Source organism: Eubalaena glacialis, chromosome 10 (assembly GCF_028564815.1).
Source record: "Eubalaena glacialis isolate mEubGla1 chromosome 10, mEubGla1.1.hap2.+ XY, whole genome shotgun sequence".
Taxonomy (NCBI): Eukaryota; Metazoa; Chordata; class Mammalia; order Artiodactyla; family Balaenidae; genus Eubalaena; species Eubalaena glacialis.
Window position 1 is genome coordinate 112,780,897 of NC_083725.1, and position 58,163 is coordinate 112,839,059.

General features: G+C 56.2%; 2 protein-coding genes across 3 annotated transcripts; both read right to left on the bottom strand.

The window, feature by feature from the left end:
• Positions 1-2,862: 2,862 nt before the first annotated feature.
• On the bottom strand, positions 2,863-18,933 carry FADS3 (fatty acid desaturase 3). The gene is made up of 12 exons (XM_061203463.1): positions 18,520-18,933; positions 8,906-9,016; positions 8,212-8,409; positions 7,715-7,816; positions 7,459-7,581; positions 7,134-7,194; positions 6,482-6,558; positions 5,878-5,975; positions 5,412-5,508; positions 5,178-5,257; positions 4,867-4,992; positions 2,863-3,186 (listed from the first exon to the last, which is right to left on the bottom strand). Exons 1-12 carry the CDS (start codon positions 18,724-18,726, stop codon positions 3,135-3,137), a joined length of 1,332 nt encoding a protein of 443 aa, XP_061059446.1. The 5' UTR covers positions 18,727-18,933; the 3' UTR covers positions 2,863-3,134.
• Positions 18,934-25,694: 6,761 nt separating this feature from the next.
• RAB3IL1 (RAB3A interacting protein like 1) lies at positions 25,695-46,384 on the bottom strand. 2 transcript variants are annotated; one of them, XM_061203483.1, is made up of 11 exons: positions 46,165-46,384; positions 35,014-35,266; positions 34,491-34,586; positions 34,326-34,403; positions 33,436-33,654; positions 32,071-32,199; positions 31,864-31,976; positions 31,563-31,586; positions 30,272-30,371; positions 27,538-27,604; positions 25,695-26,715 (listed from the first exon to the last, which is right to left on the bottom strand). In XM_061203483.1, exons 1-11 carry the CDS (start codon positions 46,314-46,316, stop codon positions 26,633-26,635), a joined length of 1,314 nt encoding a protein of 437 aa, XP_061059466.1. In that variant the 5' UTR covers positions 46,317-46,384; the 3' UTR covers positions 25,695-26,632. The 2 variants fall into 2 exon arrangements, with proteins under 2 accessions (XP_061059466.1, XP_061059467.1); XM_061203484.1 differs by lacking the exon at positions 46,165-46,384 and adding an exon at positions 43,448-43,519.
• Positions 46,385-58,163: the final 11,779 nt, after the last annotated feature.

A 58,163-nucleotide genomic window follows, 5' to 3' on the forward strand; every position in this document is an offset into this window, starting at 1 on the left:
GGTCACTGGCTTGACGAGTTCCTCAGGCGTCCAGTGGGACGCTCAGACCCTCCTGGCCCACTGGGAGGAGAGAGGAGGCCTTTGGTGAGAGGGGCAGGGCGGAGGTGGCAGCCACCTAGACTGGGCACAGACTGCCCTCAGGAGAGACAGGCTACTGCTCATGTGACACAGTGCCTTGGGGACGCTTCAGCTGTCCCAGCCACGCCATCCCTGGAGAGGTGTGCCTCTCTGGACAGGACGCAGCTTCTCACCCCTGGTCTGAGTCTGAGATGGAAATGATTAGCTGTGGATCCAGTGGGGTACCTACACCATCTATGAAGAAACTGAGGCCTGGAGGGGGAAGGCAGGGCCCAGGCAGGTCTGGAACTACAAGCCCGTGCATAAACAGAACAAGAGAACACCTAGCATGCTAGGACTTAAAGATCATGTCTCTACTGTCCTCTGCTATTATAAATACATTTCTTTGAATTTTGAAGGCATTTGGGTCTTTCTTCCAAATTACCTGGTTTAAGAGCAAGTATCCAGGAGGACTAGTGACAGGTACCAGGGGCTTGGAAAGGGCCAAGGAGATGGAGGCAGCCAGGTGCTCCAGGACGTGTGGGGGGGAGGGGTGGGGCGGGAAAGACCCACCACCTGTCCAGTCACATAACCTACCAGCTGCTCCCAACATTACAGGCAGGGGCTGGGTCATGTGAATCTCCTTTTCCCCCATCTGCCCAGGCCAGCTCACAGAAGACTGATTAAATGCTGGTTGATTGAAGGGGGCAAAAGGGATGGCTTCCCTAAGGAGTTTTGCTTTTCCTCTGGGCCCAAGACTGTGCAGACCGTAAAGCAGGGACACAGCCTTTCTTAGAGGTTCCACCAAGGCCCTTCCCTCCTTCCTTGTACAGACCCAGCCCAGGCCCCGTGACTGCATAAGAAACTTATAGACATAGAAGGGGGAACTCAACTAGGGAGAGGGGTGGTTGACTTGTTCTCAGGGGTTCCAGCATGGGGGACAGAGAGGGACAAGGGCAAAGATGACCCACCAGTGAAGGATTTCAGGCAATAGGGAGTGGGGTGGCTAATTGAGGCCAGGGGGCCTTCCCAATGGTCCTTTAAGCAAGTTAGTAGGCAACTACCCATTTGCAGTTGTGAGGGCACACTGCCCTCAGCCACCACCAGGGGCAGCACAGAGCTCGGCCTGCCCCACATTGGTGCAGATACTCCAGGTACCTCTGGGGGGCGTTGCAGGCTCAGCGTTCCTGCTGGGTGGGCACCTGCTGTCCCTGCGTCTAGTGTGTTAGCATTTCCCTGATAAGGGCATCAGAGTCACTGCAGGAAAGGCACTGACCATCTGCCCAGGGGGATTGCCATCCCAGGGCCCACAAGGCACCAGGAGTCAGCAGGTGACCACAGGAAGGGGGACTCCCACAAAGAACAGCCTGTGCAGGGGCCCTGGAAGTGCGACTTGCCCTGGACACAAAGGTTTGCTCTCAGGGCAGGAAGTACCTTTCAAGGACAAAACAGGCTTGGAGGCAGCCAAGTGCTTTTCTCAGGTGAGCGCAGGTGATGGCCCCAGGGCCATGGACTCTGTGCAGAACATTTTAAAAATAAATGTCTAAGCCCTATTGCTGGAGCCGCTAAGCAAAGAGCCCGCTACATAGCATCCATTTTTTAATTTTTTTCAAAGCATCCCTTTGATCTTCCAGCACCCTAGGAGGTCATACTATTACTCAAAAAGATTGCATAACTTCCCCAAGGTCACAGCCTAGAGTCCAGGCAGAGGCAGGTCTTTCCCTTGGCTGCCTGATTCCAGAGAAGAGGGGGTGGAAGCTGCGTGGAGAGGGTCAGGGTGGGGCTGGGTGGTCCCTGGAAAGACTGGACAAGAATTGCAGTACCTGCACCTCTTCCACCTCCTGTAGGGAACCCAGTTCAGGGCCATGGGAGCCCAGACAGAGTGGGGAGCAATCCTGCAGCTGGTGGGGAGATTCCGGCTCCCACCTCAGAAAGTCCCTCAGAGAAATTCTAGCTCAGCATTTCAATTTTTTTTTTTTTTTAAGCTGCTGCTGACATTTCTTCAAATGAAAACTTCTACTCAGCTTGGAGCTGCTGAAGTGTGTGTGTACTGGGAGCGGAGGGGGCCCTTCTTCCCACCTTCAGGAAGCCCCAAGAGGCAACTCAAATCCCTCCCCAGAGGTGTCCAAACACCACAGGCCCAGGCCAACCACACCCATCTTCCAGATGAGGAGCCCAAGGCTTATTAGTGAAGGACAGCGCTGTGCTCTCAGACTCTAGGGGCGGAAACAGCCTCTTCCCCGGGGTCCCGCCTGAATGGTTCACTGCAGGCAAGCACCTGGCCCCGGGCAGACACTGGGGAGATCCGGGATCACCTCCTGTAGGCCACTGAGCATGGTCAGCTGCACCTCCACAGGTGTGATGCCAAGTGTGGGTCTGAGATCAGCAGGGGGCCCGCTGCCCGTGGTCCTCTGAGGCCCCTCAGCGCTGAGGCTGAGGCTGCAAGAAGCCAGTGCAGATCCAGGACAGGGGTGCTTCTTGTGCCCCCCGGGGGCGCCTGCAGACATGGCGCTCAGCCCTGAGCCCCCGTCTGCCGCCAGCCCCTGTCCCACTGGGCAAAGGAGTAAAGTGAGGTGAGCCCAGCGTGATCTGCCAAGGTTGCTGGTGAGTGGGTGAAGAACAGGAAGGGACCAGGCCCTCAGGTGATCTGAGCCCAAGGCAGATGCCAGCTCCCTGACCCAGAGCGGAGGGGAACTTGGAAAGCCGCCGTCCACCACTACCCCCTCGCCCCCCCAAGACCCTGATGGCCCCAGGATCTGAACTCCAGCTCCAAAATGCATGCAAATTCAATACTCTACTCCATAATATATCTGGGTTTGTTTTTATATAAAAATAACCTTTTTCCCTAAATTTTTGCGCTAGGAAAACATGCCATGCTCACCGTGTGGCTTTATATACCATGCCCCCAGCCCTGGTCTCATGGGGTCTAGAGCCGTGGCCTGAGGGTTGTGGAGCAGGCAGGGAGGGGGCCCAGGACGGCGGGCAGGGTCCTCAGGCTGAGGCAGGGCAAGGTGGGGGCAGGTGGGGGAGCCCATCTGGGTGGCTGGGTGGCGCTGGGGCCCTGGGTGCCGCTGCCTTCACTGGTGGAGGTAGGCTTCCAGCCACATGTTGCCAGACTTCTTCAGGGACCTGGGAGGCAGGGGGCAGGAAGAGGGAAGGGACTCAAGTGCAAATATTAACCCCCTCCCCCCACGATGATGAGTGTGAGTAGAGATGTCCCCGTTCCCTGGTGAGCCCCTGTCCCCTGGGGCAGGCAGCTGGGTGGGGCTGGAGGGGAGGACTGGGAGAGGAGGCTACACTCTCATTAACTGGAGCGGGACCTAGACCTTGAGTCGGGAGGGGGGGCAGCCAAGGCCAAGTCCAGGCAGGAACCAGGGTGGGCCTGTCTCTCCTTCACCCAGCTCTCTCTGTTGCTTCCTCCTGCTGAGCCCCGCGACCCAGAGATTTGTAAAGCTTGGAATCTGCCCACCAGGAGCCTGACATCAGGCAGAGGAACCAGAAACATCAAGAACTTGCTAGGAAACCCTGTGCCAGGTGTCCTAAAGGGGCCATGCCAAGTGGCAGGGGCCCCAAGGATTGGGCTGGGAAGGGCCATGAAGGAGAAGTAGGCGGGACTTCCCTGGTGGCGCAGTGGTTAAGAATCTGCCTGCCAATGCAGGGGACACGGGTTTGAGCCCTGGTCCAGGAAGATCCCACATGCCATGAGCAACGAAGCCAGTGCGCCATAACTACTGAGCCTGCGCTCTAGAGCCCGCAAGCCAGGACTACTGAAGACCGCGCACCTAGAGCCCATGATCGCAACAATAGAAGCCACCACAATGAGAAGCCCGCGCACTGCGAAGAAGAGTAGCCCCTGCTCACCGCAACCAGAGGAAGCCCACGCGCAGCAACAAAGACCCAACACAGCCAAAAATTAATTAATTTAAAAAAAAAAAAAGGAGAAGTAGGTGTTCCAACACCAGTATAGAAGGAAGAGCATCCAAGTAAAGGGAACAGCATGTGCTAAGGCACAGAAGTGGAAGAGCTCTGGCTAAGAATCCGGCCTCTGTTCCCCACTGCCAAGGCTACCATCAGGGCCAAGCCAGGTCATCCCTGGACAGCTGCAGGAACCCCCACTCTGCTCTTTCTGCCCCATCAGTACATTCCCACAGTCAGAGCATCTTTCCAAAATCGTGCCGTTCCTCCACTCAGCAACTCTCCCACACGCCTAGCACACTCCTGCCTCAGGGCCTTTACACGGCTATTCCCTTGCCCCAAATATTCTTCCCCTAGATGTCTCCATGGCCAGCCCTCTCCCCTCCTCCCTGCCTTGCTCACACGTTGCCTTCTTAATACCACCCTGCCACCCCACTAAGAACTGCAACCCTGCCTGGCACCACCCAGTCCCTCTCCTGCCCCCACCCTCAGGTTTTGTGGTTTTGTTTTGTTTTTTGCCGAAGCACTTCTCCCCTTCTCACATTTTCTGTAATTTACTTATTTTAACTGCTTGTTTTCTGTTTCCCCCGCTCGGATGTCAGCTCCTGGAAGGCAGGGATGTCAGCCTGTTTCGCTCACTGATGTATTTGTAGCACCAAGGACAGGGCCTGGGCCTATGGTAGGTGCTCCCTAAACCCTGGCTACGTGGGCTGACACTGGGAAGGGAGGCCACAGGCTGAGGGCAGAAAGGCTGATCGGAAAGGCCTTGGATGCCAGCTTCTACAGAGGAGCCCACGTGAGCTCAGAGAGCCAGGTGGGTGCTCAGGACGGGGCTGACCAGGCCGAGGGTGGGCAGGGGCCCCCAGGGAGCCACAGTGAGCAGAGAACCCTTACCCGATGATGTCCACCAGGGCGGTGAGGAAGGGCTTCACCTCGTAGCTGAGGCCGTGCTTGGCGCACAGGGCCTTGACCAGCGGGGCCACCCTGCGGTAGTTGTGCCTCGGCATCGTGGGGAAGAGGCTGGGGGCGGGGAGAGCGTGTGCTGGCACCCCCCGTCCACCCATCACCCCCCGGGCCCCGCTCACCACCTCTCCCGGGCCCTCCGGGAAGTCCAGGGCTCACGTCTCGGCCTCCCTGGGGGAAGACTGGACAAAGAGGCTCAGGCCTCACTCCCACCCCCGTGGGCCCCCGGGGCCTGCGCTCACTGGTGCTCAATCTGGAAGTTGAGGTGTCCGCTGAACCAGTCAAGGAAGAGAGAGGGCTCCACGTTGCAGGTGGCTGCCAGCTGCCAGGAGCGGGCGGGGCACAAGTGAGGGGGCTGGCACGGAGCCCGACCCCGTGGCAGCCCCATCAGCGCCCCCATGCCTCTCCGCTGGGACCCCACCCCCACCCCCACCCCCACCCCCACCCCCAGGACGGACCCTGCCTCTGCTGCCCACCTGAGAGCTGGCCCAGTCCCGGTGCTTCTCGTGGCCGATCTCCTTGGGGATGTGGTTCATCTGCGTGATCCACACGAACCAGTGGCTCTCCAGGACCCTGTGAGGGGAGGCTCAGGCACTACCCCACGTCCAGCTGACCGCTCAGACCTGGGCTTCAGCTTCCCCATCTGTACTATGGCATTGCGGCAACCCCTCCCCGCTAGCGTTTAAGGCAGCTGAGTGGGGCAGGGGCCATTGCCAGGCTGAACCCAGAGTTGCCCTACTCAAGACGGGGGACACCCCCGGGGCCGCGTGTGAGCCAGGCCGCTTCCCTGAGGCCTGCCACCCCCAGGATCTTGCCACTCAACAACCCAGGGAGACAGTACAGTCCCCATTCTGCAGATGGGGACATGGAGGGCTGTGGTCAGGGGCCCCTGCCGCCTGTGTGTGAGCTCCCCATACCCCGCCATGCCAAACCTGGCCATACCTGACAGCCACAAAGAGGAACAGCGCCCCAGGAACACCGTAGAAGGGAATGTAGGACAAGAGGAAGCGGGCGTAGAAGCTGGCGGCCCAGAGCAAGTCCTGTAGAGGAGGGAGGAGGAGGGCAGAGGCCTCGAGGCAGCCGGGAAGGGGAGCTGGGTCATCCACCTTTGGCTTGATGTGCCTCGGACGGGCACGTCACCGCCCCTCTCTGAGCCTGGGTGTCTCAGCCAAGTAAGTGGATAGGGTCCTTGCCCTGCCAGCCTCAGGGGGCTGACCATGCAGGTGAAGGTGCTGTGCAGGGGCGTGGGCTGAGGGAAGCCTTGCCCGGGAGACAAATGCCTGGCAGAGTGGGCCCAGTGGATCCCTAGCCCCAGGGAGGACACCCCCCCACTGTGCGAGACCTACAGAACGCCCTGTGCATACGCCCACTCTCCCCCTGCAACCACACACAGGCACACACTCACTCCCCTTGCGCGGGTGCACACACATACCGCACCATCACAAGCACACCTGTTTGCGTTGGTTGAGAGGGGCTGCCCCCTGACGCCCCACCTCCTGCAACCACAGCTGTACGCCCAGGGTACCCGGGGAGGGCCCCCACTCACCGTCCACTGCATGCACACCAGCATGTACGCCAGGTTTTCCACCTCGAAGTTCACCAGGGTGAGCAGCGGCGGGCCGACTGCAAGGAGGGGCGTGAGAGGGCTCAGGGGTGGGGCGGGGTCACTGAGCAGGCCGGGCACAGGGATGGGGGAGGGGCTCTGTTCCTCCAGGAACGCCAGCGGCACTCGGTGCTGGTCCCATCCTGCTGGGATGAGCCCGCATCACCCACAGGGCCTGGTCCTCACTCATTCCCTCCGTGTCTGAGCCTCTCCAGGCTGGTCCTCGCCGCGCCACCTCCTGTGCCTCTGCAGCAGGTGGGCACCAGCCTTATACATCCGCGCCCTTCAATCCTCACCTTGTTGCCCCAACGATTGCCCTAGAGCTCTGGATCGCCCTGAGGTGAGGGTAGGAAGGAACTCTGAAAGCTCCAGGCAAGGCTGTGGTTGCTTCCTTCTGCCGGAAGGTACCCCAGGCAGAGGGGAGGGCTGGGGCAAAGGCCTGGCGATGGAGGTCGGCATGGGCTGCAGGCTAAGGCGACCAGAGAGAGGCCGGGAGAGACCTGGAGGTGCCGTGCTGAGGGGGCTGGAGGCCGTCAGGTGGACCGTGCAGGCCCCGGCATGGCCCCCACCCCCAGGGGGACAAGCGGACACTCACTCAGGAAGAAGTACAGGTGCTGGTGGTTGTAGGGTAAGTATCTGCGCTTCTTCTTGCCGTACTGTGGGGAGAGGCAGCCGTTGGGGAGGGCGGCTCTCCAAGCCCTCCTTGTCCCAGGCAGGGTCAGGGGGCCGGCTGGGGCCCAGGGGCCAAGGCAACTCTGGATTCTAGCCAACTGGGAAACGGGGAAGGGGTACCCCCAGAGCAGGGGCTCAGCCTGGAGCTACAGTCGGGGGCTGGGTCAGGGGCTGGGCCACAGCGGGGGGTTCAGGGACTACCAGTTCCCCTCTGCTGCAGGCCCAGCCCGAGCGTGTCCCCCATGCACCTCGACGGACGACTCCCCCAGAAGGAAGACGGGTGCCACGGTCACATCCGGGTCCTTGTGGAAGATGTTGGGCTTGGCGTGGTGCTGGAAGTGGCGGAAGTTCCACCAGTGGGCAGAGAAGCCCTGCAGGGGAGGGGGCTCTCAGGAGTGGGGCCAGGCTGCGCCCCCCTCTCCATGGCAACGGCACACTTTCGCAGACCCAGTGCGGCCCCCCCCACTAAGCCCCTGGCTGCCCACCACCCGCCCCCAGCCTCACCTTCAGCTGCCCCATCACAAACTGCTGGGCCACGTGGTTCCACCGGGACTTCCTGAAGATGGAGGTGTGGCCCAGGTCGTGCTGCAGACACCAGCTCTGGGCCTGGGGAGACGCAGGGTCAGGAGCCGAGGCAGGGAGCCGCCTGGGGCCCAGCCCCGGGCCCCGGCCAGCCCTCCCAGCTCGCAGGGCACCCCCAAAGCTGGCACTCCACTCTAGACCCTAGTAGGCCAGTTTCCTCGGGAGGTCCAGGGGCTGCGGGTCTGTCATGGAGGTGTAGGCGGCAGCCGTCCAGCTCCCAGCCGTGGGCTCTCTCTGGGCTTATTAAGTAAAGAGCTTCCTTCGCGTATTTAAACTGCAGCTTGACCCCCAGATACACACTTATGGGACTGGTCATTCATTCATTCATTCATTCAGCAAATATGTCCCGAGTGTCCATGTGTGCCAGGCCCTGTGTCTGCTGGTCAGTTTAGGTGGCTGCAAGATAGTGCTGGGGTCACCTGGGAGACGGCCAGGATGAGGGCGGCGAGGGTGCTGGGCACCCAGCCGGGGCCGAGGAGGTAGATGATGAGCCAGGCGAGCACCTCCATGGCCAGGATGTGGCCCAGCAGGAAAGCGAAGAAGGTGGGCTTGGCCTCAAACAGCTTCATGTCCTCGACCGCCTGGCGCAGGGCTCGGAAGTCCTCGATCAGCTGGGCCTGCCACAGCGGAGCGGCTGGTCAGTCGAGGAAGCGAGGGAGGCCCCAGGCGTCCCCGGAAGCCCCCCCTACAGCCACTCCTCCCAGTGTCAGACCCAGTGGGTCTGTGGCCGAAGGGGATGGAGGGACGAGAGTGCCCAGCCTGGGGTGTGAGCTGGGCTGCTGGCTGGCGGCAAAGGCTCCTCCGCCACCCACAAAGGGTGTGGGGTACCTGAGAAGCAGGGAAAACCGCGAGAGTGTAGCTCATCAAAATTCTCATCATAGATGGGGATGCAGGGCCCAGAGCAGGGAAGGGGCTTGCCTGGGGTCCCCCAGCAAACGCTGGCGCAGGTGTCCCTACAGCTCTGCCTACAACTGTCTGCCCAGGAAGGGATGGCAGACCCAGCCTTGGCCCCAGGGCCCCTTGGGATAATTCGAATGAAGCTGCTACTGGCAATGCCTTCCATCCCCTCCAGCCCCCCACTAGGGGCTTAGCCTCCACCAGGGCCCTGCTCACATTCTGGGGCCCATCCTGGCTGGGCTCCTCCGGGGCCAGCTCTCCAATCAGCAGGGGCTGCAGGAACTTGCGCACAAAATTGAGGTCCTGGTGGAAGGCGTGGAAGGCATCCTGAAGGAGAATAGACAGTCAGGTGGACAGACAGACCGCTGGAGTAGCACCCAGAGGCAGCAGGCAGAGACAAAGTGGAAGGGCTGTCTATGGAAGGGCAGAGCAGACAGACACAGACAGGCAGGCAGGCAGGCAGTCAGCTGGTTTTTCAGCAGTCACAGAAATAGGACCACACGGGTCAGCCTTGCCTGTGAGCCCTCCCTGGTCCTCCCCAGGCCTTGGGTGCCCCAACGGACATCCCTCGCCTGCCAGGCTCCAGCTGTTTCACGCCACCATGGGGCCCTTCCCCAAATTTGGCTGGGTATTTTAAAATCTGGATTTACAGGGGACTTCCCTGGTGCTCCAGTGGGTAAGACTCCGTGCTCCCAATGCAGGGGGCCCGGGATCGATCCCTGGTTGGAGGAACTAGATCCCACATGCATGGTGCAACTAAGAGCCTGCGTGCCACAACTAAGAGCCCGTGTGCCGCAACTAAGACCCGGCGCAGCCACAATAAATAGATAAATAAATAAAATTTTAAAAAGTCTGGATTGGGACTTCCCTGGTGGCACAGTGGTGAAGAATCCGCCTGCCAATGCAGGGGACACAGGTTCGAGCCCTGGTCCGGGAAGATCCCACATGCCATGGAGCAACTAAGCCCGTGTGCCACAACTACTGAGCCTGCGCTCTAGAGCCCACGAGCCACAACTACTGAAGCCCGCACGCCTAGAGCCTGTGCTCCGCAACAAGAGAAGCCACCGCAATGAGAAGCCCGCGCACCGCAATGAAGAGTAGCCCCCAGTCGCCGCAGCTAGAGAAAGCCTGGGCGCAGCAACGAAGACCCAACGCAGCCAAAAATTAATTAATTAATTAATTATTTTAAAAAAATCAGGATTTACAGAAAGTTCTCCCTGGAAGACTCTGATTCCTTTCCTGAAAGGGTTTGACTTTTCCAAAAAGATCACTGGAAAGCTTTCTTGAAATCATATGCTTTTCTACTGGGTCACAAATATCAGATTAATCAGCTTTCACAAACACAAGCAGTGGGTAAAATGTGGGTGAGGAAACTTGTAACTGACGACCACTGGGCCACCGGGAGAAAAAAATCAGTCGAGGACCACACAGCCCGAAGATGCTCGAACAGTTAAACTCATTTGATTTTAAAAGCAGGAGTGGAAAATATAAGTTTTGTAAACAGTAAGTTAAATAAACAATCTAACATTCCTGTGATTCTCTGTAATGGGGGCGGGGTGCAAAGCAGGAGAAGGGGTTGGAGGAAGAGAGCGACCCCAGGAAAGATAAAGGGCTGTGGAAAGGGACCGGTCAGGAAGTGACCCCCACCTCTAGCAGTGGGCAGTTCTGAAGTGTGAGTAAACTTGAGCTTCACGCCTGGGACTCATTCAGTCTTCCTGATCTAGCCCTGGCGTCACTGGCTCATTGTTCACAGCTCTGCAACCAGTTTTTATCTTTGCACTTTCAGAGGCTCTCTCTGAGGGAGCCAACCCCCCCGCCGGCCAGCAGCCTGAACTGTGGAAGCAGTGCCTGGAGTAGTGGCGGGTCCCCTTAGGCCGGGGAAGGTGACTGCTGGCTGCTAATGAGCCTAGCAGCGTCTGGTGGGTGCTAAAACAGCAGGGCCCCTGTACTCACTCCAGGACATCCCACACCGTCCCATCCCCGGGGACAGAAACACCTCAGGCCCCTCCAGCCCCCACCTAAAGGCCACCCCTGCAGGATTCACCCAAGGGGTCCCCCTTTCCTGCTCTCTTACTGGCCCAGGGCAATCTGAGGACCTGGGGGCTCAGAGGATGTAGCTTCTGGGATAACCTAGGCCCTTGGGAAGGCTGACTTGGGGCCCCTCCCTGGAGCTCATAATAGGGGAAGGGGTTGTATAGGTACAGACCTCACCCTCACCAGGGAAGAGCCTTGATGGAGGGGCAGCACCCCTGGGAGGGGTGGGGGAGGGGAGGCTGGCCCCACAGGAAGCTGCCAGGGCGCTGGCCTACTGGGGAGCGGGGGGAGCGGCACGGGCAGGGGAGCGGCACGGGCAGGGGAGCTAAGAGGAAGACTGCTCTTGTGCGTCGTTGACCCCGCTCACTGTGACCTTGAGCAGGTCTGTTCTCCTGCCTGGAACTAGGCAAATCCAAGGGGCAAATCAAAGGGGCGCGCCTCCAGGGCCTTTCGGGCTCTGGACTATAGAGCGTTAAGGTTTTTTTCTTTTTAATTATAGTCAAACACACATAAAATTCACCATCGTCACCATTTTGAAGTGTACAGTTCAGTGGCATTAACTGTACTCACACTGTTGGGCAACCATCACCGCCATCCATCTCCAAAACTTTTTCATCTTCCCCAATTGAAACTCTGTCCCCATGAAACCCTAGCTCATCATTTCCACCTCCCCCAGCCTCTGGAAACCACCGTACTGCTTTCTGTCTCTATGAATTGACTCGCAGAAACTTTCCTGGCGGTCCAGTGGTTAAGACTCTGCGCTTCCACTGCAGCGGGCACGGGTTCCACCCCTGGTCAGGGAACTAAGATCCCACCAGCTTCGAGGTGCGGCCAAAAAAAAAAAAGAATTGACTCGTAGAAGAGGAATCATACAGTATCTGTCCTTTTGTGACTGACTTGTCACTTAGCATAATGTCTTCAAGGTTCCTCCATGTGTGGCATGTCAGAATTTCCTTCCTTTTTAAGGCTGAACGAGGGCTTCCCTGGTGGCGCAGTGGTTGGGAGTCTGCCTGCCAATGCAGGGGACACGGGTTCGAGCCCTGGTCTGGGAGGATCCCACATGCCGCGGAGCGGCTGGGCCCGTGAGCCACAATTACTGAGCTTGTGCGTCTGGAGCCTGTGCTCCGCAACAAGAGAGGCCGCGATAGTGAGAGGCCCGCGCACCGCGATGAAGAGTGGCCCCCGCTCGCCGCAACTAGAGAAAGCCCTCGCACAGAAACGAAGACCCAACACAGCCATAAATAAATAAATAAATAAGGCTGAACGAGCGTTGGCTCTGATTACCTCTCGTTTTCTTTGACACCCCCCTGGTGGCACACAGAGCCCACATGCGCACAGAGGCACACGGCATGCTCACAATGAGTGTGACACCAGAGGTGCACACGTGTCACGGAAGTACAGTGCCTTAAGGATGCGCCTCCACACGCGCAGACACCACCACAGACCCACGCAGGCTCCCAGACACGCTTGGGAATCCGCGCACAGGCAAGGCCACAAGAATGCCTAGACAGACAGACCCAGCCTGGCACACACGCAAACTCACAGAGCAGCTGTGTGTACTGTGGCTACGGCCCCGGGCTTTCCTCCCTCCCAGCCCCGCTCTCTCACGACCTCTGTGTCTGTTCTGGGGCCACCCCAGCGCCCGGCAGACCCCAGATGCTCCGGGGCCATGCTGAGGAGCTGTGGGAGCAGCTCTCCCTCCCCGACTCCTTTCCCTTGGTCCTGATTCACCCAAGCCAGGCCTGGAAATGCCCTGAGGGAGGACAGAGCCAGGCTTGCCCGAGGGACCCCCAGCCAGGCATGTCCTTTGCACTGAGGAGGGAAGGTGTGAGGCCCCTCAGGTCCAGGCAGGGACATCCCAGAGTTCGTGGACAAGCCTTCAGCTGGTGGGTGGGAATGCGCGGGGCTGTGGCAGGTCCTCGGAAAGCAGCTCGGGTTCCTGGGGCTGGGTGGGCACTGCTGAGCCTACGCTTCTTGTGGTCTGAGTACCGACAAGGTGGGTCCCTGGCCGCAGACCAAAACCTCAGCAAACAGCTTTTTCTGGAACATTGGCTGGGGCCATATGACTCAGTCCTCTTTGGCCTCTGCTTAAGGATTCAGGAGCTGGGCAGAAGACTCAGAGAGGTTGAGCCACTTACCCAAGGTCACACAGCTCCATTTGATGGAGGCTGGACCAGAACTTGGTCTGACTGTAAAACTGTGCTTGTGGCCACTCGGCAGTAGCCCCAGGGTGGCCACTCCTGGTCAGAGGGGAGGCAGTGGGTCTCCTAGGTGGGGGGAAGGGGCCCTCATCATGAGGCTGGTCACCATCCCGAGTAGCCAAGGATCTGGCTGCTCGGAGACCGGGCTGTGGGGGTCAGGATGGTGGTCCTGGTGTTTCTGGGGCTGCACTGACCAAGTTTCAGTGTACTGCAGGAGGCCCCACCCCGATGCGCCTGGAAACGTCCTCCCAGGGGCATAGGTGCAAACTCTGCGACCCTCCCCCACGGGGGTGGCAATTGAGGCCTCTCACTAGTTCTTGGAACAGAGTTGGGTGAAACTTTTAGAATTAAAACGATGTCTCTAAACATAAGCTGCGGTTGGCAGGGACAGGCCCTTGTTCACAGCGGTGGCCTCAGAGCCCTGCACAGAGCAGGGGCAGGATGGCAGGGGTGAGTAAGTGGACAAGGAGCTCACAAGCCAGGGGTCTGAACCATTTTGCCCGTGAGGGAACAGAGGCTCTGGCCTGCCCAGGTCAGAGTTTGTAGTGGCAGAGCTGGGATTCAAATCCAGGTCTATCTTCTGTGATGTCCCTGCTCTCCCAGGACAGAGCTCCCACCCAGCCTTACTTCAGTCCCTGGAAGCCTCAGAGTGGCTCCTGCCCTGCCCCCAGCCCCACCTTGAACTCCAGGTAGCAGCTGGTTAAGGGTGGGAGTGGGGAGACTCAGGAGCCAGCCTGCAAGGGATGGAATCTGAGCCGCCACTTATGAGCCGAGCCCTGGAGCCACAGACAAGGTCGCACCCCCTCTCCATCCTATATTTTGTCAGTAAATCAGGAACCACAAATACCCATCTTGTGGAGCTGCTCTGCTGGGAGGACTGAATCAGTGCAGGCAGAGCACTTAGAAGGGGCCTGGCGTCCAGTGAGATTCAGGCCCGCAGGCCTGAGGCAGGAGGGTGGAGGTGCGCCCTGCTGGTCATGTCCTGGCCAGCCTGAGGCTAGGAAACAGGAGGGGCTGGCAGCCTCCTTCCACCCCAGAGATAAGGTAGGGGCGGGGAGCATTTCTGGTCACTTCTCCAAAGAATCTGGAATGTTCCAGATCAGGAAGGGGGTAGAGCAGGGAAGGAAGCAGGGCTGCTGGGGGCTCAGGTGGTCTGGGTCTGCTCCTCTTAACCTCGGCTCAGGAGGCAGCAGTGGGTTGTGAGGATGGGGGGGTGGACACACCCAGGAATTTCTTCCTCCCTCCCTCCCTCCCTCCCTCTCCTGGGTGGGAAGATAAAGCAGGATCTCATGCCCACGTCAGACGCTCCTTCCCATTCTCTCCCTGGGTCTCCTCACAGGAGGCCAATGGGGAGGCACTATCAGTATCCCCATTTTATAGATGAGGAAACTGAAGCCAAAGGGCACACAGCCCTGAACATGAGCATCAACTCCCGCTGGAGCAGCAGAGCCCAGCTCAAGGACGGATGTCCTCAGGAAGTTGCCCCTGTCTCCCCAGCACCCCTGGTGTCCCTGGTGACAGGTGTGGTGGTGGTGGTGGGGGTTCCTCCATCCAGCACCCTTGGCCTCACAGGTGTCACTGACCCAGCAGTGGCCTGAAGTGGCCAGGCCCTCTGGCCACGGGTCCTCTCTCCACCACTGAGCTCTGGCTCTTTCCCGCTGCTGTTTCCTGAGAAACCTATGGCTGCCGCTTGGGCATCCTTGGGAGGAAATGCAGAGGGACTGCCAGGGTGCTTAGTATACTAGCATCCCCACCCTTGCTCCCCAAGTTCCTGCCCAGCACCATATGATCCGACGCCTCCCCCAGGGCACTGCCATCCCCTTCTCGCCCCACCAGGGGCCTGGGTGGGTGGGGACATTGCAGAAAACACCCACAGAGCCCAGAGAGGTCACACTTCACGGGGAGTGGCCCTTAGGCAGCTTTCAAGGCAGCTGGCGTGGTAAGCGGAAGCAGAGTACGGGCTCTGGAGCCAGGTCGTCTGAGTTCCTGGCCAGCCCCTCTCTCCGGCCCTGCCCTCGCTCCAGAGCCTCAGATCTGCCCAGACCTGCCCCTCCCCAACTCCCAGATACAAACCCCACTCTCCAAGCCCAAGGACAAAGACCCTGCCCTTTGAGGGTTCCAAGAAGGTCCCTTCAAATCACCCATATTCAACCTCAGTCTCCTCATCTGCAAAATGGGCTAATGCTAGGATTACCTCTGAAGTTTGTTTTCTCAAGACCACACTGAGCTAAATCCTAATGGTTCCTGTTGGTGTGCCTGAGCCCACAGCATCACCTGCCCCCTGCCCTGGACATACCTGCACGCCAGGGCCCAGATGAATGGCCACCTCTTCCAAGTGGCCTCCCCTGGGGAGGGAAGGTCCCCACCATCTCTTCTCTTAATGTCTCCCCCTTCTCCTAGGAGGCTCTGCCTTCCCCCTCCTCATTAGGGATCTGTTTGAATGTATATCAGATTCCCCTGGCTTCCCTGCTCTGCCCTTCACGCTCCCCTTAGAATAAAACAAAAGTCCTGCTTCCCCTGCTACCTCTGGACCACACTGCCTGCCCTTCTCCTCACTGCTGTGCTCCAGCCACGCTGATAGCTGATAGCCTTGCTGTTCCTTAAATGCACGGAGTACAGTCCCACCTCTGAGCCTTTGCCCTAGCTGGTCCCTCTGCCAAGGAACATCCTCTTAGCAGATTTGTGTTTTGTTTTTTTTTTTTTTGCGCAGCATGTGGATTCTTAGTTCCCCAACCAGGGATCGAACCCGGGCTCCCTGCAGCGGAAGAGTGGAGTCCTAACCACTGGACTGCTAGGGAAGGCCCTCCTAGCACATTTTTTGTTCACCGCTGTATCTTCAGAGGTTAGAACAGTGTTTGGCACGTAGGATATGCTCGTTGCATATCTGCTGTTGGATTTAATGATTTGATAATTGAAGAATGAATGAATGAATGAAATAAACAGCTAAGTGGCAGTGGAGCAGGTGGTTATGAGCATGGGCTGTGGATTCAAATCCCAGACCCATCACTTAATTTCAAGTCACTTTGCCTCTCTGAGTCTGTTTTCTCATCTGTAAAATGGAAATAGCAGTAACAGTACCTGTCCCACAGAGGTATTGTGAGGATTCAAAGAGGGAGTATCTATAAATCAAGCACTGAATTCGGAGCCTGGCACATAGTAGGTGCTCGGCGCCCAGCCCTGGTAAACTCATGACCAGCAGCGGCTGGGCCTCATCCCTCCATGGCTGGCTCCACTAGTCTCAGGCCGCCTATGACTCTTAGACAAACCTGGCCCAAGGCCCAGAGCACTCTCCCCAGGGTACCCGGCTTTGTATCCCAGGATGGCCACAGACTGACTTCACGGCACAGGAACTCTGGGCATTTCCTGGCAGGAAGGCTTTTGTGGCGTGAACAGGAGAACAGCTGATGGGCAGCAGGGGCTGCTAAAAGGTGGCTGCGGGAACAGAGCCCGGCAAGATGGCTGCCCCACCCCCACCTGTGTTCCAGGGCCGGGGATGGCGTGCCTGGGGTCTGGGCTGGACCACACAGGGCACTGGGGTGATCTGATCCCTGCTCTGCCCTGTGGGCCCACCACAGACAAAGACTGGGGTCCCCCAACCCCAGCCTCCTCACAGCCCCTTTGGCCTGAACAGACCAGGCATTTCTGGCAACTCCAGCCCAGTGTTTGGGGCCTCGGGGAAGTTAAGAGATGGCCTGACATCATGTCCTGTTACAGCCGTGAATGAACCAGACAAGGTCACCCAGCAAAGAGGTGGCTATGCCATGGCTGTCCACTGCACTCTACAGTCTGCACGGCACACTCACACTTATCAGCTGGCAACATACACTGACCAGGAACAACTACACGGCAGCTCTGGGGCCAGGGGGTTGAGAAGGCACAGTCCCGCCCTCAGCCGGCTCACTGTCTGGCCCAGCTGTCCCCACTTTACAGATGAGGAAACTGAGGTTCAGAGGAGTGACATGCCTGGCTCCAGGTCCCTCAGAGCCTCCAATGGCAGAGCCGGGACCTGGCCCCAGGGAACGGACAGAGTGTTTTAATGGAAATGGGAAAACAGACCTTACTGGTGATGAATCAGTGAGAAAACTGTCAAGTGGGGTCTAAGGGTCTAGAGCTAAATGGGGTTCCCATACGGGAGGGCCCCCAGCACAGACCTGGGCACCAAGCAGGAAAAAACGATTCGTAAATATTCTCCATCGTCTACCCCTTGCCAGCCTCCATCCGGTCCGACAGGTCAGAGGTTGAAAACAGGCCAGAGTAGCCACCCCCAGCATCCTGAAGGGGTGGCCAGGGCTCAGCCAGGCTGACGGGGGAGGGGCTGTGGCACCTCATGCCCCCCACGCCCTGGCAGCAACGCACACATGTATAACCACGCACACAAACACATGCCTCGTTCGCACATGTACAGGCCTAACACGGCCACACACTCCCTGACCCACAGTCAGCTCCAACTCCGTGGCCACCGCCGGGCTGCTCAGCACCACCCACAAGGCTTTCTCGGTCAGCTTCTAGAGTTTCAGGAGGTTTCTGACCCTAACCTCTCAGCTTCCTGGGGAAGTGAGGAAGAGACACTTTTCCCCCTAAAAGAGTCCCGGGAAGGTTGCGCAAGCCATGGGAGAAGGCAGTGGGCAGACAGCAGATGGTTCTGGCAACAGGGGCACTGACCCTCCTGCGACGGGACACAATCGCTTTTGTTATCTAAAGTTCCGCCAGTTAGGGATTCATCCCCTGGAATCTTGAAGACCTTCCTGGCACCCAGCATGACCAGCCTAGAATTTTGGATGGTCAAGGACAGAGTGTCATGGCCCCAAGTCCTATTGTCCAGATGGGGGACTGTGGGAAAAGGGTCTGGTGAGGAGTCTCATCCTGATGCTGCTCTGCCAGATGGTCCCACTGGACAGGCCACATTCCTCCTTGACCAAAACATGTCTGAACATGGCTGGATAGGGGAAGCTGGGGTCCACAGGGGCCAGCCTGTTCCTGGGGTGAATGTGCTTCCCAAAGAGGCCCACCCAGCCTGACTAGCAAAATTCTCCCACATGCAGCTGTTAGCCCAGGAGAGGTGAGTCACGGCTCCTCAGAGCCATTTACAGCAGCAGCTCTTGGGAAAGCCACAGACCTCTAGGCCTCGCTCAAGTTTTGCTGCCCAGCCTCCAGTCTCTGATGGCACATCCTTGCCAGCCCCTGGGGAACCCGCCCTACCTCTGGCTTCCAGCAAGCGCTCAGCATGAGGAGCCTGGTCTGGGAGAGCCAGCACTGAGAGGAGGAACGTCAGAGCATCAGGGAGCCCCCTCACCAAGGGCCAGTGCTTTCTGCCATGACACACCCACCTCTGAGAGCCCCTTCCTCCCGCACAGACCTGCTCCAGCCCAGCCCTGCTCCACTGCCGGGGGTATGGGTCCTCCATGCTGATGTGGTTTCCTTACTCCACATCAGGCCCCGGCTAGTACATCCCAACTCCGGGTCCCGGGCCGGGAGGTCAAAGGTCAGCGAGAGTAGGAAGGATGCTAAGGCCCCGCCGGTGGAGCAGGGCACGGTGCCCACGAGCAGGCCCCAGCGAGCGCTGGGCTCTACCCCGCCAGCGGTGGGCGGCCTTACCGTGGCGTCCTCGGCGCCGTGGTGGCCGATGAGGCGGCTGCCCCCCGGGTGCCGCTGTGCCCAGCGGCTGATGTCGTAGACGCGACGCTCGATGACCAGCCACTTGTCGCCTGGCAGGTTGTGCGGGCGGATCTGCTCCCAGCGGAAGGTGGGCAGCGGCGCCCCCAGCTGCGCAGGTCCCCCTCCGGGCTCCCCGACGCCGCCCATGGCTGCGTGCAAAAGTCCTCGCGAAGCCGGGACCTCGCCGAGCGAGACCCCTTGAGGAGCGAGGCCGCGTTCAAAGACCTCCTCCGCCGCCGCCCGCTGCTCCGCGGCCCCGCCCTGCCGCTGCGGCCGCCGTACGAGCGTGCGCCGGGCTGTCTGCGGGCAACTTTTCACTCCCTTATAATCGCGCTGACAGCGCTCGCCTCGCCCCTCCCCGCACCCCGGCCCCCGCCGCCGCCCCGTGCCCGCCCCAATCCCGGCGCAGCGCCTTGGCCCCCATTGGCTGCGCCGCGCTCTGGCGGGGCCGGCGGGGAGGGCCGTGTCGAGGCTGGCGCGCCCCGCCCGCGAGGCTCCGCGGCCACCACACCCTGGCCTGCGGGGGGCGTCGTCCGCAGCCCGGTTTGCGCCCCGCCGGGCGGGGCCGGAGGGACGGAAAGCCCACGGCCGGCGTCCGCCGCGCCCTCGGGGGTCCGGTCCGCGCCCAGTGGGGCCCCGAACAAGAGTCTGCGAAGAATGGGCTTCCCGCTGCGCCTCCTAGAACGTTAAACCCTGAGCGTTCAGAGGTGGGGACACTACCTAGGGGTGACCGTAAACAGCTCTCAAACCGTGGGTCCCCAGAATCGGCTCAGCGAGGCCCCTCCATCGGGGCTGAGGTTACTGGCCTGACCGCCCTCCCCCCCGCCCCCGCCCCCGCCCCCGCCCCCGCCCCGGACCATCTATGGAAGTCGGTGGTCTTCCTGCCTTTGGAGCTGCAGGGTCGGTGATGCCTCGGGATGGCCATTGGGACAGAAGGGGAGCAGAGTGGGGAGTGGGGTGCTGTCATTCACCGGATGTCTTTGCTCTACTGGCTGGCTTGCTCGGTACAGTACCCTTGCCTGTTTTTTACTTAAATTCCTTCTGAGAGTGTAGGTTGCTCCCCTACACTTTGTAATTTTTTTGAGACAAAGGTACGTGTTCCTAAAAGTTAAGAATTCACACCTAACACCGAATGAAATCAGGCTAAGGTTATGCTACAGGGCAGGAAGTGTCAAACTTGAGTGCACGTCAGAATCACCAGAGGGCCCGTCAAGACACTGACCGCTGGGCTCAGCAGGTCTGCTTTGGGGGCAGAGGATTGTGTTTTAACAAGTTCCCAGGTGATGCTGATGTGGTGAGGCGGATGTCCTGGTTTGGGGAACACAGTTTGAGAACCCTAAGTAGAGTTCTCTGATGTGCTAAAATTTTATTTTCGTTTAACACTTTGTAGGAAATCATTGTCACTAATATTTGTGGGACAGGTTGGGCAGGATCCAAAGAAGGGCTTGAGGGGTCGTGTGGGTTCTCCTTGGTACCAGGAGCACCTGCATTTGGTTGCCAGGACAACCAGTAAGGCCTTGTCGCCAGCACAGCTGTGGGCGGCCTGAGCCCTCTCCACTGAGGCATCCTTGAACCCCCTCCCTGAGCATGTGTGGGGATAGAGGAATGTGGTTGGCAGCTAAGGCTGGAGGTGACGGCAGATGCCCCTGCCCCCACCACGTTCACACATGGGCACAAGGATGGAGGAGGCGTGGCCCTCACCCTGTCTTCAGCAGCCATCAGTGGTCAGTTGCTGACACCTGACCCGTTCCCTGGGCCCCAGCCTGGTGTCAGCTCATGTGAGGTAGTGGGGAATTGAGTGGGTTAGAACCTTCACTTGCCCCAGCTGCCCCCAGAGAGATGAGGCAGATGAAGGCCCTCATAGGATCCCCTTGGAGGTAAAGCAAGGACAGGGCTCAGGGCCAGGCCATTGCCTCCAGCTACTTCATCCCAACAGGGGGAGAGACACGGCTGAACCCTCCTGCCACCTGGAGTTGAGTGGCTAAAAGCCCGAACTATGTCTCCTCTCCAGAGCCCAACCAGCAGCTTCCCACATTTCTCTGCAGGCCTTAGGGACTTCCATAGCCTCTCTGGGCTTCAAACCAGTGGGGCTGGCAACGTTCCTGGAGTCAGGGGCCCTGGGGAAACTAGGGATTCCATTGTCTCCAAACCCCCATCAGGGCAGCAAGGCCCCTCAGGCTACTTGGAAAGAGAGAGGGACTACTTGACATTCCTGAGCTGCCAAGGGGCCACTGTCAGGGCTTTGGGTTTAGGCAGGGGGAGGGGGAAGTATCCAAAAGGCAAGGGAGGGTCTGGCCAGCTGGAGCATTTTTTTGGGGGGGCACATGAGGTTTGAAGAGAGCCCCTGTCCCAGGCCCTGCTGGGCTTCTCCACGAGCTGCTACACAGCCTCTTGGACACACTGAAGTCTCCACACCCCTACGGTGCCACCAGCCACTGTCCTGGGGCCAAATGATGTTTGTGTAGGCCGCGTAGGGGTGACGGTGGCCCAGTCGGGCAAATTTCTGAAAAACTCTGGGCCTACCAGAAAGAGCAGTCACAAAGCCCAGGCATTTGTTCTCCAGCAGACACGCAAAGTGGACCCAAGTCAGAGCTTTGCGATTTGGCTTTGAGTTAAAGCTCACCACTTTTCGAGCTTGGTTATTAGGCCCTAGACACAACTCCTCAGTGAAGAGTTATTTTTCATTATTCAAGAGCCCTAGCAGCCATGAAAGACTCTCCCTGGAGGCATCACTATGATGGTACAGTAGAGCTCCTTAGAATACCCCGTAGTAAAAAAAAAGAGGCTGTGTACAAATGGCCAATGGGCATATGAAAAGATGCTCAACATCACTAATCTCAGAGAAATGCAAATCAAAACTACAATGAAGGGGGCTTCCCTGGTGGCACAGTGGTTAAGAATCCGCCTGTCAATGCAGGGGACACGGGTTTGAGCCCTGGTCTGGGAGGATCCCACATGCCATGGAGCAATTAAGCCTGTGCACCACAACTACTGAGCCTGTGCTCTAGAGCCCGTGAGCCACAACTACTGAGCCCACATGCCGCAACTACTGAGGCCCATGCGCCTAGAGCCCATGCTCCACAACAAGGGAAGCCACTGCAATAAGAAGCCCGTGGACCACAACGAAGAGTAGCCCCTGCTCACTGCAACTAGAGAAAGCCCACACGCAGCAACAAAGACGCAAAGCAGCCAAAAATAAATTAAATAAAATAAGTAAATTTATAAAAATAAATAAATAAATAAATGGTAGGGACTGTGTTTTATACAAAAGAAAAAAAGATACATGCACCCCTATGTTCATAGCAGCACTATTCACAATAGCCAAGACATGGAAACAACCTCAATGTCCATTGGCAGATGAATGGATAAAGAAGATGTGGTACATATATACAATGGAATACTACTCAGCCATAAAAAAGAACGAAATACTGCCATTTGCAGCAACATGGATGCAACTAGCAATTATCATGCTAAGTGAAGTAAGAAAGACAAAGACAAATACCATATGATATCACTTATATGTGGAATCTAAAATATGACACAAATGAACCTACCTACAAAACAGAAACAAAATCAGGGACATAGAGAATAGATTGGTGGTTGCCGAGGGCTGGGAGAGGGTAGGAGTGGAAAAGTCTGGGATTAGTAGATGCAAACTGGTATATATAGACTGCATAAACAACAGTAGGATAAGGTCCTACTGTATAGCACAGAGAACTATTGAATATATTCAATATCCTGTGATAAACCATATGGAAAAGAATATGAACAAGAATGTGTATATATGTATAAATGAGTCACTTTGCTGTACAGCAGTAATTAACACAACATTGGAATTCAACTATACTTCAATTAAAAAAAAACAAGATATCACACAGCCATTAGGATGGCTATTATCAAAAAACACCAGTGAAACAAGTGTTGGCAAGGATATGGAGATATTGGAACCCTTGTACACTATTGGTGGCATTGTAAAATGGTGCATCTGCTATGGAAGACAGTATGAAGTTTCCTCAGAAAAGTAAAAATAGAACTACTATATGGGGGCTTCCCTGCTGGTGCAGTGGTTAAGAATCCGCCTGCCAATGCAGGGGACACGGGTTCGAGCCCTGGTCAGGGAAGATCCCACATGCCATGGAGCAACTAAGCCTGTGCGCCACAACTACTAAGCCTGTGCTCTAGAGCCCGTGAGCCACAACTACTGAGCCCGCGTGCCACAACTACTGAAGCCCGCGCGCCTAGAGCCCGTGCTCCACAAGAGAAGCCACCGCAATGAGAAGCCCGCACACCTCAACGAAGAGTAGCCGCCGCTCGCCGCAACTGGAGAAAAGCCCGCGTACAGCAACGAAGACCCAATGCAGCCACAAATAAATAAATAAATAATAATTAAAAAAAAAAAAAAGAACTACTATATCATCTAGCAATCCCACCTCTAAATTTCCAAAAGAATTGAAAGCAGTGTCTCAAACAGATATCTGTACTTCCATGTTCATAGCAGCATTATTCACAATAGCCAAGAGGTAGAAGCAACCCAAATGTCCATCAACAGAGGGTGGATAAACAAAATGTGGTCTATGAATACAATGGAATATTATTCAGCGTTAAAAAGGAAGGAAATCCTGTCTCAGGCTACAACACAGATGAACCTTGAGGACATTATGCTAAGTAAAATAAGCCAGTCATCAAAAGACAAATACTGCATGATTTCACTTACATAAAATCTCTAAAGTAGTTATAGAATGGTGGTGGCCAGGGATGGGGAGGGGATTTGTTTAATGGGTACACAGTTTCAGATTTGCAAGATAAAATAGTGCTGGAGATCTGTTTCACAACAATGCAAATATACTTAACATTACTGAACTATACGATGAAAAATTGCTAAGATGGTAAACTTTGTGGGTTTTCACCACAATAAAATAAATGGAAAAAAAAAGAGAAAGAGTGGGGCTGCAAAGGTCATTTAGTCTGATATTCCCAACTCAAAGATGAGAAAACTGAAGCCCAGAGAGGAGTGACTTGCCCAGGTACACAACCCTGGCAGGACCAAATCAGTACAGGCTTGGCAGATGGTAAAAGGTGACACAGCAGCGCAATGTGTGAGGCCAGGGTGGGGCTGGGCTCAGGCTCAGTGACTGTGGTTGGTGCTGGCTTTTAAGAGGTGGCCACCTGTGCGGCACTACTTAGAGAGACCCGAGTGGGTTATCTAGAAAATTCACTTAAGAGGAACAACTCCTGTGTGGCTGATGTGAGCTAACCTTCCCCCCCCAACTCCAAAAGCCAAAGCCCTGATCTCCCCCCATACCCACCCCCAGAAGCCTGCAGAGCTGGGGTGAGGGCACCCCTCACGGGGTAAAGGTAAGAAACAAACCTAGATTAAAATCCTGCTCCGCCACTGCCTGAGCCTGTTTCTACATCCCTGAAAAACAGGGAAGGACCTAATGCAGCATCCGGGACGTGGCAGGTGGTGAGTATAAAGCATCTAGGAAGCTGGCTAATACCGTGGGCTCTGGAGCTGGGCTCATTTATTCCTATTCTGGGGCCACCATTTCCTGTATGACCTCATGGTGCCTCAGTCGATTCATCTGCAAAATGAGGAAAACAGTACCTCATAGGGTTGTCCTGAGGATTAAGTGAATTCGTTCACTTAAAGGGCCTGGAACTAGCCCCGGGACACAGTAAGTGCTCAGCTATTAGGTATTGTTGGGAGATACTGATGCCAGAGTGTAAGGGTCACAGGCACCCGCCAGGCATCTCAGCTACTGTTTGCTCCCCTTGCCTCACCTGGGCATGACAACAGGGAATGCTATTGCAGGGGCAGGCAGAGCACATCTGGCGTGGGGATTCTCTGCCAGGTTGCCTGAAATGTTGCCCGGTGTCTCCTTGGCGCTGGGTGTGGCTGGACCAAGAGCACAGAAGCTCAGGGCAGGAACGGGCAGCTCCAGGGCCCAGACCTTCATCCTCCTTTGTCCCCTGGCTGACCCAGGATTGACCCAGGACAGAAAGAGACTGGTATGCAGGAGAGGACATAGGTGACCCCATATAATGTGGCAGGATACACCCTTCCCTGACATCCTCCATCGCCTTCCTTGCTTTACTTCCTCCATCTGACACCGTGGATGTCACCCGTGCATTGTTTTTATTGCCAGTCTCCCTGTGAGAGTCTCAGCTCAAGCGAGGTACCCCCAGCACCAGGAACAGTGTCTGGCATATGAGTTGCCCAGTGTTTGTTGAGTGAATGAATGAACGTCTGTGACAGGAGACCTAACCAGTGAACATCGGAGGGGGCTGGGGAGACAGAAGGGATTCAAATCACAAGTGGAGTAGGGGGGAGGGCTGGGAAGAGAGGGAGAATCTTGGAGGCGGGAGAGCAAGAGGGAAAAGGCTACTGGCTGGAGAGAGTGATAGGGTTGGGGGGGGGCTCGACCTACCAGCTGAGTGGCCCCAAGGTCTCAGGCCAACAGAGAAGTCCCCTTGAGGGATCACCAACCCCAGTAAATACTGACCCAGAAGCTGCTACGCCCCACCCCCACAAGGAAGGACACCAACTGGCCTGGGCCCACATCCCTACTTGTGGGGAGGGGATCAGGCCCCACAAGGCACCTCCCAAGGCCTACCCTGGGTCCTCAGAGGACCGGGCCACTCCACCTTCTTCCACCTCTGACTACTGTCCCTTGACCAGGGCGGGGAAAACCAGAGCTACCACAGGCCTTGCTGTGATGCTGGCAGACATCAACAATCAATCCTGCCTTTGCCCTGCACGCACCAGGCAGCCTTGATGCTCTGACTCTGAGCTCCAGGCTTCCGTGACACTTGGCAGGGAGACGGGAAGAGGATCTGCCCAAGATGCCCTGTGAGGCAGCGACAGAGCCCCCGTTCTCCTGACAGCAGACCACTTCTCGGGAGAGGGAGCTGGGCTCATCCCCCAATAACCTACTGCCCGACGCAACACTGGGGAGGACTCGGTTGGTGCTCCCTCCAGCAATCCCTTCAGGATTTGGGTTTAATCCCAAGCACGAGGGCGGGCAAGGAAAGGATTTTGTTTCATTCCTTCAGATGCCCAAGCCTTGGCCCAAGCCCCAGGGCGCAGGAGTGAAGGCGCGTGGCTGCCTGGCCTCTACCAACAAAGCCGTCCTTTATTAAATAGAGATCGCGTTACATTCCATTCAGAGGAGGAAATCGGACGTGGTGAGGGATGTGTCCAGGTTGGACCCTGGTACTGAGTAGGCTGCGAGGGGTGAGGAGGGGACCGGGGCCTGCCTGCCCCACCCCAGTCCTGTGTACGGGGCTGGGCGATCTCACCCCCGTCGTCTGAATGGCCATCCACAGCTGAAAACAGACCCGGGCATCCTGAGGCCTGTCTGTGTTTTACTTTGGGAGGAAAGTGCCCCAATCCTCCCAGCAGTGGTGGGAGCAAAGGCTCCTTGCAGCATAGGGCTCAGCTGGCGGGAAGGAGGAAGGTGGAGAGGACGGGCGGGAGCAGGGCCCTTGATACATCTTAAGAATGTTTTGGGGTCATGCTCGGGCAGATACAGGATGGAGTGGGAGACAGCCAGCGAGGCCCCCGTCCGCTCCTAGCTCTGCTGCCCCATGGGCACAGCAGGCCCACCTGGGAACGAGGCGAAGGACGGCCACAAGAGGGTGCTGGTGCCCAGGGCTTGGGAAAGGGGGGGTGGGGAGATACCCTGGAGATCTCGCCAATGAGGCACCTGCAGGCAGCAGCTCCTGGGACTGGGGAGGGGGTGCTGGCTGCCCCAGGGGTGCCCTCCCAAGGGCTGAGTCCCTTTGTACGGCTCCCAGCTCCTTGGTCTTTGGTGCTTTCTTGAAAGTCTCCTGGTGGCTGTAGTACTACGAGGGAGGAGAGGTCACCTCCTGAGGTCCTGTCCTGGGATGGACGTTTGGTGCCGGCTCAGTGCTGCCTCCGTGGCCTGGCCATTTGTCCCTCTGTTCAGCTTCTGGCTCAGGGCTGGCTCTAGAACCCCGTCTGTCTGTCTGTCTCTCCTGGGGCAGGTGTTGGCTCCAGCTCAGAGCCCCCCCTCCAGGCCTGGGCCATGCCCTAGGCCTCCTGGGGGAAGAAGCCAAGCTTGGCCAGCGACATCTCCTTCCTCAGCCTTGTGATCTCCCAGAACATGGGCTCCGCTGCAGGCAGAGAGAGAGGGTGGATAGCTCGGTGCCCACTCAGGGTCACCTCAGGCAGATGGCCTGGCCTCTCCCCTGGCTTTGGGCAGGGCAGCTGGCGGGCACCCTAGGACTCCCCAGTCCCTCAGCACAGATCTCAGTGAGTAGCCGGACCTCTTTGAGGTTCCACTCTGAGGGCTTGCAGCCCGGGAGGCATGGAGGTGACGGTCACCTCCACAGCCTGACACGCACACGCATGTACACACTGCCACACACTTGGACAGGCTGCAAATGCTCTCCAACCCCTGCTCCCGAGGCTCTCCAGCGACCCTGAGCAGGGCCCATCCCCGGCCTGGCAGAATGGGGGCAGGGGGACAACGGGTGGACAGAGGACTTGTTGGGCAAGGGTGGGGCGTGTCTACAGGGGGAGGTGGGCGAGCCGTGTTCAGCCACCACTGGGAGGCCCACACGGCGGGAGAGGCGAGGAGATTCACAGGGGAGGCCCCATCGTGTAGGCCAGGCCAGTAACGGGAATGCCGTCTCTACAGGCCCGGGGGGCTGGAGAGGTTTCTGAATGGGAGAAAGCAGCTGGATCCAGGTATGTGGGGGCGTCAGGCTGGCTTTCCTGGTGAGGCAGAGCCCAGGAGGCTCCTTCCGCTCTGCCTCTCTCCACAGGGCTCAGCAACAGGAGCTTCCGAATCGCTTTGCTAATCCACGACCTTCTCTCTCTCGAAGAGTCCTCGCTCCGACGGGGGGCAGCAAAGCCCTGGGGTTGGCCCGGCCGCCCCGCCCCGCCCTTCCCCTCCCGGGCGCCACCCCCAGCGGCCACCAGGGGGCGCTCACCGTCCTGCCGCACCAGGCCTTGCTGGATGTAGCGGATGTAGGTGAAGAAGTTGCACACGGCCGTGATCTGTGGGCAGAGGGGGCAGGGTGTGACCCCCCGGCCCTCACACTTGCCCCACACCCCCCCCAAAAAAAAGCCAGGGCAGATCGCAGACCAGAGCGGGAAGCCCCACGTCCTGTGAGACTCAGATAACTCTGGGCTCTAAAGTTACAGTCAACAGCAGCAATACTAGTATCCTAATAAAAACGATAGCGACAACTAAGCGTAATCAAGTACGCGTATCCGGTGCGGCAGACGTGCCTATCATTCCCAGTCTACACGTGGGGAGAGCTGAGGCTCCAAGAACGACCCCACAACGACTGCAGAGGCCATGGAGTCTCCACTTATTAAGTGGCTGAGCTGCAAGATGAAACCCGGCAGGCTGCCTAGAATCCACGCTCCCCTGAGGGGCCTGCTTGCTCTGGCTACTGGTGGCCCCAGCCAGCCGGGCCTTACCAGGTGCTATTCGTAATGCCAGGAAAGGTGAGGGGATCAGAAGCTGCCCACCTGGCTACCCTGGATCCCCACCTGAAGCCCCCAGTCTGACCTGAGGCCTGCTCCGTGCCAGGCCCTGTGCCAGGCACTGGGAACCCTGAGCTGGATCAGACCTGATCCCTGTCACGAAGACTCTCATACCGTGGAGAGGGTGCTGTTAGCGCCCTTCCCAGGCCCCTTCCCCAGGCTGGGGCCCCATCTCCCCACTGCTGAGAGTGTTGGCTGCTGATGCCTGCTGGTGCCCCTCTGCACCCCATACCCTCACAGACTTCAGCCAATGACTGACAGGCATCTGGGGTATAAAAGGCCACGCCCTTGCCTCAGGGTGGAACCCACTCTGGGCTCCAGAGCCCCTGTGGATCAGGCTGAAGCCAGACTCCAGCTGAAGCCTCACCTTTGCCTGTCCTTCCCCCCACCCCCATTCTGCCTCCTGAGAATTGCACACCATCTCCATCTTAGGCTCTGCTTCTAGGGCACCCAACCTAAAACAGGGTGGAAGGCAGCTGGCAGCTGTGCCCACAACTGCCCATACTGAATATCCAGCACTTTGGGGGAGGGACATCAAGTGTGTGAGGGCCACAGGCTGGGGAGTGGAGAAAGCTGAGGGAGGGGTGATGTTCCTGCTGGGCCCTCAAACACACAGGAGCCCTTGCCAGGAGGACAAAATTGGGTGCAGGGGGTTGGTGGCCCTGGCAAAGGCAGGGAGGTGTGAGAGAGGCCAGGTGAGGGGACTAACCCAGTATGGCCAAGGTGCCGCCTGGGAGGGCTGAGGAGGGGCTGCGCAGGGCCAGATGGGATGGGCAGGAGAAGCTTGAGTCCCAGGCCCTGGCGTTGCTCAGTGGCCAGTAGGCCCTACCAGAGGCCCGTGAGTAGGGAATGGTGGGGAGCAATGGGGCTCTCTCCCCAGGGCTGCACTTTGGGGACAGAACTTTCTTCTCCCTATGGATTCCACACTCCTTGGTCTCATCAGGGTGGGGACCACATCCTAGAACTTCACACCCTTCCCCTCTGCCTTCCCAGCTCTGCCCAGGACAGCAGACACATAGGCCTGGCAGAACAACGTTCTAGATGCAATTTTCTAGGCATGGGGGCGTCTGGCACAGATCCCCTGGTTGGGATCAGAAAAAACAGAGGTGACCCATGGCCACCGAACAAGGCTCTGGGCACAGATGCAGGGGGTGGAGACTGCAGCAGTAAGAGACTGGATCCAGGATGGGGAGACCTCAGGTCTACGCTGAGTGGCCTGGGGTGCGCCCCTTTCCTTTCTAAGGCTCAGACTCCCTCTCGGTAATGGGAGCTCAGCTCGCTGCTGGGGGATTCGCCAGAACAACATGCTGGGCTGCCCTGCAGAGGCTGTCGGGACCAGACAAGCTGACTGTGCTGGTCAGTCTGCTGCCTGATGATGAGGCCATTTGCCCACTTTAGTCCCATCAGGCACCTCTAGTAGGTCAAGGGGAGGAGATGGTTCCTCTAAGAGGACCTTCCACACCATGTCACCTTTGCACCAAGCTTCAGAGTTTTCCAAACTTTTGTTCTTTCCAATCTTCTTCACTGTCTTTGAAGGGACAGAGGAACGGGGTCCACCCCACCCTCATCCCAGCTCAGTGAGGCCCCTTGATCCAGTGACCCTCACCTGGGTCACTCGGCAGGCCTTGTGTGACAGACAAGCCTCAGAACCTTCTCCAAAGCCTGGGGCCGGAGCCAGGAGTCAGGAGCCTGGAACTCTAGTGTCACTCCCTTGATTAGGTTATATTAAATGACAGAGCTGATGGGTGTCACTCCCATGATTACTTTTCGGCAAGCAAGAAAATGGCTACCTCAGTCCTTCAACCACGAGGAACTGACTTCTGCCAACAGCATGTGAGCTCAGAAGAGGACCCTGAGCTCCAGAAAGGATGCAGCCGCTGATACCCTGACTGCAGTCCATGAGGCCCTGAGCAGAGGACCCAGCTAAGCTGTGCCCAGACTCCTACCTAGGGAGTCTGTGAGATAATAAATCGATGCCACTAAGTTTATGGTAATTTGTCACACAGCAATAGCAAACAAATACACTGGCTTGGCTGTGTGGCCCAAGTCATTCTCGTACCCCTCTGAGCCTGTGCCCTGCTCTGTAGATTGTAGGTTGTGCAGCCTGGGGCTCAGAGTCCCAGCCCAGGGAGCCTCTAAGGAGCCAGGTAACACTCCCCTTGGATGACTCACTCTGGCCCGGGAGGACGGTGAGATGTAGTAGTGGCTCTCGGAGTCCCCAAGCCGGATTCGGTGACGACAGGCGCAGGCCAGGCCACTCAGGGCACATGTACTAGGGAAAAGCAGACCTCAGGACCATGGGGACGGCTGGGGCTCGCCCACCCAGCTCATCCAGGGAGGATGCAGCAGCCAGGGAAGGCACAGAGGGAGGGGGAGGCAAACAGACATCAGGGTGGGGCCTGGCATCCTTTCCCCTGGTCCCAGCTTCCCAAGGAGCCTGGAGCCAGGCCAAGGAGGGGGGGACAGTCTCAGAAGTCCCTGGGGGAGACCTTTAAACCAAGCTGGACCCCATCCCTCAACCCCTCACCTCACCCCTGTTGGGCAGGAGAGCTTGGTCAACCTCAGGCCAGGTGTACCAAAGCTCCACCCTCTGCCACCCCTAAAAATGCTGCCCCCTACTTTACTGGGGCCCTCAGACCCAGTCACCCCTTCCTCCTAAGCAGGAGAACTAAGCAGGAGTCTTCTCTCTCCTCCACTTAGGTCACCAAGTCCCCAGGCTAGGTTCTGCCAGTAGGACCTTTTGCCCGGATGCCCTCAGTTCCTTCCAACCAGCCTTCTGCCTCATCTCCACCCTTCTTCTCCATGTTACAGCCAGGGGCTACTCCAAAACCCACATCTAGCCCATTACCTTTCCCTGCTGCTTCCCTACTGCCCAGGAAATAGTTAAGGAGAATCCCGAGTAAAGGAAGATTAAATAGGCTCCTTGGTTGTGGGACTTATCAGAGCCTTTGCTGCCTCCTGGTTCACTGTGACTCTCTGATTGGACCAGGGAACCCTCTTTTCAGGGAACGTTAATCGATGATTTGTGAAATGCTGGCCTCAGTGGGTTAAAGCCCAAACCTCATTGGAGGCCCTTCACACTCTGGCCCCAAACACCCTCTGTGGCCTCAGCCCCAACCCCATGCCCACCCACCCCACTGCTCCGCCCACCGACCCAGTGGTGTTTCCATTAATATTCCAGCTTCTCATACCTTCACTCATTCTGTCGCCTCTGCCTGAAAGGTCCTTCCCTGCTCGGCAAACTGCTATTCATCTTTCAAAACCCGGCTCAAATGTTCCCCTCCGTGACAAGGCTCCCACCCAGGGGCCTCCCTCGCAGGCCCCAGTCCCTGCCCTTGCTGCATGCTGGCAGTTTTGCTCTGCTGCTGGCCCTGCCCAATGCCAGCTGAGAAGCAGGGAGGACAAGATGCCAGGGCCATCGGGTCATTGTCAGGAGGTGGAGTCAAAAAATGACATCACTTACGTGTCGATCGGGGCCCGGAACCCACTGTGGGAGAGAGGGAGTAGGAGAGGGATGCATGTCAGGCCAGCCAGGAAGGGGGAGACCCCGGCTCCATGACTAGAGGCAGCATGTCTGCCAAAGATGCCTCCTTGCCCTGCGCGGAGGCAGCCACTGTCCCTCTCTGGTCAGGTGCCCCTGCCCACCCCCAGGTCCCACTGCAGGACCCAGCAGGCAGGCCTGAGGCTCAGTCCTCCCTGGCCACCCCCTTGGTGCAGCCCGAGGCTATGCGGGCCTTTCCCAGGGGGCAGGGCGCTAAGCTTACTTGGTGCGGCCACACTCGACAGCGGCCACCTTCACCGCGGGCAGTGTTTGCAAAGCCGCGGGCTCGATGGTCAGCGTGTTGTCCTCCACGGCGGCCCGTACCAGGGCTGAGAGCTGCGGTAGAGCAGGGCGGAGTGGGAGGTGGTGAGGGGCTGGCCGCCGGCTGCGGGGCCGGGTCCCCCGGCGGGCCGCCCTCTGCCTGCCTCACCTCCTGCATGGTGAAGTCCAGGCAGGGGCCCACGTCCTCCCGGTACACCCTTTCCAGGAAGGGGGAGGTCTTGTCCAGGGTGGGCGATTCCCTCCAGGCCTGGAACTCTGCAAACAGGGTCGTGTCCACCTGTGGGGGAAGGCGAGCCGGGTGGGGGGGTCAGGGCACTGGGGGGGCCAGCATGGCAGAGACAGGCAGAGCCCCAGGAGGTGGGGAGCCAGGGAGGATGCAGGGCAGGCCCCAGCGGGCCTGTCCCCTGTAGCCATGCAGGGGAGCCGAGTCCCAAAGGACTCTTCTCTTCCCCTTGCACAGAAGAATTTAGATTCGGAACTCAAAAGTTTCACTTCCAAGTGTGTTGGAGGTGTGCTGCCAGTTTCTTGGCGCTAGAGAATTAGACTTGGGTCCAGGGTCTCATTCTGAAGACCCTCGCTGCCTCCTTGAGGAGGGAAAGTTGAAGAGCGACCCTGCAGGTACCCGCAGGTACACACAGGGACCTGCTGGGACGCACAGCACACACAGGCATGCACACGCGGAAAGGAACACACACAACTTGCTGGCTGCCCTGGGGCACATGCAGAGGGAGAGGCTGGGAAGGGGCAGAGGGGGCGGCCCCTCTCCGGAGCCTTTACCTGTCGGGAAAAGGAGAGAGAGGTAGCAGAGGTGGGGCCCACGGGCAGCTCCCCAGGCGGGAGCTGCCAGGCCGGCTCGTAGGTGAGGTGAACCGCCTTGCTGGGGACCACGCAGAGGAGCAGGGAGAGGAGAGGGGGCAGCCCGGGCTGGGCCGGCAGGACAGACAGACAGACAGGTGCACAGAGACGGACAGAGGAAGGAGATTATTAGAGTCCGGCCGGAAGCTTAGAGCTCAGAAGGGGATGGAGAGGCCTGGCCCACGCCTCCTCCCTGGATGCTCGGGAGGCCTGGGGCAGGGCAGAGCTGGGGCCACCTTGGCATCAGAGACTCCAGGAAGCTGAATCCCACTACAGCCTTCAGGGGCATCCGCTGGGTGCAGCCCTGAGCTGAGCTCCTGACATCCACATCCTGTGGCCCCAGGAAACCCCATTTACGCGAGGAGACTGAGGTGCTGACAAGCGGCTTCACTTGCCCAAAGACCCACGGCCGAGGACATCACAGCCATTGTCCCGCCTGGACCAGGTGCCCCATGTACCCTACTGAGGGCCAAACACCTCATATCACAGGGAATTCACTCAGCCCTCACAGCCAGAGGACACACAGGCCCAGAGAGGGTAGGACAGGCTCCTGGTCACACAGCGGGGTTCAGGCGGGTCCCCACTGGGCACCGCTGCCTGGCTGACAGTGGGCACTGCCTCCCTTTCCTATGACCTCTGCCTGCCCGCTGCCCCTCACCTCTTTGCCCTCCTTGTCCGGGGTGAGGACGTGTCCTACCGCGGGGCACACGGCGGGGCAGAGGGCGCTGCTGGTGCTCTTATGACGCAAGTGGCCCTTGCGGGGTCCGGCCTTGGTGGGGCTGAGCAGCTGTGGGTGGAGCTCGCGGTTAGGAGAGGCTGGTGTGGACGTGATGACCAGTGTCTTCAAGGCTGTCACCTCTGCTTGCAGCATGTCGATCTGGCCGGGAGAGATGGCTGTCAATATTAACCCAGGGCTGAGGCTGCCCCGGCTGCCACTGCCTGCCACCCCAGCTCAGGAAAGACCACCCTGAGCACCTAACCCCACCCGTTATCCTCGAACAGCCTCTGAGTTGGGGGCTGAGATACCCATTTCATAGATAGGGAAACTGAGGCTCAGAGGAGACACAGCCTGGCTGAGGTCATACTGGAAGCCAGGACTCTGTTAGGTGCACATATCTGGGAGCTGGCTGGGTATCCCACTGAGGGGCCCCCAGGAGCCAGGAACAGCCCAGCTCTCATATTTTGCAGATGGGTAAATGGGCTCCAAGGGATAAAGCTACTTGCCCAGGCGCACACAGCCAGACTGAAGTTTCTGCTTTGTAAAGGGGGTATGGGAGGAAGGAAAAGACACTACAATGGCCACGGGATCCTCCCAGCCCCTGAAAAGGCCCCAGAAAGGTCTCCGTGGTTCAGCAGAAACACAGCTCGAGTCCCAGGGAGCTGGGCTCCCACTGCAGCGGGCACGTTTCAGTGGGGCCATCTCGGATGCCTCTGCCCCTCCCTGCTGGGCCCCCAGGCCATGCGAGGGTCCGATGGGGGGGGGTAGCGAAGGCCGGCGCTCGCAGGGCTCAGAGGCGGGCAGGAGGTCTGGGCCGGCGGGTGCCTCACCTTGCCCCGCGTCTCCTTCAGCTGCTTTTCTGACGCTGCCTGCTTCATGTTGGCTTCTCGGACCATCTTGTGGGCTTCCTGGGAAGAGGGAAGGCTCCAGGTGAGGGGGGAGGCGCCGGCGGAGGCCCAGCTGAGCCATCCCGCAGCCCGCGCCCGGCCCTGCACCTCGAACAGGCTGGCCGTGAGCTCCTCCAGCTCCTGCTCCAGCTGCGTGCGCACCCTGGAGAGCCGCTCACACTCCTCATCCTTCAGCCTCAGCTCCTGGGGGGGCGGGGGTGGGCACGAGGGGGGGAGCTGTCAGCGCCCCCGCGGTCCCGGGCCTGGCGCCGTTCCCGGGGTCACCTTACGTGCGCCTCGGGGCCCCGAGCCTGCTTCCTCTGTGGTTCTACAGTTTAGAATGCTTTTTCCATTTAGCTCAGAGCATGAAGTTGCACCCCAACTGTCAGTCTGTTAGAGCCTGGGACCGGTTTTCAGAGATGTCACGACTTCTAAAAGATGTTTAAAAGTCACAAGAAAAACTGTTTCTCCTTTGTTTGTGCTGCCCTCCTGCCCAGCACAGGCCTGGCACGTAGGTGGTCTTGACAGGAACGTGACATCTCTGGGCATTGGGTGAGAGCCCACGGCTCCTCAGGCCGGCTCCTCATCCCCACCCCCACCCCCCACCCCCGCCCCCGCCCTCAGAGCCCACCTTCTGGGCTTTGTGCAGTTCCTCCTTCAGGAACTCCGAGCCCTTCTCTCGGATCTCCATGGAAGAGCTGCGCAGACGCAACACGTCCAGCCGGCTGGCCGCAGGGTCCTCCTCGCCTTGGGCCTCCTTCCCTGCAGGGGTCTCCACCAGGCTTCCCAGGGACTCCCTGTGGCTTTTGCAGGGGCCCACGCTCTTCCAAGGCACTGGGACAGCTTCGAGGGGCGGTGGGTGGCCCTCGTCCGGGTGGGGCTGGCTGTGAGGCAAAGAGCAGATACAGGGTGGTGTCCCGAGGCCTGGAGAGCTGAGGCCAGGGACCAGCCTTGGGCAATGCACCTGCCACTCTGGGCCTCAGTCTTCCCATCTGTAAAATAGGCCATCACGGGGGTTGTCACAAGGGCAGCATGACCAAGCACAGGGTCTCCTGTGGGCAAGGACAGGACTCATTCATCTTTGTCAACCATCCCCTCCAGCCCAGGACCACAGTAGGTGCTCAGCACACAGCAGGTGCTTGTTTGCCCAGCAGATATTGTAAATGCATCTGTGTCGAGAGCCTGAGTTTCCTCCTGTATAAAATGGGGACAATCCCAATGGCCCTACCTCAAGGGTCACTGAGTGGATCAGAGATGTGCAGAAAACCTTGGCACACGAGATGATTAAGTGGGAACTGCCTTCATTGCTATTGCTCATGCATATTTTATGCAAATTCGACCCCATTTAGGGTGGACCAGAGAGGAAGGACCTAGCCAGGGCAGGCAGGGCCGGCTGAGGCAGGAAGATTCTGCAAACAGCCCGGGCAAGACAGCCCCACTTCCTGCCCTCTGGACCGTGTAGGGGGGCAGTCCCAGTTCTCTGCTTGGTCTGCCTTGTGACCTCAGGCAAACACTCCCTCTCTCTGGGTCTCAGGACCCTCCTCCCTCTGAAGCTGAAGACCCTAGAGGCGGTGCGGGGTGGGGGCCGCCAGCCGCTGCCCACCTCCCATCCACGCGCCCCCCTTCGCAGCAGACCCTGAGGAGGGAGGGGAGGAGAGGGCTGGGCCGTGGTGGTTTGTGCCAAGACAGCACCCTGGACTCGCTCACTCAGCAAAAGCTGGCAGCTCCTGAGCCAGCAGCTTCTGAGCTGCAGTGGCTGGGCCGAGGCTGGGGGCTGGGCTGCTGATAGCAGTGGGGAAGTGGAGGGGAGGGGGCCAAGCGGGGCCCACACAGGAGGGAGGAAAGACAGGGCCAAGGGGTCATGAAATTCAGGATCGCGGAGGGGAAGTAAGACAAGGCTAGGGTCTGTCCGGTCCCACCTCCCTGTCTTCTGGACCCTGGGACAGTCACTCAGCAGCCCCGGAGCCTCAGTTTGCCCTTAGGTAACACAGAGGGCACCCAGGGACCCCAGCAATGAGCCCATTCCCGACCCTCCGCATGGCCCTGTCCAGCTGCCCAGCCCAGCCTGCTGTCTGCTGGAACTGGCCAGGAGTGTGGCCTCAAGGTTCCTAGGGCTGGGTTCGGCCTTGCTAGGACGTGGGGCTTTGATGAATAAAGCGGGAACACACACCCACCACTCCATCAACAGTGTTTATGCCGGACAGGGATCTTTCCTAATACTTTGCTTGGGGGGTCTAGTCGGTAAGGGGGTGGGGTTCCCTGAAGCTTAAGGGTCTCTGGCAGTATTGTGGCAGCCCCAGGCTGGGGTCTGCACCCAGAGGACTCATGGGGGTGCTCTGCCCATGTTATCTCATTTAAAACTCTCAGCAGCCTTCGTGGTATTGTTCCCGTTCTACAGTTGAGGGATGGATGCTCAGAGAGGTAATGGGACTTGCCCAGGGCCACACAGCCAGTCAGTGGCACTGGTGGGACAGGCGGCCAGGTCTTCAGCCCAGGCCCAAAGCTCTCCAGCCACAGCGGACAGGCAGGTGGGGTGTGGGCTGTAGAATTGTGCATATGCCTCGGGATCAAGGGTCGCTGGGCCCAGGGGCATCCAGGAGGCTCCTCCTTGGCTGTGACAGGAAAATCTGACCCAATTCCAGCCCAAACTGGCTTCTCAGCCTCTGCTCAGGCAGGGAATCTGCCTCCCAGGAGGGAGGCCAGGACTGGGGGAGCTGTGGCTGAGAGCACAGGCCAGCCGGGCACGGCCGGGTCCACGCCAGGCTCTGACCTGGGGTCCACGCGAGCCCCTGGGAAAGTTGCTGAAATTCTTTCAACCTGCTTCCCCGCCTGTGGGTGGCGGTAAAACCTGCAGGGACACACCAAGAATCCAATGAGGAAGTCACTGGCTGCAGCGCCAGGTAAATAGTGGGCTATCTGCAGACACGTTTGCCAGGTACCTCCTCCACCTCCACCATCCCTGCCCAGGCTCTCGTGTCCTGCACCTGAAACCCCAGGCCCTGGGGATGTACCCACTGTGGGAGCCTGGAGGCCTGGGCCCCAGCCCCACTTCCTCAGTTGAGAGAATGGCCATAGTCACTCAGGCTTGGCGGGGACCCCATCTGGGGACTGCCCACTACAATAGAATGAGCAGGAACTACAGGCCAAGGGCAGGGGTTGACTCAGGGACAGCACAGGGCACAGGGCAGGATCCCAGGTCTCAGACACCTAGCCCCATAACAAGGACCACCCCGACATTGCCAACACCCCCTGCCTAGGGGAACAAGGCCGCCAGCCCCTCCCACGAGGCCTGAGCTTCATCCACCAGTGTGGTCTGGGCCTCTGGCCACAGTGAAGGACTCTCCAGCTGGTCCCAAGGGCACGGGCTGGGGGTGCGTCCAGACAGCCCCCATCATTTTCCTAACAGGCTCACTTTGGCCTACTTCTGGGAGGATGGCGCCCTATTTTGCAGCCAGAGGAACCAGTGGTCCAGGGAGGCCTGAGACAGAGTGTGATACCCTCCCCCTCTCCCTGGTGGAAAAGCCCACGAGCAAATCCTCATGGCAGAAGGCGTGGGAACAGCAGGACCACCCTGTGGTCACCAAATGCCCAATGCCTGGGCCAGGGGTGCAGAAGCAGGAGGGAAGGAGGGTCCACCCTGTACTGAAATCTGCAGACCCTGCCCCTCACACTTCTGGGCTATGAGGCCAGCTCCTGTGATTCAAAGTTCAGATGAAGGAGGGACCCCAGGACCCTCGGGTCCACCCAAGCCAGAATCCGCTATCTCCCACACACTTCAGTCTCCTAGACCAGAGGCCCGAAAATCCGGGTGTGAGTGCCTGGGGGCTGGGGAGCTCACTCCTTGGGCAAGCACGGGTTACCACCGAAGTCCTGCACCTCCCCTTCCAGCCCAGGTCCACGGCCCTGTGCGCAAACCTTCTCAGACCCCATTCCCTGCAGACACAGAGTTCAGTGTCCAGGACACGCAGCAGGGCCGGCTAGGAAGGGTTCTGCTCGGGTAGGGGGGTGGGAGATACTAAGAGTCAAGGTCAGAGGTAGGTGGGGGCAGCCAACATCCCCCATCCCGAAGCCAGCTCCGCGGCCTAGAGCCCAGGGCAGTTCATACAGGAAAGGCCCCCCTGGGTGACTTCCCCAGGAAACACACAAGGCAGGGGAAAGCAGTAACCTCAATCCTCAGCCCCCAGGCCACCCCTAGGAGGGCCAGCAGGGCTTTTGTCCCCAAGCAGAAAAAATGGCGAAATGAGGACCACCCCTGGATTCTATGGTCCCCAGTCACCCAGCAACCCCACTGGGCCAGGAGGGCCTGAACGGAGCCCACTCCCGGGGCCAGAAGGGCCCAGGTAGCGTCCTGCATACCCTTTCCCAGCCCCAGCCCAACCAGCCAGCCATGGGGTCCTTCTGCCCTAACCTCCCCCTCTCTGCCCCCCAGTGCCCAGGTCACCTCTTTGAGTTAAAGACCCCTCCCCTGTGCTAACAGGCACAGTGGGTTCATTAAGCAAGCAGTGGGGAAGCCAGTGAGGGAAGCACTGAAAACCAGGGGAAGGAGAGGGTTGGGAGGGCAGACTGGGACCCTCACCCTCTGCCTGGGGCCACCAAGCCCAGGTTCCAGGGCGACTACAGCTGGTCTGGTCTGCAGGAATTCCGACCCAGGGCCCAGCTCGGGAACAGCCACGGCACAGGGGCCCGGTTCAGAATTACGCTCATACACTTATGGGCAGTCCAGTAAGCCCTGAGGACACTGAGGCTGACAGGCAAGTGACTCTCGTCCAGAGGCCAAGGGGGTCCCAGGAAAGGTTTCGTGTGTTGGGTCCCCGACCAACCAGCAAGCCCAGCCAGGCTCAGCCTACAGAGTGGCCAAGTCTTCAGCTCCAGACCCACAAACAGATCAGATTCTCAAGCTCCTGTTCACGTCCACACCAGCCCACCACTCCACATCTCCACAGACGTCATCATGTGTTAACTCGCGATGCTGCTATAGGGAGATGCTCTCCCCAGCCCGGTTTGAACGACGAGGCACCCGAGGTTCAGAGAGGGATGGCGACCTGGCTGGAACACACAGCAAGGAAGTGGCAGTGGGGAAACTGAAGCCAGGGTCCAGGCACTAGTGCATCATGTGAACTGTCACCCAAAAAAGTCCGGACTGGCGGAAAGGGGATGAATGGTGGTTTCAGAGAAGTGAGGCAGGATGCAGACGGGGGTTTGAGGAAGTTTGAGATAGTGCTCGAGTGGTGGTGGTGCGGTTCCACCCAAGGCTGCTGTTCTAGCCAGGCAGGCTCTGGGCTGGGAGGGGACACACAGAGGGGACACACAGAGACAAAAGACTTGGGCGGGGGTGGGGAGGAAATCAGGGGAGGACCAGGGGCTGGAGAGGGGAACAGAACAAAAGTTGCAGTAATTAATATAATGAAAAACCGAGGACAAGGTGAATGAGAACAGCAGTGCCCACGACATGACTGAGGAACTGGGAGGGGGTCTTTCAGGGAAGGGAAGGGGCGTGGCTGAGGCATTTGGGAAGTGGTGGCTGAGGGGAGGCACCAGCCCAGAGGGAGCAGCTGCAGCCCTGAGCCTGGATGAGGGATGGGTGAGAGAGGAGCTGAGGGCCAGAGAGCCAGCCTGGAGACCTGAACAGGAGCCATCAGAGGGGCTGGAGGGGAGGGTTCCAGAAGAATGGGAGAACAGTGTCATACGTGGCAACAGAAGAATGCCGGGAAGTGAGCCGAGCGGGACCCCCTGTATAGGAGAGGGTGGGCCTGGACCACTCCAGGAAGGGGGAAGCAGGTGTGTGCCTGGTAGGACAGGGAGCAGGAGGGAGGAGGAGGTCAGGAACAGCTTCAGGGTGGTAAGCAGGGAGGTCAGAACACCTGAGGCAGGTGGGCCAGGCCAAGCCTCTCCCTGCCATAGCCCCAGGCCTGCCAGCCCAGCCCAGCACAGCCCAGCCCAGCCCCGATGAGGGAGGGAATCCAGCCCTGTGTCTCCACCGGAGGTGGCACAAGGCCTGAAAGGGTGGAGGGCTCCCTCCTCTACTGAGGTAGAGCAGGGCACATGGCACACATCTCACATCTGCCTGTTTAGTCCTACAAGAATCTGACACCCCAAGCCCTCAAACATCCAACACATATGCAGTGAGCACCTATCGTGTGCCAGGCACTCCACCGGTCCGGACCCACCCAATGTGCACAGATTCTGGCAGCCACATCACCAAGCCGCCTTCTCATCACAGTTGAATTCATTTTGCTTCCCTTCCCCCACCCTGTTGAGCACAAATCCCGTGTGGGGAGAGTCTAGGACAAGCAGGACTCTACTGAGCGCCACAGACAGGTGTGCTGATTAAGGGACAGCAGGAAAGACATCTCCATCTGTTGAGGGGGAGGCGGGAGGTAGTTAAATCATGGAGGGCTTCCAGGAGGAGGTGACAGTAAAGGTCGCACAACCCCTTTCTCCTGCTCTTGACCCTGGAGCCCCTAGACCATACTTCAGATGCCATTTCAGAGCCTGGAGTTCCCTGTGACTTACTCCTTAAAGGCAGGACCTTACAGATCCAAGCTCCTTAGGATAGCCAAGGCCCAGAACAGTTAGGTGACTTTCTCAAGATCTCACAGCCCATCTGTAGCCCTGCAGTTCCCCAGCATCCTGCCTGCAGCAAAGACACAGTCCCCCATCCCTGGGAGGTTGGGGTGGTCTTTCTCATTCCTGGGCAGTCTATCAGAGCCTGTCCCTCCCTTTTTAGGGAGGTATGACTAGCCCCATCTGTCAGATGGGGAAACCGAGACTGAGGGGCTACACCAATGTCATGTGGCCACTTGGTGGCAGAAAACGAGCCCAGAACCCAAACCCTCGGCTCTGATGACCAAGTCTCAAGTGCCCAGCACTGTGTTAGCAGCAGAAGTACCCCAGTCGCCATCCTCACCCCATCACCATGAAGCCGGCTTGGCACCCAAGACTATGGACAGGGGACACTGTGGGGGAGGGGAGCAGTCCTGTTTTGGGGGAGCCACCTCTGGGTTCTGAGTTCAGGGCCCACACTCAAAAGGAGTCCCAAGGAAGAGGGTCCACCTGAGCTCCTGTAGAGTCCTGCCACTTCCACCCACCCCAGGGGAGCAGCCCTGGGTCCAGGGCCAAGAAGGTGAACTGGCACTGTGACCTGGCCGTTAACAGAGCAGTCACCCAAGAGACATACCTCTGCTGTCTTCCAGGTAAGGAAACCAAGCCCCAGAGACATCAGTGGCTTAGCCAGAGTCACCAACTCTTCACCCCTCCTAGTCTAGGAGGAAGGATCCCAAGTATGTACTCGCCCAGAGTTGTCACAGCAGCTCAGTCAGTTACCTGGGCAAGCGTGACCTGAGCAGCATCCCTCCCAGCTGCTGCTGGGGTCTGGGTGAGCTCCTAGGACACCAGGACCCCAGCGGGTGCTGGCAGCTTGGCCCCTGCCTCCAACATCCAAGTAAGGGGTCCATGAAAAGGCAGAGCTCAGGGTAACCCCCAAACTCTGCCTCTCACTCCCCAGCTGCCCAGCTCCTCATTCTGCCCCTCATGCTTTCCACCTGCATTTATGAAGCACCTACTATGTGCTCTGCACCCAGCTACACCCTGGGGGATCCAAGTAAGCCACACTTAGGATCAAGTGGGGGTCAGCCTGGCAGCCTGGTCCATCCAGAAGGGTCCTGGGACTCTTGGATCCAGTCTTTAAAGTGAGCATCCATCTACTGGCACCTCCCAGACTTGCCTGTCTGGCTCCAGCCTGGACGCCTCCAGGAAAGGACACTCTCTGGGCCTGGATTACCTCCACCACACAACCCGCACAGTTCACCTTGAGGCTCAGAGCAGTGAGGCCATACTCTCAAGATCACACAGCAACACGGTGGCTGTGTTTTGCCTGGGTGCACCCAACACAAGGGGTCACGAGCTTCCTCCAGAAGCTCCTCAAACATGGTTTACCCCAGGTGGGATCGCCCTAGTGATCGCTCCAGCTGTCACCAACCCACCTCAACCACCTTCTCCCTAAGCTCAGTCTCCTTCCCCCAGGGCGCAATTCCAAAAGAATCCAGGCTCTGCTTAACTCTCTCCCTTTAAGAGTCTCACGTGTCTCCACACCTCACCCCTACCAGGAGCCCATTCTCTCAGGAGCCCCTGCTGGGGATGACTCCCCAGCCCTCCCCTAGCATCTCAGCTCGAACTTCGAACTTCGCTAGGTGCCATGGAGTAAAGTGGATCCAGCCTGCATCAGAACTCTCCAGCCCGCCAGCCTCTCCAGTGGGGCTTCCCTCACTCCCCGGCTGTGGCTGGGAGGAGCCCTGTCCTGGGACCACCCATCTGGCCCCGTTCTTTCCAGGAGTACAACCCACCCCCACTCTGGCCACATCTCCGCCAGGACCTGGTCTTTCCAGGCTATGGAGAGGAAGAAGTGTTTACCCAACTCCATGAGAAGGCCACAGCTTTTTTGCACATACAGGGAAAGGGTCCCACACCTGGTTGCCCAGGGACTGGGACCACCCCTGAGAATCAAGGAACAGATATGGGTACTGGAGCCACCAGTCCAGGGCCCAGAGTCTGCGCTGCACCCCTCCAGGCTGCAGGGAGGTCCCACCCACCTTTGAGCTCAGCAGGTTCCAGGAGCCCCAGATGGAAGTTCACCAACTTGCAAGCGAATGTGGCAGAGACCCAGTCCCCCCTTTCGCAAATGCACTGCTTTTCAAGGGTTCCCTCAGCCTGGGGGTCCCTCCTCTAGGTGCTTATCCCAGGCTTACTCTGGCTTGCACTCCGCCGCACACCCCCTTGCCCCCATCTCACTTGCGCTCCGGACTAGTTAGGAGTTGGCGCTGTCACTCCGGGATGGTCAGCAGCCCACCCTTCACAATTCCTGCCCCCAGAGAGACCCCCTGAACCCTCCATGCCGAATGTCCTTCCACCCCCAGTCGCGAACCGGCTCGCCAGTCCTCGTGCTACAGCACGGGCAGGGATGGGGGCGCAGAGCACCTCCCGGTGGAGGTGCACACACTGCAGGGACCCCCCGGCCCGCACCGTCCCACCCCCGGAGGCAGCCGCGGCCCGACCCCGCGCGGACCTACCCGCTCCACATACTGGCGCCTCGGGGCGCCCGGGCGTCGGTTCCCCGCGCCGCCGCCGCGATCACCCAGCGATCTCCCCGCGCCGCCCCCGCCGCGTCCCCGCCCGCAGCCGACTCCGCCCCGGGCCAGCCGGGCTGCCCCGCCGCCTGTCAGTCTTGCCCGCTGCCTGTGGGTCTTTGCGGCCCGGGCTCGCGCCCCGGACCCCAGTCCCTCCGCGACCCTGCCCTCGGCGGGTCACGTGGCCGAGGGGTGGCCCGAGGACACGTGCCCTGCCCCGCCCCTCCGGCGGCCGACGCGGAGAGCTCGCGCGCGCTCCCGGCCCAGCCCCGCTCCGGCCGCCCGCCCCGGACAGTGAGACGGCCCGAGTGGGGGAGGAGCCGATCCCCATCATCCTGCGGCCAGCACTGCTCTCCGAGGCTCCCAGCTTACTCCGCTCCAGACATCCGGCGCCCAGCGCGGCGCAGCGCAGCACCCTCCCAGGACCACCCCTGCTCAAGAGCCTACCATGGCTCCGGGCTTTCAGCTCCCAGATTCTTAGCGGACTGTCACTCAAGGCCGGTAGACACCGTCCCACTCCCTCACCCGGCCCTCCGGCCATCACTCCTTCCCTGGCCTCCCTGCTCTGCGCCTGTCTCTGGGCAACTTCCCTCCTGGTGAGAAGGGGGGCTGACCCCAAAACTAGTTTTCTCCCTCCTACTGAGTGCTTTTTCTGAGGGAGGCCCCACCTTTGGCCCAAGTCTCCAACCCCAACCCCGCCCCTCCCCCCCCCAACCGGGGGCCTCCCTTCCTGCTCTGAACAGATTCTGCCCGTCCTTACCTTTGCCCACCATCTACTCTCTGGGAGAATTGCGCGCGCACACACACACACACACACACACACACACACACACCCCTGTCAGGTCCCACATCCTCTGCAAATTCCCTGAACGCTGGTCTAGCCTGTCCCTCAACCCCTCTGTCCCTCTGTCACCTTTCCTGAGCCCTGACCATCAGCCTCAACTTCAACCTGGGGCTGATCCAGTGAGAGCATAACCCCACTTCTCTCCTGCCAGCGACCATGGCTCCCACCCTCCGTGTCTAGAGGAGGCCTGGGAGGATGGGAGGAAGTATTTCCCTTCCAGATATTGCTAGAACTTGGGGCACTACCCTCAGACCCGGAGCTGGGGCCCCAGGCTTGAGTTTGTCAGGTCTTCATCTGGGGCATGCATTTTAAATACATGCATTCAACCACCCCTTCTGAGCACAAACTATGGGCCGTACAAGGGCTGGGGACCCAAAAGGAAACTGCATAGACACAGGCTCTGTCCTCCTGGGGCTCCAGGACGGTGGAGAGACGTGGGGTGGGGACCTCCACTTCCAGGGCCACTGCCTGCCCAGGGCACACCTTGCGAAGTGAGTGGTGTCTTAGTTCAAAATAGAGAACGATACTCCTTTCCTAGGTGGGCACGGCCCACGCCAAGGTACAGGACTTGGTGAGTGGAGGGCAAGCCAAACTTGATGTCTGGCTCTCATGCCCCCTTGGCTGGTACCTTGTGCAGTGAACAACCTGGGCAGCCCTCTGTGACGTCCTTTTCATTCTGCCCAGACCTCCTTCACTCTGCAGGGCAATTGTTTCCACAGCTGTGGTTTCCCAAGGGCAGGGACCAGGTCCTCCTTAGGGCTGTATTTCTCCACCCACCGCAGCCCAGCCCAGGGTCTGGCCCAAAGCAGATGTCATTATGTTTGTTGACGAATCCTTCACCAAATAGTCTTGAGCAACTGCTGTCTTCCTGGACCTTGCTCTGTTCACTCTTTAGGGGAATGGGGAGGGGATGACACAAAAGGAGCTCAGAACAGGGCGCTTACCCTCCAAGTCTTCACAAGCCCAGGCAGGAGATAAGACCTGGTCCAAGTCGTGGTAACCCGGACTGGTGGGAGATAAGGGGTGGAGGGGGTGTCAGTCCAGGGCTATGGCCCCAGAGGAAGAGTCCTCAGCCCGGGAGGACTGGTGGGCTGGGGAGACTCTTGAATGAGGCTTTGAAGGACAAGTGTGGGGTCACTGTCACCACCCCAATTACTAGCCAAAAATATCCCATGATCTATGCAGCTGCTTAGGACTCCCAAGGCCTCACTAGCTCCTCCCACAACTCCTCAGTTGAAAAGGATGGGCTCAGAGAAGTTAAGGAACCTGCCCAATGTCACACAGCCAGGGATGGAGGGGCTGTGACCCCTTATACCGGTTTTCTGAAAAAAGACAGCCCAGAAACCAGAGGGCTCTCTGGCAGCGGCAGCTACATGCTGTCGGGCAACAAGAGGAGCCTACTAGGTGCGTGACGGGCAGGTGGGGAGGAAAAAATAAAAGGTGTGTCCTCTGCCCCCAAGCCACTGCCCTTCCCAAACTTCCCCCCTCACCCCTGCCATCCTTATCCCCAGCCTGGCAGCCTTGGCCACAGACCCATCCAGGAGACTGCCAGCCTAGATGACCCAGGCCCTGATTCTGGACTTCAGTTCACTGTGTGACCAAGAGTGAGTGTCTTGCCCTCTCTGAGCCTCAGATGCTACATCTGTACAATCACCAAGTTGGACGAGACAATCAGGGCCACCCCTGGTGCTGACCTTGTAGAATGCTTATGAAATTCCTCATAGTTCTATGCCAGTCCCCTGTCTGGAGCCCCGCCTCTCACCCCTCCCCCAATGCCCCTGCTGAGTGGCAAAATTCCCCTATCCCCTCCGCTCACCTGTCTGTGTCCCAGGGCTGCTCTCCCAAGTTGCCCTTGAGTGCAAGGCCCAAACCTGATGGGGCGTAGCGGACAGTCCCTGAGCTCATTGCCAGGAACACAGGGCATTTTTCTCGGGCAGGACACTCAGTGCTCTCCTTAGCGGGGTCCATGGCTGGAGGGCCAGACAGAGAGTCCCTCTGGAGACTGCCAGGCGGGGAGGTGGCAGGAGCCTTCTCCCCGCTCCCAGGCTGAGACTTACACTAACCTTTGCTATCTCTGAGGAGCAGTGGCCTGTGAGGGAGGCGCCTCCCAGACAGGCCTCTATCTCCTTAAACCCAGTAATTATTAACTGCCGTGGCTCAGCGGGCAGCAAACGATGCTGGGCCCCCCTCCTAAGGAAGGTGAGACACCTTGAAGGGAGGTGGGAGCCTCCCTCTACATACCCAAGGCCCCAGGTTTTTACCGGGCCCATGGATGGGGCTGCCTGTCCTCTCCCCACTCAGGTTGGCAAGTTGAAAAGAGCCCGTCCAGCTTTGACCCTGTCACTAGTTGGCTGTGTGGCCTTGGGCAAGGCCCCCGCTGCCCTGTGGTCCCTGGCCTCAATATCCCCTGAAAACTATTAACCACCAACAAAAAGGGACCAGATGTAGCAGTTAGGAACGCAGACCTGGATGGAGTCAGAGAGGCTGGATTCAACCCCACTCCCAGACTGTGAACCTTTGGGCACATTAGGCTCTCTGTGCTGCAGTTTCCCCAACTATAAAATGGAATTTCTCCCTCTGAGGCACACCAGGCCAGCTGCTGTTGCCCAGACATGCCCTACACCCACCTCTTCCCACTTTCCTCACACTATCCCCTCTCTGCATCCTCCACTCCAACCCACCCCCTCTGATAAAATTCTCTTTTGCTCGTACCCCCTCCTTCAGGAAGCCTTCCCCTCTGGATTGCTTTTTCCTCTGCAGGCATTGGGCTGGAGCCCTCAGACACGTGGTCCACCTTGTGTCATGAAAAGTGCCCCATGGCACTGTCAGACACCCCCCACATGAACTGAGTGACCCCATGGGCAGAGGCTGGCCCGCACTCATCACCAAATCCTCAGTGGCCCCCTGCCTGGCACACAAGTCAGCCTCAATCCACCCGTGGGATCATTTGAGTGTTCCACCCTATCTCATTTGGCCTGAATTCTAATCGGGAGTTCTGCCATTCCCTTGGCTGTGTGACCTTGGGCAAGTCACTTAACCTCTCTGGGACTCAATCCCCACAACTATAAAAACGGGAACAATTCTCCCCTGTGAAGTTGTGAATATCAAAGAAGATAACATTCATGAGGTGGCAGCCACAGTGGAGACTGAGTTTCCTGTCGCCTTCTCCCTCGCCTTCCCTCTTTTTTCCTGTTAGGCTCTGAGTTCCCGCTGGGAGAAGCTGCCAGTTCCTGACTGGTAGTCACACCCCGCCTGCCCTGCGCATGGATAACAATATCTCTCACTCAGGCTTTGGGCTTCGAAGCTCTCTCAGCCTAATGCAAACCAGATGCGGGCCTCTCTTTCCTGGCAATGAATTTTCCACGGCCTGCTCCCAACCCCTTCCTGTTTTTGCTCCTCACTGATCGTCCTGCTAAATTCTCCCGTGCCTCCACCTTCCTCTGGGCCCACCTGGAAACAATTAATGAAAAACAGGATGTGTGAAGGGGAGGGGGGGGTCTCCCCATCATGCTGACATGGCGGGAGGTGAAGGAGCTGAGCCTGGCTGGTGACAAAGTGTACAGGCGATGGTCCCTCCCTGCCAAGCCTCAGCTGTCCTCTCAGAGGGGAAACTGAGTCAGAGTTGTTCTGGGGATTGTCTAGAAAACCTGGCTACTTTCTGGACATTTAGGCACAGCTGGGATTGCATGGGAAGCTATGAGGACCTTGTCCTTGCCTGTGACTTAGGAAAATCAGAGGCAGAAGAAGCCCAACCCCTTCCTGTTGCAGGTGAGGAAACTGAGGCTTGGGGACTCATCCCGGGTCCCTGGTGGGTCAGAACCAAGAGGCAGCCAGGTCTGGGACTGCTTGCCAGGAAAAGCTGCTGCCCTAAGTCACCTCTCAGGCTGCTATCTCAGTCATTCCCGCCTGCCCTTCCCCCGCCACTGCACCAAGCCCAGTCACGAGGGGACGCTCACAAGGCGGCCAGCGCCCCGCTGCCACCTCGCATCGGCAGAGGCAGCCGTGAGCGCACCTGGATCCTTCCCACCAGGGGCCGGGCCCTGGTGAGGGAGGCCTTGGGCAAGCCCAGGAGGGCGTGTTGGGGGCTCTTTATCCTCTCAGCCCTGCAAACCCACTTGGAGCATCCCAGACTGGCCCTCTGAGTAAGGACTCAGCCATTTCCATGAAAACAACAGCCCAAGGGTTCCCTGAAAGCCAGGCTCTGGCCCCTCCCTCCGCCAGCTGTGCAGAGTGCTTGGACAACTGGATGGAATGTTTTGCAGGGAGAGTGCTCGCCGGATCCCTGGGCTCAGATTTCAAGAGGGAGGGAGGAGAGGATGCTGGCTCCAGGAAGAGGCTCAAGAGGTCAGTTGTGGGCTTGGAGGCCCCCCGCCCAGGCCTGACCAATACCACTGCCTGCCCAGCTCCCCCCGCCCCCGCCATGGTGGGGAGCCAGAGTCAGGCCCAGGCCACTGGGGGAAGGACAGGACAGAGGGAAGAGGCAGCAGAATGGTGTCAGAGATTTGTGGGGGCCAATCGGGTGAAGTCAGGCCCAGGAGACAGTCTGGGCTCAGGGAGGAGCCAGGCCCAGGGCAGCATTTTGATCCCCTGGCAGCGATCGGTCTGTCTACCAGCCCCCACCCCCATTTTACAGATAGGGAAGTTGGGGTCCAGAGGGGGCAGGCGCTCATCCCAGGTGACAGCGTGCTGGGTGTAGAACTGGGCTGCAACCCAGGGCTCCTGACCCCAAGCTCACTCTTCTCACTGCCCAGGCTGTCCCCCCCCTCACCCCCAGCCCCCGAGACACACACACGCTCCAGCCAGTGAATTGTCATCCTTGCTCTCCCCAGACAACACAGACAAAACAACCTACTCAAGCGTAGTACTCTAGGTTCACGAAGCATACACAGGCACTGAGCTCCCCACCAGCCTCTGAGAGGGGCACTAACCCATCAAGCACAAGGGGTGGAGGCCATGAGAGCCAGGGTTCCTGTACCGTCTCCTACTCTGGGGTCAGAGCTCTCCCCAGGTTCCCCACCACAGCCGTCCAGGCCTCCCAGAGCCCCTTGAGAAGACACACAAGTTCTAGACCCAACTATTTGGAAGATAGCCTGAGCCTCAGTTTACCCACCTTTAAACTGGGAGGATTACTCTTACTCTACTTGACTCATCATCATCCTGGGTGCTGATGGCAAGGGGCAGAGAGCGCTGGCTGGCGGGCCTCTTTGGAGACTTAAATATTTCCCAGGGACAAAACCACTGGAGCTCACAAGAAAGGAAGGAGGGGATTCCTTTTGCCCCAGATGGGTGTGGGTGTCCCACCAAGGTGCCTGGGGGCCTGGGCTGGATTCTCTGAGGTGGAACCTGTTTGCCCACTCCCTGCTCCAGAGCAGGAAAGCTCAGCCACCTAATGGAATTAGAACCAGCCAAACCTTGAGGGACAAATACGATTAGAGGGGGAGAGTATGACCCTAGGCAGGTGACTCCTTTCCAAAATGGCAGCATGTGGGGTAGGGACCATGCTAGGATCTTTGCATTCATGATATCAGACTTAGTTCACCCTGGCAACAACCCATCTGGTCCTTTCATTGCTTTCTGTTCCCATTTTAAAGATGAAGGAGGGCTTCCCTGGCGGCACAGTGGTTGAGAATCTGCCTGCCAATGCAGGGGACACGGGTTCGAGCCCTGGTCTGGGAAGATCCCACATGCCGCAGAGCAACTAGGCCCGTGAGCCACAACTACTGAGCCTACGCATCTGGAGCCTGTGCTCCGCAACAAGAGAGGCCACGATAGTGAGAGGCCCGCGCACCGCGATGAAGAGTGGCCCCCGCTTGCCGCAACTAGAGAAAGCCCTAGCACAGAAACGAAGACCCAACATAGCAATCAATCAATCAATCAATCTTTAAAAAAAAAAAAAAGATGAAGAAGGGAGGAATTCCCTGGTGGTTCAATGGTTATGGCTCCATGCTTCTGCTGCAGGGAGCCAGGGTTCAATCCCTGGTCAGGGAACTAAGATCCTGCAGGTCATGTGGCACAGCCAAAAACAAGCAAACAAACAAATAAAACGAAGATGAAGGAACTGAGATGTGGAAAGTTTAAAGGGTTTGGTAACAGTGAACAAGAGAAGGAGCTAGGATTTTCATCCAGATTTATCTGATTCCAAAAGATCATGTTCTTATCCCTCCATCATTCATCCTCTCAGGAGGAGGGATAAGGGGAGGCTTTTTGGAGAAAATAGGGCTTGAAGAATAAGCAGGAGTTTAATATGTAATAATTATGAATATATAGAATAAATAATTATTAAATAGATAGACGGGGATTCTCTGCAGAGAGAGCATGAGGAACGAAGGCTGGGAGGTGGGAGAGAGCAGGGTACAGAGAGAAGGAATCCCTATTTTGCTCAGGCTAAGTTGAGGGGCAGTAAAGAAAAGATCAGATGGGCAGCCTCGGGATGAATCATGAAAAGCCTTGGAGGCCAAGTTAAAGAGTTTGGAGTTTATACTAAAGGCTCCAAGGAGACAGTTAAACATTTTTAAGCAGGAGAGTGACATGATTGGAGCCCTGCTTTGGGAAGAAGAAATTGACAGCAGTGTGCATAGAAAATAGAAGGGAACACATCAAATATCCAGAGAGGGCAAGACTTTCCAAACTTAGAAGCGTTTGAAGAGCCCTCAAAAGAAAAAGATCTGTTTACATGAAAATGTAAAACTTCTCTATGTTCTATGTTCCTCCCTCCACCAAAAAATAACCAAAATTAAAAGCCAAGTAGCCTGGGGAAAATATTCCCAACGAATGGCAAAATGTTAACATCTTTAAGATAAAGAATTCACAGAAACCAGTAAGAAAAACACTGGGCCCAGTAAATGTGTTCATTCATTCATTCATTCATTCGACAAATATTTAATAAGCACCTGTGCCAGGTGCCAAGGAGATACTAGTGGACAAGACAAAGTTTCTACACTCATGAAGTATACAGTTTGGGGGAGGGTGTGTTGGGGGATTCAGACATCTAATTATAACAATGTGACAGGTACAAGGATGGGAAGTACATTGAGAAACTAGGCCAGATCACATGGGGCCTTGTAAGCTGGGCAAGGAGTTCAAACTTTATCTTTTTTTTAAAATAAATTTATTTATTTATTTTTTAGCTGTGTTGGGTCTTCGTTGCTGTGCGCGGGCTTCCTCTAGCTGTGGTGAGCGGGGGCTACTCTTCATTGTGGTGCGCGGGCTTCTCATTGTCGTGGCTTCTCTTGTTGCCGAGCATGGGGTCTAGGCGCGCAGGCTTCAGTAGTTGTGGCACGTGGGCTCAGTAGTTGTGGCTTGCGGGCTCTAGAACGCAGGCTCAGTAGTTGTGGCACACGGGCTTAGTTGCTCCGTGGCATGTGGGATCTTCCTGGACCTGGGCTCGAACCCGTGTCCCTTGCATTGGCAGACATATTCTTAACCACTGTGCCACCAGGGAAGCCCCAAACTTTATCCTTTTTGCTTGTGGGATCTTAGTTCCCCGACCAAGGATTGAACCCGGCCCCGGCAATGAGAGCACCAAGTCCTAACCACTGGACCGCCAGGGAATTCCCAAGGAGTTCAAACTTTATACTTAAAGACAAAAGGGAGTCATTGAAGGGTTTAAGCAGGGGTGTGATGTGATCAGATCTGCATGTCCAAAAGGTGGCTCCTATAGACGTGTGTGGAATGGATTGGAAAATTTCTTTTTTTTTTTTTTTGGCCTGCGGCACACGGGATCTTAACTCCCCAGCCAGCGATCGAACCCACGCCCCTGCAGTGGAAGCATGAAGTCTTAACCACTGGACTGCCAGGGAAGTCCCTGGATTGGAGAATTTCTGCTTCTTCTCATATGGTGGACTCAGAGCAGTGAGGAACCTTCTTGCTACAGAAAAAGAATGTTCCGCAAAGAGAGGCCATGATTCCTTGAGGCCCTGTTGTCTTCCAAGATCTCCAAAACCCAGTTCCTGACTCCAAAAGAAAAGTTAGAATGAAGCTGGGAGCTTGGCCAGGAGGGGGTGGGGGAGCTGGATCTTGGGCAACTACATGAAGCCAGGGCCCTCAAGGAGGACTGAAGTGTTCCATGTTGGTGGCACCCTCTGGCTCCTGGCAGAAGCAGATGCAAATCCCCTTTGGAGGAAAGTGTCCAGATATAGGTATGAAGATTCCCATTGGTTAATACCAAGTAATGAGCTCACAATCAGAGATCGCCAGCACAGAAGGAGGCTAGCCACTATGAGTGAGAATCAGAAGAAACAACGTATAACAGATTTAGATGCTATAGAACCCCGGATATTCAGGTCCTATATACAATATAGAAAGGTTATGTATGAACTTAAGATAAATAAACAAGTGATTATTAAAGAGAACCGAACAGATTTTTGAATGACCAAATGAAGTACAGATATAGATATATATCTCCAAAAGAATGGGTTAAATAGATTAGACAGAGCTAAAGAGAGAATTAGAGTCCTGGAAAATATATATAAATAATCAAAAAGTAACAGAAAAGTACACACAGATATGGAAAATTTGAAAAAGAAGTTGAAAAGAGATATAGAGCATAGACTTACGAGGTCTATAAAATCCAAGAATAGAAAGTAAAGCACAGGGACTTTCCTGGTGATGCAGTGGTTAAGAATCCGCCTGCCAATGCAGGGGACACAGGTTTGAGCCCTGGTCTGGGAAGATCCCACGTGCTGCGGAGCAACTAAGCCCGTGAGCCACAACTACTGAGCCTGCGCTCTAGAGCCTGTGAGCCACAACTACTGAAGCCCGCGTGCCTAGAGCCCGTGCTCCACAACAAGAGAAGCCACCGCATGAGAAGCCTACGCACCGCAACAAAGAGTAGCCCCTGCTCGCCGCAAACAGAGGAAGCCCGAGCACAGCAACGAAGACCCAACGCAACCAAAAATAAATAAAATTGATTCTTTAAAAAAAAAAAAAAAAAGAAAGTAAAGCACAGATAGGCATCAACATTTGTTTAATGGATTCAGAGTTTCAGTTTGGGAAGAGGAAAATATTCTGGAGATGGATGATGGTTGCACAACAATATGAATGTACTTATTGTCACTAAACTGTACACTTAAATGCTTAAAGCAGTTAAAAAAACCCACACACCTGACCTACCTAAGCATAAGGATATGAAAAGGTTGAAACTGAAAAAACTTATATGAATAAACAACAAGGTTCTACTGTATAGCACAGGGAAATATATTCAATATCCTGTGATAAACAATACTGGAAAATAATATGAAAAAGAATGTATATATATGTATATATGTACATATGTATATATGTACATATGTATATATATGTATATATGTACATATGTATACATATGTATATATGTATAACATAATCACTTTTCTGTACAGTAGAAATTAACACAACATTGTAAATCAACTATACTTTAATAAAACATATTATTAAAAAGAAAAAAGTTATATGAAGAAAATACAGAGCAAAAGAAAGGTGGTATATCTATATTAATAACTGAACTTTAAGACAAAAAGTATTATTAAAGGTAGTCACTATGCAGTAATAATGAAGTGATGACAATGTTAAGTAAAATAAAAGTTAATTTCACCAGAAAAGATATAACAATTCTATATTAGTATACACCTAATAAAATAGTCTAAAAATTTTTAAAGCAAAAATCCTTAAAGCTACAGGGGGCAATTAGACAAATCTGTCATTACAGTGTGAGGTATCAACAAATCTCTCTCAATTATGAGTAGATTTAAGGAAGCAAAATATCAGAAACTGGCAGCAACAGAGACCTCTAGCATTGGTAGTAAAGGCTAAAACATGAAGCTCTAGATCAAAGCTGATTGAGAAGAAATTAGATCCCCGTATCCTCTCCCCTACTTCATGCCACTAAGCAACTTCCCCTTTCTGAGTCTAACATAAGACTGGAAATTTGTTCTCTGGAGATGGTAAAACAGAGTCTTTGGGAAAATAGCTGACTAAGGGGATTAAGTGATTGCATACAAGTTGAAAACTGAGACACCACCCCCTTCCCCGGCCCCAAACCCTCTTCCCTTACCAAGCAGTCAGAATAGTGGCAGCCAGATTTTTACCCTCCAGGCAGCAGGTTGGATGAAACCTGGCCTGGGGACTCAGGCCAGCCCAAGAAGAGAGGACTAAAGACCCTAAGATTAGTGTTACCCATGAAATGCCCCATCAGAACACCATACTGTGAAGGTCAAAGTCAACATGCTTAGAGCTTCCCATCAATTTTTAAGCTCCCATTCTTAATAATGAACAGACAGGGACTTCCCTGGTGGTCCAGTGGTAAAGAATCTGCCTTCCAATGCAGGGGACATGGGTTCGATCCCTGGTCGGGGAAATAAGATCCCACATGCTGCGGGGCAGCTAAGCCGGTGTGCCACAACTACTGAGCTCATACGCCTCAACTAGAGGCGTGCTGCAAACTACAGAGCCCGTGCACTCTGGAGCCTGCGTGCCACAGCTAGAGAAGAGAAAACCCCGCACGCCACAACTAGAGAGAAGCCCTCTTGCTGCAACTAAGTAAGACCTGACGCAGCCCTAAAGAAAGAAAGTATTAAAAAAAAAATAATGAGCAGACAACCAAAGACTATACAACAACGAAGGAGAACCTCTAACATGAAGGAAATCAAACCTAGTAAGCAAAAAAAAAAAGCAACTTGCAGGAAACAGAGACTCTGAGAAGGAAAAAAAACTCAAAAAACAAACCAAAAATCCCCCCTATCATTAATATCCCTCAGAGAGAGCAAAAGGAGGTATTGCATTCATGAAATAAGAACATGATTTTATACAAGTGAAAGTTGAGAGAACAAAAAGAACTCTTGGAAATTAACCTTTTTAAAAAAAATATGACAGCTGAAAAGAAAAACTCTGAAGAGGGGCTGAGGGAATATCCCCCCAAAATAAAGAAATAAAATAAAAATAAAGAAATAGAAAAAGGATTAGAAAATTCAAGGCGAAATTTAGGAAACTCACTATCTGCATTACAAGGATTACAGAAAGAGAGAACAGAAGAAAATGGAGATAAAAACATCAAATAAATAATTTGAGATCAGTTCCCCAAACTGAAGCATATGATTTTTCAAACTGAAAAGGCCCACACTGTGCCTAGTAGAGTCAATGAAAATACTAAGATACATCATTGTACATTTTCAGGAAACTGGGGACAAAAAGATTTTACAAGCTTCCAGAAACACAAAAATAACCACAACAAAGGACCTAGAATCAGAATGGATTTTGACTTCTCAATAGCAACACCAGAAGCAAGAAAACAATGGAGAAAAATGCCTTCAAAATTCTGAAGGAAAACTGTTTCCAACCTAGAACTCTATGCCAACTAAACTATCATTCAAGTTCACATGCAAGGTCTTGAAGATTTTAACTTTCACATACTCTTTCTCAAGAACCACTGAAGGATGCACTTCAGCAAAATGAGGGGGGAACCAAGGAAAAAAACCCTATAGGTCAGGAGACTGGAAAGCCAACAAAGGACTAAAGGGAAGGGAATCTTCAGGATGATTGTGAGAGCAGATGCTGGGATTCTGTGTAGGCAACGACGGCAATCAGACCAAACTGGAAGAGAGAAGATCAAGAAGTTGGAATGTTAAGAGCAGTCATCACCATGCCTTCTGCCACTGTACCACTGCTTTGAACTCATGAACTCTTACAGGGTGTGTTCCACCAAAACAGAAGAGTAAAACCATAAGAAAGAAAGACAGAGGATACAGGAAAACAAGGACTCCAACCCAGGTGCATGGGGAAGATTATTCCAAGGACAACGGCAAAGCCCCAGGACAATGGCTGTGTAGCAGTATGGAGAGTAACCAGCCTAGACAGAGGAGAACCATGGTCACTAGGAATGATGTCTCCAAGGAAAAATCATTGGAGTGGATAGATTAACTGATGTGATTGAAAATACTGGAAGGTGTGGGAAGAATTAGCACTAGGTACAAAGAAACCTGAACAATTTTAAAAAATGACAATTACTAACTTTAGGGAAAACTAAAAGTACAAAATATAGTCATATTAGTGCTCAGCTATGAATAATATTTGAGTAGGCATAAATATATAAACGCCAAATATTCACTTAAACACTAATTTTTAACCTGCAGTGGTATCAGAGAATTAAATCCTCATCTACTAAATAAGTCAATAGATTAAACAATTAATAACAAGTTGTCGGGCTTCCCTGGTGGCGCAGTTGTTAAGAATCCACCTGCCCATGCAGGGGACACGGGTTCGAGCCCTGGTCCGGGAAGATCCCGCATGCCGTGGAGCAACTAAGCCTGTGCGCCACAACTACTGAGCCTGCGCTCTAGAGCCTGCCAGCCACAACTACTGAAGTCCGCGTGCCTAGAGCCCGTGCTCTGCAACAAGAGAAGCCACCTCAATGAGAAGCCCGCGCACCGCAACAAAGAGTAGCCTTGCTCGCTGCAACTAGAGAAAGCCCGTGTGCAGCAATGAAGACCCAATGCAGCCAAAAATAATTAAAAAAAAAAAAAAAAGTTGTCAGTATACACATGTTATTTAGCAATATGAAAATGCGTAAAGCCCAGAAGGAACAGCTAGTAAAAATATAAGCCATAACCAATAAAATTTTAGTATCTAGACTATAAAAGGAACTCCTATAAGTCAATAAAAATACATAAAATAATTCATTAGAAAAATAGGCAAAGACATGAACATGCATTTCATAGAAGAGTCATTACAAATGGCCAATAAGAATTTGAAGAGATACTCAAGCCTAATCACATTGGTAATCAGGGAAATTCAAATAAAACCACAGTGAGACACTATCTCATACTCACTAGGATTGGCAACAATTAAGAAATCTGATTATACCAAATGATAAACAAAATGTGGATCAACAGGAACTATAGCGTTCGTTGGTAGGAGTGTAAACTGGTAAAACTCAAGCACATTTGCACCAGGAAACATGTACAAGACTGTTCATAATAACAATCCAAATGTCCAATGAACAGAGACTGGATAAATGCATTGTAGTATCATATTAGCTTCCTATAGCAACTCTAAAAAGTTACAGAGGCTTAAACAACAGAAATTTAGTCCTCCACCGTTCTGGATGCAAGAAGTCCAAAATTAGTATCACTGGGCGAAAATCAAGATGTCAGTAGGTCCATGCTTCCTCTGGAGGCTGTAGGGGAGAACTTGTTCTTTGCTTCTTCTGGCTTATGGTGGTGGCTGGCATTTCTTGTCTCACGGCCTCACCATTTCTCCATCATCTTCACATTGCCTTCTCTTTTGTCTGTCTTCTGCCTCCCTCTTATGACACACATGATTGCATTTAGAGCCCACCTTGATAACACAAGATAATCTCCACCTCTCAAGATCCTTAACTGAATCACATCTGCAAAGACCCTGTTTCCATATAACATAGCATTAATAGGTTTCAGGAATTAGGATCTTTTGGGAGGGAGGTATTTTTCACCCTTCCGGAGTCTGCCCCCTGGCCCCATAAGGTTCTCCTCTTACACAAGCAAAATACATTTACCCCATCCCAACATCTTCAAAAGTCTTAATCCATCAAAATATCAACTCAAATCCAAAATCTCATCTAAATATAATCAGCTCAGAATCCCTAATCTCATTATCTAAACCGGGAATAAGTGAGACCCTGGGTATGATTTATTCTGGGGAAAAAATTCCTCTCCATCTCTGGAACTGTGAAACTAGAAATAAGTTGTCTGTTCCCAAAATACAATGGTGGGACAGGCACAGTATAACAGTTATAGACATTCCTATTCCAAAAGAAAGAAAATGGAAGAGATAAAGGGCAAATTTCATTAGTTTCTTCAAGGCCTA

Coding starts and splice junctions, on each gene's coding strand:
- FADS3 (XM_061203463.1), bottom strand. CDS start 18,726: ATGGGCGGCGTCGGGGAGCCCGGAGGGGGACCTGCGCAGCTGGGGGCG. Junction 7,195..7,458: donor TGGGGGAGTCGTCCGTCGAG/GTGCATGGGGGA, acceptor CTCTCCCCACAG/TACGGCAAGAAGAAGCGCAG. Junction 4,993..5,177: donor AACTTCCAGATTGAGCACCA/GTGAGCGCAGGC, acceptor CCCCGCCCCCAG/CCTCTTCCCCACGATGCCGA.
- RAB3IL1 (XM_061203483.1), bottom strand. CDS start 46,316: ATGGACCCCGCTAAGGAGAGCACTGAGTGTCCTGCCCGAGAAAAATGC. Junction 34,404..34,490: donor TCACGGCCAGCCTGTTCGAG/GTGCAGGGCCGG, acceptor CCCTCTTCCCAG/GAAGCCCACAAGATGGTCCG. Junction 32,200..33,435: donor CGGACAAGGAGGGCAAAGAG/GTGAGGGGCAGC, acceptor CTTCCCCCACAG/GTGGACACGACCCTGTTTGC.